This window comes from Arachis hypogaea, chromosome 16, assembly GCF_003086295.3.
Source record: "Arachis hypogaea cultivar Tifrunner chromosome 16, arahy.Tifrunner.gnm2.J5K5, whole genome shotgun sequence".
Classification (NCBI taxonomy): domain Eukaryota; kingdom Viridiplantae; phylum Streptophyta; class Magnoliopsida; order Fabales; family Fabaceae; genus Arachis; species Arachis hypogaea.
In genome coordinates, this window is record NC_092051.1 from 13,066,482 (window position 1) to 13,138,570 (window position 72,089).

Below are 72,089 nucleotides of genomic sequence, written 5' to 3' on the forward strand. Positions count from 1 at the left end.
GCGGATGGTTATTCTAATATTAAGATTTAGATGAATAATTTAGAGTGTAGTGTGTTTTACTTGAATTGGGTCAATTTTAATATCCGTTGTTCATATTGTTCAAGAAAATAATTGGTTATCTAGCATAACCCTTTTAATTTTGATATTGGATTTATAGTAGTATTTTTTAATAATATATAAAATTTGGTGTGCATTTTTTTTCTAAGAAGATTACAAATCTGACCCTCCAATTTGTGAATATTAACTTTTTAAAAAATTTTAAAATACAAAATCGACCATCTGATTTGTCAACTTACACAAATCTGACCCTCTAATTTGTGAATGGTAATTTTTAAAAATTTTTAAAACACAAATCAAACCCTCGTATTTGTTATTATCTCCCTACTAAATTAAAATACACCACTTCTCCATAATTGAGAATAATATAATAATAATTTTCATATAAAAAATTAGCCTGTTAATACTACTTGATCAATAAATATTATTATTTTTAGTTAATACGTGATAAAAAATAATTTGTACCTATATTTATAAAAATTTTACATATAAATAATATATAATTTGCATCTATTTTTATAAGAATTTGCACATATAAATCAATACAATTTGCACTTATATTTTTCAAAATTTACACACGTGAATTAATAATTTTTTTGTTAAAAACAATTTAGTATTTGTACTAATTAAATAATAACAAAAAATATTAAAAATTACTGAATTTTTTAAAATTTCTCTATCTTTTATTATCAAATAAGTTTAATTAAAAAATTAATTTTTTAATCAATATCAATTATTTTTTTAATGATTTTTATTTTAAATTTTAAATTTTAATCTTAAGCAAAATATTCTAAAATATAAAAATAAAACATATTTTTAAAATAAAAAATGAACTAATATTAACTAAATAAAAATTAATTTTTTATACTTATTCTATGTTAAATGAATTAAATATCTGATAGATAATTTTCCCACCATTATTCATGGATGGCGTTGTGCATTGGAAGTTGCCAATGTATCTTTCCTCACAAATTGGATTTTCATTGAGGCGGCTAACTTTGGTTTTCACATGGGACATGCAGCCACGTGGCATTGAGGGACTCGTAGAGCCACTACTTAAAATATCTGTTTTATTTAATGAGGTTAATGTATATCATATCATATAATCATAATAATAATGTATTATAAGTAAGGTGGGGTTGATGAGAGCTGGTGGTAGTGATATATGTGCGTAGTTGATCATATGGCTTTATATTAAATGAATGAAAAGATAGATAGAAAGCAACTTGGGGGGTTTTGCCATTATCTATTCATAACTATTCACTGTCCTTATTCCTACTCCAATTTCTCTCTCTAATCAGTAAGATCCACTTTGCTTAAAACTGAATCTCAAAAACTACTACATACTCTCAACCTTATTAGCTATAGCAGCCACTGATTGTTGCAACAAGAGGCATAATATTATACCTTCTACTATGGACGCCAATGTATCCACTAAACTTGAATCAGAAGAAACTTCTGAGGAGCTCAAATCATCAGAAACTCAGGCATCCAAGAAAAGGTGGACATAATATGCAGTTCTGATGTTTGATTTTGGCTATGTAATTTAAACATAAAGTTTATTTTGTTCAACTTTTGGTTTTCATGTTGATGTATGTGCATGTGTGGCAGGAAAATGGTTGAGAAAACTGTTGTGAGGGTGAGGATAGGAGAGGGAAACAATATCAGCAGACTGAAGAATGAAGGGCTACCTTCAGATTTTTGGTCTTGGAGGAAATATGGACAAAAGCCAATCAAAGGGTCTCCATATCCAAGGTTAATTCACCTTCTTTGTTTAATTTCTATACTAGATCATCATCATCATGTAATAATGTTCTTATGATCTATATGTATCCTTAATTAGTCCCATATATATGTATATTCTGTCCTTCTTAATTCCAAACCCCTATAGAAATTATAACCCAAAGAAGCAAAGCAATCAATATCTTTTCTTTATTTGGGTTTCCAAAGCAATTAATTTAGTTCCTTACTATTGTTAGTAGCATTCATTATGGTTAGATTTGATGGAGTAAATAGTAAATACAGAGAAACTAAGCCTATTTAGTACTTATTGGTAACACAAAATATGGAGACAGTTTATTTCAAGATAGACTTTGTTTAAACTTGTGTCACTTAGTGTCTCAGGACAGTTTCAAAACATAATCTTAATGTGTCGTTAGTGTGTAAAAGGAATTTCAATTTCAATTTCAACCCATGATTTTGGTCACCTAGCTATGCCTTGAAGATCTCACAAAATCTAATCTTGGTATGATAACTGTGCAGGGGTTATTACAGATGCAGCACGTCAAAGGGTTGTTCAGCGAAGAAGCAAGTAGAGAGATGCAGAACAGATGCTTCAATGCTCATCATCACATACACCTCTACACATAATCACCCTTCTCCTGATGCAATAATCTCCACCCAGAATTTATCACAAAAACCAAAAGAACAAGAAGCTGGAGAAACCACAGAAGAAGAACTATCAAAGGTGGAAGAACAAGAACAAGAACATGAACATGAGCATGAACAGGTTGAAGAAGAACACAGCACGGATCATGAGAAGCCAAGTACTACTACTGTGTCTATGGCCACGGCTGATGAGAAGAGTTTCCATTACTTGCAGTCTCCAATAAGCAGCCATGAAGATATTGTTGTTGTAGACCAAGAAGATCCATTCAGGCACGGACCTACATGGAACCATGGGGGGGCACTTGCCCCCACTCTCATTTAATTTTTTTAAACAAAAAAAAATATATACATATATAATATGCCCCCATTTTAAATTTTAAATGATCCCATTACAAATAAATTAAACTAATTATTTAAAACCTTGAATCCATTTTATCTTGCTATCATTTTGATTATGAGTTAACCTAATTAAATTTAGTCTTCTCTCATTCTCAAATCCTAGTCGTCACTCATTTATTCTCTTAAACTCTCTTCTTAGTTTCATATTTTCAACATTTTTTTTCTATTCCTTGTTTAGTGGTCATCTTGTCTTCATCAACAGGTAAATTTTAAATTCTCTATTTTGTTTTATACAGCTCTCTATGATTTTATGTTTTTTTTCAATTTTATTGTTTCTCTTTTCATATTTTCGATTGCAAATTTTAATTCAAACAATTATAGTTTAGGTATTAATCTATTTTTATATTCTCTTCATGAATTTATATATTTTATTTTATTTTTGATTTAGTGATCCTTATTATTTATTTGTTTATCTTTCATTCTATTCTATTATATATAATTATGTTGCATATAAATTTCTAAAGTGAATCGATCAATTTACTAATTTAGAATATATATTTTTTATTTTTAGAAATAATAATGGAAAAATATTTTAAAAGAAAGCTACCACTAGAATCTGAAGTCACTTCATTAGTCTCTTCTAATAAAAAAAAGTTTTTAAAATTCAATGTAAAAAGTTTCATAGTTGATCCTGAACAACGACCCAAAATTTTAAATTATGATATAAATGACAGAGATGAAATTAGACAAATTTATTTGTGAAAAGATCATTGTCAACCAAGAGAATATAATTTTCTACAAACATATTTTGGGACTTTTTTTGGTAAATTTAATGCTGATTGGTTTGATGAATTTAGCAATTAATTGGAATATAGTATTTCATAAGATGCTGTTTTTTATCTCTATTATTATCTTATGAAATCTGATAGTGCGAGTAGTAATGCTTTTATAAAAGAGCTCTTTTTAAATTTAAATTAATATATCTTTTGATAATAATGTGAATTATTTTTGCCCCCTTACCATAAATTTTCTGGGTCCGTCACTGGATCCATTCAAGCTAAGCAGTGAGAAAAGCCATGAAAGAATAGATCTTTTGTTAGAAGAGGAAGAGCCACTATGCTATGCACAGATCAAGAACTTGACAACGAAAAAATCAGATGAACTTGATTTCTTCGATGAGCTTGAGGAGTTGCCCATGTCTTCACCTTTCTTGCACTTCACGAGGAGCATTTTATCCGATGAAAGGATTCCCGTTTTTCCTTCTTGATTCACGTGTGTGCCTTTTTTTTTTTTATTTGGATAATTGCCACCACCTAGAAGAATGTATCTATCTATAGTAGTATTATTGTTCAGATATGTTATTTATCTCCTGATATATCCATTTGGGTTAGATTTTCAATTTCTTTTTCTTAACTTTTGAAGCATGGACTTAGTCGTTTTTAATTTAATCTATCATCAGCTATTACAGTTTTTATAAAGTTATCTTTAAATAATCATTTATTTCATGTAATATAGTTTCTGATTTTAAAAATCATCATTATTGGTTAAATTTGATCATTTTTATTTTAAAAGGTGCACACATGGAATTGGGGTTGGAGTTGGAAGACATGAGGGAGAGGATCGAGGAATGGGGGGGCCAATGGCATTGGATGTTACTTTTGGTTTTTATTGAAAGATAAATGATAAATGGCACGAGGTTCGCGAGGTAGTGCTCTTCTTTTTTTGTCTTTGCATAGCACTCAGCACTAAGCAAGGACCAAGTGATCCCTTTTTCTTGGGTGCCCAAAATGATGGAGGAGTTAGTGTTGATTTGCTTTCCTTTGCCACTTTTCTTCCTATCATTATTCTCTTCACTCCCTTCTTTTTGTCCAACACCAGACACTTATTTTATTTTTGGATTTTATCAGTATCAAAAATGAACACCCGCTTCGCTTATTTCTATTTACCTTTTTATTTTATTTTTTTGTTAAAGTTAGGAGTGAGATTGAAATTCTGAATCTTAGGTGAGGATGGAAAAATTATGCTATTTGAATTATAGCTTGTTGATTATTTATCTTTTTTTTTTAATTTTAGATTTGAACAATAATATCAAATAGAATTTATTTAATTAACTTGTATTCTACAAACATTTTTAAGAGTATAATAATAAATATTTTTAATAAAACATTTTTTATGATGTCCTTTAAAAATATGTATTGTTTTGCAATATAATTGCCACTCCTTGGCACTACTCAACGGTTATTTATGAATATTTTGAAGACTAAGCCAATGTTACTTATGGTTTAAGAAACCAAATTACCATTGTTTTATCTTTAATAGTGTTTGATTAGAAAAGTAAAATTAGAAAGATTAGAGTAAAGTATCATTTTTATCCCCAACGTTTGGGGTAAGTTTTAAAGTTTTTCTAACGTTTAAATCGTTCTATTTAAGTTTCTAACGTTTTAAAATTGACTCAATGTTGTCCTGCCGTTAGAAATCCGTTAACAGACTTAATGGTGAGACAAAATTAAGACGGTTTTGAAACGTTAGAGACTTAAATAAGACGATTTAAACGTTAGAAAAACTTTAAGGCTTACCTCAAACGTTGAGAAAAAAATGATACATAGAAATAAATTTTAATTTTATCATTCAATAATATCAATTTTTTATGGTACATATTTATTCAATTATTTTTTAATCACATCTAAGTAAATTACACTTAATCACATTACTTTTATTCTAAATAAATTTATTTTTTTATAATTTTACTCTTAAAAATTTTTACTCATCATGAAATATTTGTAAAATGATCAATACATAAACTTGCGAAAAAGAAAAAAAATGATACATATACAATAAAGTATAAATTGTACATTTTGTCCCTAATGCATCAAAACTCTTTAATGTTTAATTTAGTTAAACTTTATTTTTAATTTTATTATTCAATAATATCAAATTTTTACGGTAGATAATTATTCAATCATTTTTTTAATTTTATTCTGGGCAAAAAACTAGAATAAACCAAGGGAAGTTGCAAATTACCTAAATGAGCCAAAGTGAAATTCGTTTTTGCAATGAGCCAAACCCTATATTTATATAATTCGAACCAGTGTGGTTCGAACTCTATTCATGAGTAATTCGAACCAGGGTGGTTCGAATTACTAAGAGAGAAATTCATTCAAGTAAATCGAACCAGGGTGGTTCGAATTACTTGGGAGGAAAACGTAGCACATAATTCGAACCAAGCTGGTTCGAATTATATGGGGAGATGCTGCATCAAGTAATTCGAACCAGGCTGGTTCGAATTACACAAACTGAATTCGAACCAGTTCGGTTCGATTTAGTGGTAGACAGTGCAGTATATATATGGTTCTAAACGTGAGTTGCTCTCATAGAGGGTGTAATATGGCTAGTGAGGAGAGTTTTGTGGTTTTGGTTCACCATAGAGGATCCATTAAGAGGAAAACTCGCTCCGGTGTGAAGTTCACAGATAAGGATCCTCTCTGTATTGTCGTGAAACCAACGACGAGCTATGATGATCTTGTTAGATCTGTGCTGATGAAACTTGGTCTGGAAGGTGCGAAGCGAGTGAAGAAGTTTTTCTATCGCATTCCAATCACTGTCTTGCAGGATACGGTGAAGTATGATTGCTTCACGATTGGTAGTGATGAGGACCTGCAAGTCATGTTTCTATGTCGGAGGCAGTTTCCCGAGGTGAGAACACCAGAGTTGTTGGCAAAGTTGGTTGATGTGGTATCCAGCTCAGGGGGTTCGAACCGGAATGCCACCACTGAAGCAGCGGCAGCCGGTTCGAGTTCCAGGCCTGCCATTGCTTCTTCGTCCGTCCCTGTGTACGAGCCAGCGGTCGAACCAGTCGCCTCCCCGTCTTTTGCTGTTGATCTGAATGATGGAGTAGGCGACGTGGTAGGATCAGTTGATATTCTGCCGAACACTTTACAGGGAGTTCCACCGGTTGGCGTCGGAGACGGAGTGTTGGGTGATGTAGAGGAGGACGACGTCGAGCCGGATATGATTGAGGATGACAGCGGCGACGAGGTTGGAGCGACTGAGCCTGCATTGGTAGTCGGTGGTTCTAGTTCTGGCACACAGCAGTATCCACCACATTTTTCCTCTTTGGACCTAGATGCCATGAGGAAAGAGGGTGTTTCAGGGCACTCTGTTGGATTCGGAGCTAGAGATGCTGAAGGGACTGCTGGTTTGACAGAGTTCCAGGTTGGTCAGCAATTTCAGGATAAAGACGAGGCCCTGTTAAGTGTGAAGACTTACAGCATCCGGCGAGGGGTACAGTACAAGGTTGTGGAGTCTGATCATCGCCGTTATGTGGGCAAGTGTTCTGAGTTTGGGAATGGGTGCACATGGTTGATTCGACTGAGTCTGCGGAAGCGCAAGGGCATTTAGGAGGTCAAGCGGTACAATGGACCTCACACTTGTCTTGCGACCTCCATCTCGAGTGACCACAGGAGCTTGGATTATCATGTGATTTCCGCGTTCGTTATGCCAATGGTTAGGGCTGATGCATCCGTCAGCATCAAGGTGCTCCTAAATGCCACGGCAGCACACTTCGGGTTTAGGCCGACTTACAGGAGGGTCTGGATGGCGAAGCAGAAGGCAATTGCCCTCGTATACGGTGACTGGGATGAGTCATACAACGAGCTCCCCAGGTGGGTTTTGGGAGTCCAGTTGACGATGCCTGGTACTGTTGCAATCCTACGGACGAGTCCCATTCGAGTTAGTGGACAAGTAGACGAGTCTCAAGCTTTTTTCCACAGACTTTTCTGGACGTTTCCACCGCTCATCCAGGCATTTCACCATTACAAGCCCTTATTTAGCATTGATGGGACCCATCTGTATGGGAAGTACGGGGGTACTTTGCTCATCGCGATTGCACAGGACGGGAACTCCAACATTCTACCCGTTGCATTCGCACTAGTAGAAGGTGAGAATGCAGAGTCTTGGTCATTCTTTCTCTCCCACCTTAGACAGCACGTGATACCGCAGCCCGGTCTTCTGGTTATATCGGACAGGCATAACGGCATAAAGGCTGCGCTTGAGGCTCCGGACGGAGGTTGGTTACCTCCATCTGCATACCGTGCATTCTGCATTCGACACGTAGCGGCTAATTTTGCCCTTACCTTCAAGGGCAAGGATGCACGTAGGCTTCTAGTGAATGCCGCATATGCCAAGACCGAGGTTGAGTTTGATTACTGGTTTGATATTCTTCGGTCTGAAGACCCGGCGATGTGTGAGTGGGCGAACCGGATTGATTATTCCTTATGGACTCAGCATCGTGACGAGGGACGGAGATTCGGTCACATGACGACGAATATCTCGGAGTGTGTGAACTCAATCCTAAAGGGTGTCAGAAGCCTCCCTGTATGCTCTTTGGTGAAGGCAACATATGGAAGGCTTGCGAAACTCTTTGTTCGCAAGGGTAGAGAGGCTGAGGCCCAGATGGGAACCGGACAGCAATTCAGTCAGTACTTGGTGAAGTGTATAGAGGCCAACTTGAAGAATTCGCGGTGCTTCACAGTGACTTTGTATGACCGGGATAACTCCGAGTTCACCGTAGCCGAGACCACTCCGACGGGCTCTTTCTCATTGGGTACCTACAGAGTATCGCTTGCGTCCCGGACCTGTGACTGCGGGTACTTCCAGGCACTTCATTTCCCGTGCCAGCACGCACTTGCATGCTGCGCCTACTCACGGGTTACCTGGTCCTCTTATGTTCACAGCGTGTATCAGATTAGTTCAGTGTTCCGTGTGTACCAGATGGGATTCACACCGCCGATACCGGAGGGATTCTGGCCACCTTACGACGGGCCAACCGTGATCCCGGACCCTGCCAAGAGGCGTGCGAGAGAGGGTCGTCCGAGATCCACTAGGATACGGACGAATATGGACGAGGCAGATCCGAATCGGCCAAAGAGGTGTGGCCTTTGTCGCCAACCCGAACACACCCGCAGGAGTTGCCCACAGCTTGGAGGACCGTCTCACACGGGGGGCCAGTAGTAGCGATCTTGTTATTGTTAGTGTTTATTGATTTTATTTTTCCTGTTACTTGTTATGTAAGATGACTTATGTAATCTGTTTATCTTTTTACCTTCTAGTAATGAAAAAGTTGCATCTGCATTTGAATATAGTTAGAAATCCCATGACTGCAAAAGTTGATAACTAAAGTGTTATATGATTCAATGATAATACATAGTCACTAATCCACTAGGTAAATACCAGATTTTTAAGTACAATAAGATGAGGAAACAACAAGGAAAAATAGCTCTAAAGTAACAACAGTAATCCACATCGGTTTGGTACATGAGTGAACCCTAACGTCCAAAATACATGAAATGTAAATCATCTAAACAAGTGGGAGCCTGTCCCACAACGACGGGAAACCCGTGGCCTCTGACCTCTGCGGATAAACGGCTCCTCATCCTCTATCTCATCTGCGTCCTCATGCGGGGCAGGCTGTGCGGGTGGCGTAAAATGGACAGGTGCGGCAGACGGCCCGGCGACAGACTGTGATGCAGCGGTGTAAGCGGAATGTGGGATACCTCCCAAACTAAACTGGTCACCAACAGGTGTCGTAGCAGGCTCGTTCAGATCAACATCTAAGGGTGCCTGCGTGCCAGGGGTCTGAGGACGCCTCCTGCCCGGCTCGTCCTCCTGCATGATAGCCGAAATCTCCGCTAGAAACCGTGGACTGCCGAAGTCCGCATCAAGCGTATCTGCCCCAAGGAAGTCCTGCCACTGTGATCCGGGAATAACCCATGGAGTACCGTCCTGCTGAGGCTGGTCGTCGGTGGGTACTCCAACAAAGTAATGTCCAAAAGGACCGGACCCAAGTCCAGCGTCACTAGGCTCAGCCCCGTCACCCATCCCTGAGCCATACCACTCACCTCCGTGCACCCCATCCTGGGTACTACCACCAGCAACTGAAGCCGCCCCTGCACCATCCCCGCCCTCGGGCCCATGCTGATCATCGTCATCGTCCTCAGGGTCAGGTGCAGCGGCATGAACCGCAGCACGCCCTCTACCTCTGCCAGGATGATGTCGTCGTCGACCCCTAGCGGGGCCGGCCTTGTCGCCAGCCTCCATAGCACGCTCAAGCCACCCCCAGTCACGCTGGCTACAACGTGTGCCCACGCGAGCTCTCCTATCAATCCGCCTCCTGTCCGGCACGTCGTCAGGCCGATCCATCTCAGGTACTCGCCCAGCTCCCCGCTGTGAGGCCTCAACAGGAATAGCAACGGCTCTCGGATCGCCCAACTGCGGATCCGGAGACAAAAACCTCTTCCCGTGCTGACTCCACCAATCCAAGAACTGATGCGACGGACCAGGGTCAGCAACAACATCGAATCTCAGCACGCTCTCCGTACGGTCGTCCCAATATTGATGCCACTTCTGCAAATGGGACGGGAACCATCGATCGCCGCCTCTGCCGTCCTTCGACATCAGAAAGTCAATGTTCAGGGCGGCCTGTGGACGGGGCTGCACCCCTCCAAACTGCGGAAGAACCCTGTCTACCTGATGCCACTCTATGACGGCAAAGTAGATAAGCGATGTAACAGACCGCCACAGCACCATATGCCGAGGCTCCAAAACCTCGGGATGCACGACCTGAAGTACGTCGGGGCTACTGTACGGCATCCAGATAAACTGCACCCAGAACGATACAATGTCAGGGCAACTCGTGATCCCAACTCGTAAATCGTGGTTAAATAAAAAAACTTATTAAGTAACATACTGACCTCTCTATCCTGCAACCGGTCTATCCAGAGCCTCCACGTCTGAACTCTAGGACCCTTCTCGCTACTGGAAGGGATGTAACCTGACCACCTGCAACATGCACATGTGTTACCGCTACTTATATGTGTGCTTAGGGTATCCAATACATTATGAATGAACACGCGGTTATGTGTAGTAAATTGAAATAGACAAAGATTAGTAAAGTACCTCGAGGCCAATGGCCAGCTGAACGTCTCAAATCCTGCAGGCCTAAACCGAGGAAATCGCCAGAAAATCCATGACTGAAGTAGCTGAAGTGGGCCCGCTAGCTTGATAATATTTCTGTTCGCCACACGGCACATGCACCGGTACAACCATGCCAGTGCTGCAGAACCCCAGCTGTAGGTCCCCATCTCCTCCAGCCTAGCTACAAACGGAAGCCATCTAATGTTAACGCGGTTGCCCGACTTGTCCGCAAAAAGCTGCGTGCCCAACAACATCATGATGTATGCACGGGCATAACGACGCACAGTATCCTCATCAGCTCCCTCCGGGCACTCACCAAACGTCTCCTGAAACCAGCTGCAGTTGACCGCGTACTTCTGAACCTGGCTAGGAGGAGGTACCACTCCAAGCAACTCCTCGAACCAAACCCAGGCTGGACGGCCACCATCGATGTATACATGGAACTCTAATAGGCAGCCGCTGACGTAACGCCCGTCCACTGGCAAACCCAGCTGGTATGCCACGTCCTGCAGTGTGATCGTGCACTCTCCGAACGGCATATGAAACGTGTGCGTCTCCGGACGCCATCGCTCAACAAATGCACTGACAAGGGCCTCGTCCAACCGGAACCATCTATCGTTCAGCCTTGCAAGATGGTAAAGACCAGCCATCTGCAGGTACGAAATGTATCTGTCATCCAGGACCATGCCCTGCTACCGCCGCATGCTCCTGATGCATCGCTGAGGCTGTGGAAGAAATGAACCGCATTATTAGAACCAGCTTAATTACCGGTGACAAACATAATCAACACGATAATCCCTAAACCAAAAAATCTTACTATGTATAAAAGATCTAACATTATAAAACCACAACTAAACCGCTTACATAAACCACTAACATAAACCACTAACGTAAACCGTTAACGTAAACCGCTTACATAAACCACATACATAAACCACTAAGATAAACCACTAACATAAACCACTAAGATAAACCACTAAGATAAACCACCAACATAAACCACTAACAAAAACCACTAACATAAACCATTAACAGAAATCACTGACATAAACCGCTAAAATAAACCACCAACTAAACCAACATCTAACCCGCATGCCAAACCACTAACTCACATGTACCGGTAAAACAAAGTTATTTCCGTACTAACCTCTTCGTTGATGACCCCAGCTATATGGGCGACTCCGTCCAAGCGATATAACCGTGCCGGATCGTCCCCCATGAGCAGAGTATTCCGTTCAGGTCTTTCTCGGAGAGAATCTGGGTCGTTTTCTCTGAGATTTGGTGGGGCAGGGGAAGGTGAGAATGGTTCGAATGAGGCTGATTCGAACTCCTTATATAGCCCAATCACTAGTAATTCGAACCAGGGTGGTTCGAATTACTAACAACCTAGCTTAAGCGTAATTCGAACTAGGGTGGTTCGAATTACATGATGACCTCATTTACCCATAATTCGAACTGGAGTGGTTCGAATTACTTGCATTCCTAGTTCGAACCAGGCTGGTTCGATTTACTTTCAATTTTTTCTTTGAAATTCGAACTGCTCTAGTTCGATTTATTTGAAGATGAAGTTCGAACTAGCCTGGTTCGAATTACATAAAAATATGATCTGGCTCATTGCTGTATCGATTTTCATTTTGGCTCATATAGGTAAATTTGGATTGATGTTGGCTTATTATAGTATTTTGCCCTTTTATTCTTAATCAAAATATTTTTTCTAAGTGAATTTATTTTTTATTAAGAGCAAAATTTAAAAATAAATTAAGTAATTATTTATTGTAAAAAAATTGAAATTATTTTTTCTTTCCCACAAGTTTATGTATTAGTCATTCTACAAACATTTCATAATGAGTAAAAATCTTTAAGAGTAAAATTATAAAAAAATAAATTTATTTAGAATGAAAGTAATGTGATTAAGTATAATTTACTTAGATGTGATTAAAAAATAATTGAATAACTATGTACTGTAAAAAATTGATATTATTGAAGGATAAAATTAAAATTTATTTCTATGTATCATTTTTGTCCTCAACGTTTTCGTTCTATTTAAGTCCCTAACATTTTAAAATCGTCTTAATTTTGTCTCACCGTCAATTCTGTTAACGGATCCTAACCGCAGAACAATATTGAGCCAATTTTAAAACGTTAGAGACTTAAATAAGACGATTTAAACGTTATGAACAATTTTATGACTTACCCCAAACGTTAGAAACAAAAATAATATTTTACTTTTTTCATGCTATAAAAAGTTATAAGTAATGTATAATTATATATTAATTATTAAAAACATTTATATAAATTTTTTCATCTCATATTCGTTCCTTAACCAAACACACCCTAAAACAATTAATTACAAATTGTAATTTGTAACAATTATCTCGATTTTGCTTGATTGTATTTTTGCCTACCCCATAGGAAATAGTTTCAGGACTGATCACTTGTTGCACCCTGAATGTAATAAGATAATATATACTCTCTTGTTTAGAGGTGAGGTTAGGTAGCTCAGGTGACAATTAGGATTTTTTTATTTAAATTAAATAATAATAAAATTTATAAAAATACATCAAATATAGGATAATCATTTAAATACATAACTTACTATATTTTGAGTACTAAGAGCAAAATTTAAATACGGATGTAATACTGAAATTTTGGACTATAAATTTAACGTATTTTGAGTGTACGTTTTACGCAGGAAAAGAGATACTGAATATCTAACGTATCTTAGGTGTACCCAAAATATATTTTATGTAAAGAAACGTTTAAAAATTTATCCGAGTTTCAGTATCCAAGATATAGTCAAATCTAGAAAGGGAATCATAGGATTTGAGATATAGTCAGAAACAAATTAACGCCATAGTATTCGAGATAGGTGTATTATGGTCTAGTTTTTTTGTATCCTATATATCTTTAAAAAAAATTCTATATATATTCTCCCACCCTCAACCATTAGTACTCACAATTCATTCTTTTTTCTATTCTCTCTTTATCCTTTAACTTTGTTTGCATAGATAATAATAAGTTCTTTTTTGTTGTAATTTATCCCAATGAGATAGTAAAAACCAATGATAAATGAATGATTTTTTAGTCTAATTCAACTGTGATGATGTTAAGTACTTACTGTGTTGATATCCTGCATGCCATAAAGACTATCATACTGAACAATATAGGAGAATATATTTCAAGAAGATTGAACGAGTTGCATATAGATTTTTATCAGCGCTTTCAAGCGGTGGATTTATTAAGTTATTCTGGCTTGAAAGTGATTAGCATGTGAAGGTAATATTTGACATACATCCAAAACCAATGTCACAACATGTCATGGAGTAGTATGTTATGGTTCGTGACGTGATTGGTGGTGGTGGAGGATCGCCCTCTTCTCAAGTTCTCAAGTAGTCAAACTAGATGCAAGACCGATCCATATTGTCAAAGAGCCATTTGTACTTCAGGAACTCAAACTGAAGGTGTTACAAAGTTACTAGATTTTCCTTGCAACCAATATATATAGGCCTATGACTATATCTCGAGTGCTGTGACCCCCTTTCCATTTTTGATCATATCTCGAGTACTGAAACCTGGATCAACTTTTGAATCTATCTCGAGTGCTCAGTACCCATTTTTCCACATAAAACATATTCCAAATGCACTTAAAATACGTCAAATTTTTGTTCGTCACAAGTCATAATCCAAGATCTCAGTACCCGAAATATAGTATGCTGTATATTTAAATAATTATTCTATATTTTATATATTTTGGTAAATTTTATAATTATTTAATTTAAATAAAAAAATCCTGACAATTATTCTCACGTTTTATTATTATATTCTGTAACGTTTATAAGTTATAACGTTAATATACGAACATGCACAAAATATGGCATCACCAAGTAAAATTCTGTTTTTTACTTTTATTAAATGAATGAATCCGAATCCATTAGAAACATAAAAATACAAATCAAGATTTTCTTTTTCCCCCGGTAAGAACTACAACGCCGTTACTATGTCCGAAAAACACCTCTTCAGAAAGGCCATTTCATGGTTTCTCTAAGAATAATACAACAATAAGCTGAAAATAAAAGATATAAGAAAGATTGCCCTGTTATCTCCAGAGTGAAGATAAGAGCTTCAAGGGTAAAGGCACATCCTATGATCAATTTTTACCTGAACTTTTTGGCACGTAATTACATGAATACCAACATGGATAGCATAATTAAATTGGACTCAGCAGCCAAGAAGATTGTTCTTAGCTAACAAGTACGCTTTGATGGTTTTACCTTGAAGTGAAAAATCTCAACTCCGCAGTTCAAACCGCAACTTCTAACGGCTGGAGAGCTTTGAGAGGATTCATTATGACACCATCTATCAGTCCATATTCTTTGGCCTCTTTTGCGCTCATGAAAAAATCGCGGTCTGTGTCCTGGTTAATCTTTTCCAAACTTTGTCCAGTGTGGTAAGAAAGATACCCATTCAGGTTAGCCTTGTGATGCAGCATTTCATTTGCCTGAGGATCATGACTGATGATTAATTTTCTGTCAAGAATTGTACGAAAAAAAAAAGCGGCTTAAATAGGTTTTTGGTCTGTATAACTTTTCTTTGGCCAAAAAAATTTTTAAAGTCTCTATTTTAGTCTACATTAGTTTGCTCCGTAAAGAGGTGACGTGAAACATCTTGCCATATCAGCATTTCAACTTGCCATGTCAACATTTAATGGAGCAAATTAACGGCAGAGACTAAAATATAAACATTTTAAATTTTGCTGGACCAAAACCAAAGAACGGGTATTCTAGAGACCAAAAACTTATTTAAGCCAAAATATTCTGATATTTGAAAATACACCATTTCTAGTTGCAGACTGAATTAAACTTTTAATTTCCGAAAAGGATTTTCCCTGTATGTCAAAAACCAATTCTATCCATTTGCTATTTAAAGTTTTAAACAAAATGTACTATAATCTTTGAAATTTCAAGACCAACAATGATAAATTTGAGTTGTACCAAATGGCAAAACACTTACCCAGCTTTACTATGCAGTTAGCTTTACAATAATAGAAGTATACAAACTTTAGACCTAAGCAAGAGGTCTATACAGTAGAAATAAAAAGGAAGAAAATGGGGTCTATACCTGAATATCTATGTCAGTTTGCCCTCCCTGAGCTCCACCAAGAGGTTGGTGAATCATTATTCTTGAATTAGGCAAGCTATATCTCTTTCCTTTAGTAATGAGGAATAGATGAAATGTTAGAAAGCCAAATTTTTCTCATATAGAGAAAACAAAAAATAAAATCATGGAACAATTGTAAGTTTAGAGAATCATTATAGATGAATAAATATAGATGGCTGATAATATTTAATCCAACAGCAAAAGCATTAGACATTATCTAGCAGAATTTAAGATAAAAGTATTGAGTGGAAGTAAACTATGCTGATCTAACCCGAAGAAGAATCAGACATTACCATGCCTAACAGTTAAAATAAAAACAAACCCATCATTTTTCCAAATAATAATTTATACAACTTTTTAAGTCTACAAATAGATTGTAATATATATAACACAAGGCATGTTTGCATAAAACAGTGACAAGTTATTGCATTACCTGCTGTAACTGATCCTCCTGGAGAGTTTACATACATGACAATATCCTGTTCAACATATAACATAATATTAGTTGATACAGTGCTTGCACTAGAAAGAGAAAGTTGATTTTAACACACTAGAAACTTGTAAAGATTAAAGACAGGTTCAAGGTAATAATCATATTGAAACGAAGAAAAGGATAAAAACCTTCTGAGGATCAACAGCATCAAGGTAAAGAAGCTGCGCAACTATGGTGTTTGCCATGTCATCATCAACTGCTCCGCCGCAACGTATTATTCTCTATTTACCAAATCATATTGTCAGCGTTATAATAGTTGAAAGACTGATTTACAAAAATTCAGCTTAACATTACCACCATAAGGAAAAACAAATATACCTTATGGACCAAACACCCTAGCATGAACTACTGCTACTCTAAACTTCCAATGTAACACGTTAAATATTTACATGGAGGGTTAAGTGATCTATGTAGGTATGAAATCACCTTTGTCTATAATGATGAACCTTAAATTCCTGAATAAGAAATTTGGCTCTGCTCCAGACATTGCTGGTAGAGAGAGAATGGAAAAGGATTAGTTGTCGACCGAGAACAATGCTTTTATGTGCGAGAAAAACTACGAAGTGCGCAACAGACAAAGACATGTTCAACCTCATATAAAATTGAGTTTTTATTCACACTTTTCGCTTAAATAATAAATCGCAGCACCTCCCCATCTATTCAAGTTGTCAATACATCTAAGCTATTGATGCTGATTAACGAGACTAACATCTAGTTGAAGGAACTAACTACTCGTGACTTGGAAAAAATGTTGTTGTGACCAAGATGAGGTGGATGCCGATGATGAAATGCAAATGGTTTGGCATGAAAGTTTCTTATGCTAACTAAAATCAGCCTTTTAATTTTTAATAATATTTTAAGATGGAGAAGAAGTGAAGAATCAACGGTGATCGAGTTTTAGTTTGTATTGTTTAGTTTTGTTATAAGAACACGAAGGAAGGCACTAAAATCTCAACTATGAAGGCAGAGGTGTGTTGTCTCAAACTCATTAGCATCGCATGACATCATAAAAATCAATAGCTCGGAGAGATAGGAGTTTCTCAAAGATGAAGAGATATGGAATGGTGTGAAGAAGAAGAAAGGTCTAGTCGAACTGAAAAAGCAAAAATGATTTGTGGGTTAAATAAAACAGTATCATAAATATCACAGTTAGATTAAACACTGGAGGGTGTCAATTTTTATTGGCACTGGAGAGGATCCGTTCCCTGCTATTGGTTATTGTAATTCGGGTTGTTTTGGATGTAGCTGTGAACTTAATTTCATTACTTAGTGTTACAACCAAAAGATGTCAGAATTGTAATGGTGCTATTTATTATGACCATTGCTGAACCTGTATTTGTTGTTTCATATAAACGAAAGATTAGTTTATTGTTGTCTACTAATTCCATTGTTGAACCTGCTGAATGTAATATATTTTGCATTGGTAACATAACATTAGAAACATGGGAAAGTATGAGGAGCTAATGAAATATTTATAGATATAATGTGTACAATGGAAGTTTAGGAAGTATTAGAGATATAATTATTAGTGTTACCTTTTCTCATCAGTTGAAACTTTTGAGATGAGTGGTATCATGACATGGTATTAGAGCGCTAGATCCGAAAGGTCAAGAGTTAACCCCAAAATCAGTTTAAACTTTTGGGAAGATGTTTATTATCGCTAGTACTCGGATGGTTATTCTAGATAGTATGAGGATGTTCATTTTGTAACTCAATAGCCCATTATACACATTGTACAAATAATCCATTATCTCCCTAATGAGATCCTAGAAACATAGTATTCATAGGATTCATGTAAGCATTTAACGTGCTATATAGTCGTCTTCGTTAACGTCCAGAGTCAAGTCCAACTTGTCAAACGGAGAAAAAATATTGGGAGTCATTTTGTCAAAAACAAATATTAAAATCTATTTTATCAAAAACAGAATTTTCGGGGTCCAAAATGATAATTTTCTCTTATTAAAATCCAGCAAATAGATGATAAAAAAATTCAGCAAATAAAAATAAATTTAAAAGTTTATATAATTATTATCATATACATAATATAAATTAAATCCGACTTCGGTCTTGTTCTACCAAAATCCATTCTAATTGAGTAGGAATGGGATAAACACTTATGAATATGAATTAATTTTGATATTTAAACTTATAATTTAAAATTTTAAGTTATGAATTTATAATTTAAAATTCTGAATTTAAGATAAATAAAATAATTTTTAAAAAATTAATCAATATTGACTAACAAAATTGATTATCTAATATAATTTTTTAAAAAATTTTAATTTGAGTAAAAAATAATACCTATCAATCCGCTAGTAAAAAAATAATGAGTTCAGGGTTCAGCTTCTCTCATAATTAATAGGGAAAACGTTAATTTGAAATTTTGAATAATTAAAAGGCTAAGAGCATAGCAATTGGGTATTACCGTATTACAAATAAGGATTTAGTTAAGAGGAGTGTTGGGGTGAGGTTTTGTGATTTGTAGTCATCAATTAATTATTATTAGTATTTTTAATGGTGTAAAATTACATCTAATGATATAAAATTACTCAATTTTTTTTAATTGATTAAATGATAACCAAATTTTTATAAAAGTATTAGTACTTAAACTCTCATTAGTTAAAATATATTTTTTAAACATATATTAAAGTTGCTAGTAAAAAAATTAAATTTCTTTTAAATAAAGAGTGAATGAATGAAACAGTCAGAAAACAAGTGTTCCGTTATTAACTGCAATTAACCTTTTTATAAGATAGGTTCCTGTTACGGTGGGTAACCAGAGATTAGTGGGCCGGATGGCGTTGGTTGGCCCAAATGTGTGAGGGAGGTGACTATCGAGTGAACCTGAAACTCGGTGTTCCTCCGTCCGACTTGTACGTGTGAAAGAATGGGGGGTGGTACCTGCAAGGACACTCCGATGCCTAAGTTAGCAAGAGTGTGAGCAAGTTTAGAATGTATTGGACTTAGTGATACCTGAGGGAAGTCAGGGTATTTATAGTGGTGAACCAATAACCACCGCTGAAGTAGTGCCGCCTTTTTAGGCGGATAACCGTTCCCATATCTTGGGGAGGTTAAGATATGGCTCTATGAAGTGGTTAGAGAGTTTCTAGGGGCAGTTACTCATTCGAATGAGTGTTATCTGCCAGCTAACCCTCGTATCCGACTTCTTTGGAGCAGGTCGTGTTTAGTACCGACTTCTGGGACGAAGGCTGGTACTGGAGGAGGGCCAACCCTTTGGGTTGGGCTTCTTTGCTTAGATCTTGGGCCCTATTTATTGGGCCAGGGTATGAACAGTGCCCCTACTCGAGCCCAATTTCTTTTAAGAGTTGGGTTCGAGTATTCAACTCGGGGTTTTGGCCGATTTGCAGGAGGACCGACGTGATGGTTTAGGAACCGACGTGATTTTTCTTGACCTTTCGGTTCTGACAGTTACGTCTAATCAAGCGTCGTGTCCGTTAGGGGTGTGCGTAGAGATTTAATGGCCTTGGTAACGGTGCATCTTCATTAATGACTGCCCCCATTTTACCATTATGCCCCTAACGTTCTTATAAATACTTTTCCTCTCTTTCGTTGTTTCGTTTCTGCGATCTTTCAAATTTCCCTTGCACTCGTTCGTGCTGCTTTCTTGTGTTTCGAAGGCTTTTACTTCCTCCAGTCTTGGTTTCAGACTTAAAGGTTAGCTTTTTTTTTTTTTTTCCTTTCTGTGACATGCTTTCTATTTGCGTGCCTTTATTTTGTAGGTAGGTTGGTTTGTAGGCTTTAGTTCCGTACCCCTTCCCTTAGAGACCGTGTGTTGATTTTCCTTTTCTTTTGTAGGTTTCTTGTCACCCTTTTTAAGAAAAAGAAAATGGCTTCCGTAGATGCTCTTTTCCAGTGGGTTGATGTTACGGTCCTAGGGGAGGAGCCCTCGGTTGATACTGAATTTATTACCCACCTTCGTACTCACTATAGAATTTGCACTTCTGAAGAAGATGAGCCGAAGTACGAGTTGGTAGTCCCGGGTCCAGAAGACCGGGTTTGCTTCGGGAGGGCCGACGAGACGGCCCCTCATTTCTTTTTTATGTATGAGAGTATGGTCACTCGTTTGGGCGTTTTTCTCCCTTTTTCAGAGTTTGAAATGTCTGTGTTGCGTCATTGCCGGGTTGCCCCCACCCAGCTTCACCCCAACTCTTGGGGTTTTTTGAAAATTTACCAATTCATCAGCCAGGCCTTAGAGTTTCCGACTTCTCTGAGGATTTTCTTTTACCTCTTCCACATGACCAAGCCCTTTAGTGGGCTAAATAATAAGCAACAGTGGGTGTCCTTCCGAGCCATACAAGGTCGGAGACTTTTTACCCTTTTTGACGAGTCCTTTCACGACTTCAAGAACTACTTTTTCAAAGTGCAAGCTGTAGAGGGTCACCACCCCTTTTTCCTGGACGATCATTCTTCTCCTCGATTTCCTTTATATTGGCTGGAGGCCTCCCCTTGCGAGAAATATGGTCTGGATGACTTAAATGAGGTAGAAGCAGCCATTGTGGGGTTCCTCCGAGAAGTGTGGGGGAGGGCCCCATATTTGGATACTAAAAAATTTCTCCAGGGGTCGCCGACCTTTGTCCAGTCACAATTAGGTAGCTTTTTGCGTTTCTTGCTTATTTCCGACTTGCGATTTCTTTTACCGACTTGTTTGATTTTTAGCTACCAATTTGTTTTTTGCAGAGATGGCAAAGAAAAACGCTCAAGAGTCTTACCAGAGGGTTCAGGAGGCCAAGGCAAAGTCTCGAGCCAGATCTGGTGGTGTTAGGGCAGTTGTCTCTCCTCTTCCTCCTCGGAATGTTGGGACTCCCTCTCAACCTATTGTAATTTCTTCCTCTGCTCCCTCTCTGCCACCCCCTCCCGTCCGACCTACTCCCGAACCAGAGCCAAAGAAGCGCAAGATCCTAGAGTCTGGCGTTTCTGGTGAGGCAGACGCTCTTGCGTTCGTCCGGAAGAACATTTATCCTCATGCTCGCATGAGTATGGATGATGTTTCTGTTCGGCACTACCTCACCACTGTGGTTGAGGAGAGTCTTAAGACGGCGGGGGTTTGTGGCAAACTCTTAGATATATTTGAGAAGACTCCTATCAGCTCTTTAGGGACGACCTCGAGGGTCGAGGAGCTGGAAGGTAGGCTTCGTATATATCAGGATCATGAGAGGGAGTTGGAGGGGGAGGTTACCAGGCTGAAGGAGGAGAGAGACAGCCTCCGGGAGAAGGGGAAGAAGTTGCAGGCCCAATGTAACATGGAGATGGATTTGAGGAAAGCAGCGCAAGCCAGCTACAACAGTTTATTTGCTGATCTTGTGTCTGTAAAAAATGACTTGCTAAATGCTCGGAAGGCCTATACCGAGTTGGAGGACTCTATTGCGGATGGTGCTGACGAGGCTTGGAGGATTTTTAAGGAACAGGTCGGAGTTATTGCTCCTGACTTGGACCTTTCTCCTTTGGACCCTGATAAGATTGTTATTGGTGGGGCCATCGTGGATTCTCCTGTCCCCGTGGTGGAGTCTGAGTCTGATTTAAAGACTCGGGGGCAGAGGATCATAGAGTCCCCTCCTCGCTCTAAGGACGCTCCGAGTTCTTCTACCATTCCTCCGACTTCCTCTTCAACTCCTGTTCCTGGCGTACCCCCTGACTCTGCTGGTGGTGATCCTCTCAAAAAGTGATTTTGGCTATTGGGGCCCGGCCTGTGGGCCCCTCTTTTTTAAACTCTTTATTTATTTTTGGTAGTGTTTGAACAATTTTTTGGCCTTTTAAGGCCGTAAACAAAACACTTTATAATACCCTTTTTAATAAGGGTTTTGTAGGTTAAAAAGTAAGTACCCTTTTTGGATAAGGGTTTTGAATTACCTTATGCGCGCATGCTTTTTCTGTTCGTGGTTCTTTCGACTCTTTGATCTTTTCTAGAAAAAACCTTTCTTTGGGGCTTGTCTGCTTTTCTGAATTTCCTTGATTCTCAAGGCAGCCTTTTTCTTAGTTTTTCCTTATCTCTTTTTGTTATTCCTAGTACTCAATTTTGTTTTATTGAGTTTTTCGTGACTTAGGCTACTTTTGCGATTCATTTTAATTTTACTCGGTTTCGCATTCCGCCTTGTGAGTCAGACTGCTCCCGAGTTTATCATGATCGACTTCTATAGCCTCTTTACGCCGACTTGTACCTCGTCGTTTTATCCTGACGACCATCTAGGTCGGTTCATGGGATTTTCACGTTTTGTCGAGCTTAAATCGGCGCGTTTCGTAGAAAGAAAATAAAAAGGGAATTTGAAAGAGATATTTAAAATGAAAGAGATCTTTATTAATTGAGGAGGTACCTTATTGCTACTAAGGGCTTTTGATAATTTATTTCCCTTAGCCCCTACTGTGATGCCTCGTTAAAAACCCTTCTTCAGAAAAACCCTTTGATTCTGGGAAAAAATCATGAAGCTGGGAAAAGAGTACATCAGGGAGTAGAGTTCGCTTTTAACTGTAGTACCTTTTCATATTACAAGCATGCCATGACCTTGGTAACTCGGTGCCGCCTAAGTCGGTCACCTTATAATAGCCTTTTCCTAAGACCTCCTTGACTTTGTATGGTCCTTTCCAATTAGCAGCGAGCTTTCCCTCCCCAGATTTGTTGACTCCAATGTCATTTCTGATTAAGACTAAGTCATTTGGGGTGAAACTCCTTCGAATGACTTTTTTGTTGTACCTTGTAGTCATCCTTTGTTTTAATGCTGCTTCTCTTATCTGAGCTTCTTCTCGGACTTCAGGGAGCAAGTCGAGCTCTTCTTTGTGTCCCTGTATGTTCCTGATCTCGTCGTGGAAAATCACTCTTGGGCTTTGCTCATTGACCTCTATTGGGATCATGGCTTCTACGCCATAGACTAGTCGGAAGGGTGTTTCTCCGGTGGTGGATTGGGGGGTTGTTCTGTAAGCCCATAGTACTTGTTGGAGCTCTTCAGCCCAAGCCCCTTTCGCATCTTGTAACCTTTTCTTCAGCCCTGCCAGTATGACTTTGTTGGCTGCCTCGGCTTGCCCATTGGCTTGTGGGTGTTCGACTGAAGTGAACTGGTGTTTGATGTTCATACTGGCTACTAGGCTTCTAAAGGTGGAGTCGGTGAACTGGGTCCCGTTGTCTGTGGTGATGGAATAAGGTATCCCATACCTTGTGATTATATTTTTGTAGAGGAACCTCCGACTTTTTTGTGCAGTGATGGTGGCCAGTGGTTCTGCTTCTATCCACTTTGTGAAATAATCTATTCCCACTATTAGGTATTTAACTTGTCCTGGCGCTTGGGGAAAAGGACCTAACAAGTCCATTCCCCATTTTGCAAAGGGCCATGGAGAAGTGATACTAATGAGCTCTTCTGGGGGAGCCACGTGGAAATTTGCATGCATCTGACATGGCTGGCACTTTTTCACAAATTCTGTGGCATCTTTCTGTAAGGTTGGCCAGTAGAATCCAGCTCGGATCACTTTCCTGGCCAATGACCTGGCTCCGAGGTGTGGCTTTTGAGGTCGGTACACACTTTAACAATGGTGTTGATATCCCCCTTCTATAGAGAACATTTTTCACCAAGGTATAGTGTTGTGCTTCCCTTCGGATTTTCTGGGCTTCTTTTTCCTCCTTAGGGAGGATGTCGAATTTTAGGTGTTCGACTAAGGGGTTCATCCATCCGAGGTTTAATCCGACCACTTCAAAGACTTCTAGTGTGTCTTCCGTTTTTACCACTGAAGGTTCCTGGAGAGTCTCTTGAATCAAGCTTCTGTTATTTCCTCCTGGCTTGGTGCTTGCTAACTTGGATAGGGCGTCTGCTCTGCTGTTTAGATCCCGAGTTATGTGTTTCACCTCGGTTTCTGCAAAGCGCCCCAGGAACTCCGAGGCTTTCTCCAAGTACCTTTTCATAGTTGGGTCTTTTGCCTGATATTCCCCACTTATTTGGGAGGTCACCACTTGGGAGTCGCTGTATACCATCACCTTCGTAGCACCGACTTCTTCTGCCAGCTTCAATCCTGCGATCAAGGCTTCGTATTCTGCCTGATTATTTGAAGCTGGGAATTAAAACTTGAGGGAAACCTCTATCTGGGTTCCCCTTTCGTCTACCAGTATTATGCCTGCGCCGCTTCCTGTTTTATTGGAGGATCCATCCACGTAGAGTTCCCAGGTAGTTGGTTTGTCCTCTTGATCCCCTGCATATTCTGCAATGAAGTCGGCGAGGCACTGGGCTTTAATCGCCGTCCGAGTTTCGTACTTCAAGTCGAACTCGGAGAGCTCTATTGCCCATTGGACCATTCTTCCTGCAATATCCGTCTTTTGGAGGATTTGCTTCATGGGTTGGTTCGTGCGGACTCTTATTGTGTGAGCCTGAAAGTAAGGCCGCAGCCTTCGAGAGGCTATTACTAAGGAGTAGGCAAACTTTTCTAATTTGTGATACCTTAGCTCAGGGCCCTGTAGAACTTTACTGATGAAATAGATTGGGTGTTGATTGACCTCGTCTTCTCTTATCAAGGCTGCTGAGACAGCCTTGTCTGCCACGGATAGGTATAGAACGAGGTCTTTTCCGGCTATAGGTCGGGTCAAGATAGGAGGTTGGCTCAAAAACTTTTTGAACTCCTGGAACGCCTCCTCGCATTCGGGAGTCCACTCAAACTGGTGCCCCTTTTTCAGTAGGGAGAACAGTGGAAGGGATCTTAATGCTGATCCTGCCAAAAATCTGGAGAGAGCTGCTAGTCGGCCATTCAGCTGTTGGACTTCTCTCAAACAAGTCGGGCTTTTCATCTCTAGGATAGCTCTACACTTGTCGGGATTGGCTTCGATCCCTCTTTGTGTTAGCATGAATCCTAGAAATTTTCCTGCCTCCACTGCGAAGGCGCACTTTGCAGGATTTAGTCTCATCCCGTGCAACCTTATGGTATCAAAGACTTGTGAGAGGTCGGATAGGAGGTCGACCTTCTCCTTGGTCTTTACTAACATATCGTCGACATATGCTTCCATTAAGCTCCCTAAGTGGGGGGCAAACACCTTATTCATCAGCCTCTGATATGTGGCCCCTGCATTTTTCAATCCAAATGGCATGACCACGTAGCAATAGTTGGCTCTGGGCGTGATGAATGATGTTTTTTCCTGGTCTGGTTCATACATCGGGATTTGGTTATACCCTGAGTAGGCGTTCATGAATGACAGGTATTGATACCCCGAGCTAGAGTCCACTAGGGCGTCAATGCTTGGTAGTGGATAAGGGTCCTTGGGACATGCCTTATTTAAGTCGGTGTAGTCGACGCACATTCTCCATTTACCATTTTGTTTTTTGACTAGCACTACATTGGCTAGCCATGTTGGGTATTTGACTTCTCTGATGAAGCCGGCTTCTAGGAGTGCCTGCACTTGCTCTTCTACTACTAGGGCTCGCTCTGGGCCGAGCTTGCGTCTTCTTTGTTGCACAGGTCGGGACCCTGAGTAGACCGAGAGCTTGTGAGACATGAGCTCGGGATCTATCCCAGGCATGTCGGAGGCCTTCCAGGCGAAGAGATCTGAGTTATCTCTTAGGAGCTTAATCAACCCTTGTCTCAGGGTTTCCCCTAGGTTGGCTCCTATGTGAGTGTTTTTTCCTTCCTCTTCGCCGACCTGAATCTCCTCAGTTTTTCCCCCGAGCTGTGGTCGCAGTTCTTCTTTAACCCTTGCTCCCCCGAGTTCTATTGTGTGAACTTCTTTGCCTTTTCCTCTCAGGTTTAGGCTTTCATTGTAGCACTTTCTTGCCAACTTCTGATCTCCCCTCACCGTTGCTATCCCCGACGAGGTCGGGAACTTCATGCAGAGGTGGGGTGTCGATACCACCGCTCCGAGTCGGTTAAGGGTAGCCCTGCCGATTAAAGCATTATAGGCCGATCCCACGTCGATGACTATGAAGTCTATACTCAGAGTCTTTGATTTTTCCCCCTTTCCAAAGGTGGTGTGGAGGGGCAAAAATCCTAGTGGCTTTATCGGCGTGTCCCCTAATCCGTACAAGGTGTCGGGGTAAGCTCTTAACTCTTTCTCATCTAAACCTAGTTTGTCGAAAGCGGGCTTGAAGAGGATGTCTGCTGAGCTTCCTTGGTCTACTAGTGTTCTGTGTAGATGAGCATTTGCCAGGATCATGGTGATTACCACTGGGTCGTCGTGCCCAGGGATTATTCCTCGCCCATCTTCCTTTGTGAATGAAATGGTTGGGAGGTCGGAGGACCCCTCTTCAACCTGGTAAACTCTCTTGAGATGTCTTTTACGAGAGGATTTTGTGAGCCCCCCTCCCGCAAACCCTCCTGAGATCATATGGATATGTCTCTCCGGAGTTTGTGGTGGTGGGTCTCTTCTATCCGTATCTTCTCGCTTTCTTTTTACATGGCCGTCCGACCTTTCTATGAGATATCTGTCAAGCCGACCTTCTCTGGCCAGCTTTTCTATCACATTTTTAAGGTCGTAACAGTCGTTTGTAGAGTGCCCATATATCTTATGGTACTCACAGTAATCCCCGCGGCTCCCCCCTTTTTTATTTTTGATGGGTCTGGGGGGAGGTAGCCTTTCAGTATTGCAAATTTCTCTGTATACGTCCACTACGGGAACTTTCAATGGAGTATAAGAGTGATATTTCCTTGGCCTATCGAGGCCGAGCTCTTCCTTCTTCTTCGCTTCCCTCTCCCTTTCTTTCGTTGGGGGAGGGTGTCCGAGTCGCAAACTCGGGTCTCTTAGCCTAGCGTTTTCTTCCATATTGATGTATTTTTCAGCTCTTTCCTGTACATCATTTAAAGAGGCGGGGTGTCTTTTTGATATGGACTGTGAGAAGGGACCTTCTCTAAGACCATTGACTAGCCCCATGATGACTGCTTCGGTGGGCAGGTCTTGAATCTCCAAACATGCTTTGTTGAACCTTTCCATGTAGGCCCGTAAGGACTCCCCGGCCTCCTGTTTTATTCCCAGGAGACTTGGTGCATGTTTTACTTTGTCCTTCTGGATGGAGAACCTCATCAAGAATTTTCTTGAGAGGTCTTCAAAGCTGGTAATTGACCTCGGAGGGAGACTGTCGAACCACTTCATCGCTGCTTTTGACAAGGTTGTCGGGAAAGCTTTGCATCGCGTAGCGTCAGAAGCGTCGGTCAGATACATCCGACTTTTAAAGTTGCTCAGATGATGCTTTGGATCGGTGGTTCCATCGTAGAGGTCCATATCGGGGCTTCTAAAGTTTCTCGGAACTTTTGCCCTCATTATGTCCTCGCTAAACGGATCTTTCTCTCCTAAGGGAGAATCTTCTCTATCGTCGTGGGAATTCCGACCTTTGAGGGAGGATTCTAACTTTAAGAGTTTTCTTTCTAACTCTTTTCGTCGCTCCATCTCCTCTTTTAGGTTCCTTTCAGCTTCCCTTTGTCGTTCCCGCTCCTGTTCTAGCTGTTCGAGGCGGCTATGGATTAATCCCATAAGTTCACTAGCGTGGGAGGGTCCTTCTTTTTCTGACTCGCGCCCCTCCGAGGAGTTCACCTTCGGATTTTTGATTCCGGAGGTGCCTTCCCTATGTTGGTCATTGACTTCCTGATGGAGGGTCTGATCTGCCTCAGTGTTCAAATTCTCTTGTTCGGAATCTGTCTCCACATGACCCTCTTCAGGGGATCTTTCCGCCATCACTGGTTGATCTCACGGGTCCCCGGCAACGGCGCCAATGTTACGGTGGGTAACCAGAGATTAGTGGGCCGGATGGCGTTGGTTGGCCCAAATGTGTGAGGGAGGTGACTATCGAGTGAACCTGAAACTCGGTGTTCCTCCGTCCGACTTGTACGTGTGAAAGAATGGGGGGTGGTACCTGCAAGGACACTCCGATGCCTAAGTTAGCAAGAGTGTGAGCAAGTTTAGAATGTATTGGACTTAGTGATACCTGAGGGAAGTCAGGGTATTTATAGTGGTGAACCAATAACCACCGCTGAAGTAGTGCCGCCTTTTTAGGCGGATAACCGTTCCCATATCTTGGGGAGGTTAAGATATGGCTCTATGAAGTGGTTAGAGAGTTTCTAGGGGCAGTTACTCATTCGAATGAGTGTTATCTGCCAGCTAACCCTCGTATCCGACTTCTTTGGAGCAGGTCGTGTTTAGTACCGACTTCTGGGACGAAGGCTGGTACTGGAGGAGGGCCAACCCTTTGGGTTGGGCTTCTTTGCTTAGATCTTGGGCCCTATTTATTGGGCCAGGGTATGAACAGTTCCATTATAAGTTTGTCTTCACACTAATTTTTGAAATTAAAAAAAAATTTGATAATTTAGTTTCTAAAATTGCAAATGAGCAATCCAAAATACGAGCTTGCAAGTCTCAAATATGAAACTGCGATAACCTAAAGGCGATAAGTGATAACGCTACACTGCATTGCCAACTATATGAAAAGATAGTAATCATGAAATCAAATATCATAGCAACCTCTACAATTTTCCTTTTAGCTAGTAAAATTATTGCCAAACTGACTGGCTTATATATCTACCATTGCTACTCCAAAATCCAGAATAAAAAAACAGAACTGGACATGTTGTATACATTTCCAATTAACTGGATATGAATACCACAAATCCTCTTATGTACCAATTTAAAATTATGTGCAACAGGGAAAATTAACAATTCCCAGTTGGGCTCTCCACCAAAAGCTCAACAAATATTTGATCTAATCTAGAGCCTATACCAAAGATGAAAACATTGATGGTGTCGCGCGACTGGCACAAGGCAGTGACAGAGGATCATCAACAACTTCATGCTCTAGTTGCGGCTGCCATATTCTCCTGGACTGCCTTGTAGCATTGGAGACTGCAAAGAGGAAGCTTTGATTTTGAATCCCGATACTTATATGGATTGCTACAAGATGGACCAGCACACTTCTCACGCGGTGGAGGATAACTGAAACATTTATGAAATGGTTTCATTAGAAGAGAAAGACAATTTTATGTGTTTGCCAAACAAACAATGAGATTTAACTCCTGACCAATGTATATATTTGGCAAACATGTAGAAACAAGTTATCAGGAAGACAGTGAAACAGGTCCCGGATAACAAATTAGCACTTTAGGAGAGCCCACCTGATGGGTTTGGAGTTCAATATGCTAGGGAGCCCCATTTCCTCGGGAAAGGTCACAACTGTCCCAGAGGGACCCATCACATATCTCACGGTGTTTGATGCAAGCATTCTTGCATTGGCTGCTTTCTCCTGCAAAGAATAATTTAACACTGAAGGCTGAACCAAACTAGAAATTGAAATAGAGTGTAGGAAATTAATCTAGTGCTGCAAAACCTCTGCCAGTTCTTGTTGACGCTTCTTTATTTTCTCTTCTCGCTTCTTCCTGCTGGAATCTTGACCAAGTATTTTTCTGATAGCTTCAGCCTACAAAATCGTTTCAAATGGACTTGACTGGTTGACTTTCCATGTGAAATGAAGTACGATGCACAACAAAAATACATCTGGAGAGAAAAAACAAACCTCAGATTCTCTGGCAGCCTTCTCAACCTGCATTTTACGCCTTTGAGCAGCCTCGGCTTTCTTCAGTTGCTGCTCCACCTCTGTAAGCTTCTCCTTTTGCTCTGCAGTTAGAACATCCAATTGTAAATTAAGCTACATGGTTGATGTCTCTAGTATGAAATTGACACTTGACAGAAGGAGATAAAGTATAGATAAGTGCTCACTTCTAGGTGGGGCAGGTGGTAATCCATTGGGAAACTCAATTAAACTTGCACCAGATGCTGAGGCATCTTTGCTTGATTGAAGGGCCCGTTGACGTGTAGTGAGAGTCATTTCCTTCTTACCATCCATCAATACATCAACTGATTCTTTCCTCTGTTTTTTCTTTTTCTTGTCCTCAAGCTCGCCATCAGAACCTGACTCCTCTTCAGCCTCATAGTCAGTGTCCTCGAATCTAGACCTTTTCTTGCCATCTCTGCCTGATCTTGATGATGCAGCATTTTCCAAATTGGATACACTAGAGAGTTTTCGATGCTTCTTACTCAATTCTTCTTCATCTCTATACACTGCAGAAACTTTCGATGTTTTCAGCTTCTCCAAATACCGAATCTCATCATCCTCATCATCGTCATCACCAAATTCTCCATCCAGTACTCGCCTTTTTGGTACTCGCTTGCTCTTACGAACTGGTTCAGATTTGTCTCTTTTCTGACCAGATGTGTTTTTTCCAGATGTCCTCCCCATCAGTGACTCCTCCTTCCCAAGACTAAAACAACCCCTTGAGGATCCCTTCCACCGAAGGCCTTGTAAGCCGCCCCTCTTTTCAGAAGGAGAATGATTATCGTCAGAATTATTCTGGGATAATACAATTTGATGAGATCAACCAAATAGGATTTTATAGGTTAAAAAAGAAAAGAAAAGTTATTATTTTATAGCTAAGCAATCAAGACCTGGAATACTCTTCCATAAAAGTAACACCTAAATATTTGGTACAGTCCTTGCAGACAGGGTAGACAAGATATGCCTTAATAATACTATGAAATGAAATTCTATAGAAGTTTCTAACTGGATTGACTAATTCTGCAAATGTCAAATATGCAATACCATTAAAAGGTATCCAGGACCAATTAAGCTTTTCCATGAAAGAACTTAAATGGTCATAAATCTCCAACACGAGGAGCCATTTAGGCTTAAAGTAGGGATAATGTGTGGCCCACTTTATCTTCTGTGAAATTTAATAGGAATATACACAAGGATTAATCAGCTGTAAAAGCACTAAATCTTTAGGTGGAAGCACTTGAATGAAATGATATCTCCAACAAGTTCTACATAAAACCATTGAGGAGTAAGATACTATACTATCAAAAACCGACATAAGCTACGTTACAACCAAATGAGGAATACCTGTTGCTTTTGGCGTGATCTTGAGGCATCTGAAGAGCGTGTACTTTTCATAGTTGTTCCAATTCCTGAAGCACCATTAGACGACGAGTTAGATTGAATGGTACGTGTCACACCACCAACCCTGAGTTTAACCTTCTTAACCTTGTTCTTATTCCCCAATCCATCTTGGGTGACACCAAGCTGCCCCACACTCATACTCTCAGGATTCCTTTCACCATACATATCTGCATTTCTTGATTCTGACTCAAAGCTCTCCTTTGATTTATTAGACCCTTTCCAATTAGCTGGAGCAAGAACACCTTCGCTACAGCGTTTATTATTCGAACCACTCCTTCCAGGTTCATTATTATATAACACATGGAATCCTTCATCCTTATTACTCTTCCTTAGGGATTTATTATCCTCAGCTCCAGTAGCAGAGGAGGCCTGAGAAACACAATGATTAAGACTGAATTCTTTTCTCTTGGAATTAGTATCATAACCAGCAATCTCGTCGCTGGAGGCCTTGCCAGCATCCTCTGAAGGGGGGGTTGCTGACAAGGGAGACAGCTCTTGCTCTTCCGACACAGGCTGTGAATCAGGTCGAGGCCTGCGTGAAGTTTGACTCCTCCTCCTCCTTACAGCATTGTTGAGGCTATCAAATCGGGTACCACCTAAATCCTCCATCAAATACTTGTTAATTTGTTATTATCCTATGGCCACAGTTTTCCAGTGCCCCTTCAACTACTGCTGAGGGGAAACCCTCATAAACAACAATGACCCCAGCTGCAACAGAATTATATCAAAATATCAATAACACATTGATCAATCATAAAAACGAACCATGCAAATTCCAATGCAACCAAACAGCTTTTCCATTAAGTAAAAAATTTACTTGAACATGAAAACAGTGCAATTCATTTAGAATTCAATTAAGATCCTATATTTTCACATGATCACGAATTTGCTACAACACTTGAAACAGCATTTGCGGATTTTGTTTGCAGTTGCATCACACTGAAAACCAACCTATACGAAATTTGGGGGAAAGAAGTTCCTTCTTTTGGAAACGGAAACAATAAATGAAACCTAAACGAACAGAAAGCAACATCAAACACGCGAAAACAAAAAGGATACAGTGAAATTGAGAATAAGCACGGTGAATGTGAGAGCTCACTGAGTGATGCAGCAAGAGAATTTTGCGTCTGGGCTATTGCAGCGAACTGAGATTGGAGGGCATAGCGATAGGGTTTGATCGAAGCAGAAGGAATTGGGGAGAGTAACGGGTTCTTGTTGTTCTGTTGGAAATTGGATCGGAGGGAATTATTGGGTGGGACAGCAGAAGTGGGAGTACCAAAGCTCGCGCCTTTTCTGTGTAGGGCGCGGGTTTTGGGGAAGGAAAAGAGGCGAAGAAGAAGAAAGAGACAACAAAAAATTTGGAGGTTCATCTGCAGCTGACCTGATTCTTCAGAAACGACCATATTAGGAAGACACAAAAAACCTCGTAAAAGTGCATGCGTCAATTAACATACTACATATTAAGCGTTTAAACTTTCATAAATTATTTATTATTATTTATTTACTAATGTTTCCTTTCTTTTTTAAATATCTATATAATATAGTCACCAAAAAAAAATATCTATAATATATGTCACCAAAAAAATATGAAGGTCACCAAAAAATATCTATAATATATAAAAAAATTAAAGAAAATTTTTTTTTTCCTAAATTATTTTAGTTTTAAGAGTTTAATTTTGATATATTATTGATAATATAAAATGTTTTATATAATTGTTTAATGTTATTCGTTTTTTTTTTTTGAATGATTTGGCCAAATATAAAATGTCTTTATTTTTGGTTAACGTCAATACATAATTGTTTGTACATTTAAGTATTGGTAAAAACGTACCATTAACTTTATGTAAAGTTAATACTTGATAGTTGAGAGTCATTAAATGACTTAACAGATTTGACTAAATTGTCATCCAACGACTCTCAACTCTCAACTATTAAATTTTGATGTGAAGAGCAAAATATTTTACAAAATTTAGCATTTTTAGATAACTATTTATGCAAATTAATATATTTAAATTGACGTTATATAATTAGAATGTGTAAAATTATTTTTAAATAGTGTATTAAAATTATAATTTTAAAAATATATAGAGTAATTTTTTTTTTGTCTCTGACTATTTATCCAAAGGATAAAGTAGTCATTCACTATTCAAAAATTTTATTTTTAATCATTCAAATAATCAGTTTAAATGGTTTTTAACACATTAAATAAAGAATAATAATACACATTTAATTTTTTTTGTTAATCAAATTTACTTAAATTTATTTAATATAACAAAAATTAATTATCACTAATATTATTCTAAATCTTATTATTTAAGTTAGTTAAATTTAGTTCATAAAAAACTTAAATATATATTATTATTCTTAAATAAATCATTTATTTAAATGGTTAAAAATCGATTAAATCAATTATTTTTTGAATTGTGAAAATTTACTTTATTTTTCGAGTAAATCGTCAAGAACTAAAAGGATATTTAATCAAATATATGTTTTGTTAGGATGTTGACCATTTTCAATTAGGCGCATGTTTTGGTGTATAAGCCTGAACACGTTTTTCACGTACAGTAGTGAGTTGTTACACTGGGGTTGGGCCGCCTGCAATTGTGGGACTCACAATCACTGAATAATTAGTTAAGATGAGCCCTCTTCCCTTAGACGGTGGGGCCTTCTTCAGTTAGTTTTATGTGCTCTTGCTGGAGTCTCAAGAGCCATGTCCTTGTCTGATTCCTAAGCTTCATCCTCCCTTGCTCCTGATCGCCGTTGCCGTCACCGTCACACCTTGGGCTCTTCATGTGGCTCTAGATTTATGGGCCTTCAAACATGTTTTATCTCAATCGGGCCACATATTCTTCATCCCTCGTCTGGATTCAGAGGCTCTAAGATAATTGTGTCAGCCAACTTGGTCCATTACAAATTCAATTACTATGATCCTATATGATTAAATTAGAGTACTTGAATCAAAATCAAAATCATCTTCGACTTTTTTTTTTAATTAAAATCATCTTCAATGTTACAAAATGTTATAAAATTATCCTTTTGTCTATAAACAATATTATCCTTTTGTCCATAAACAATATTTTTCAAACAATTTTATCCTTTTAAAAAACAAAACAAACTCACCCCCATCTTCTCGTATCTCTTCACTCTCTTTCGATCTTTCTCTTCTCTCCCTTTTCACTATCTCATCACCTCGACCCCTCTGCCTCCTTCTCCACCTTCTTCTCCCTCTCCATCGCCAACCTCAACTCTTCCTCCATTGGCACCAGTCTCACCTTCAATTTTAACATAGCTGCATATCCGACCAGAACTTGAACAGTTGAACCAGATACTTAGGGCTGGAAGTGAGTCAAGCCAGTTCATGAGCCAGCTCGAGCTCGACTCGTTAACAGCTCGGTAAGCTAAGCTCGTGAGCTGGTGAGCCAAGCTTGAGCCTGAAATTGAGCTTATAAATTAAATGAGTCGAGCTTGAACTTGGATAAGCTCAGCTCATTAGCTCGTGAGCTGGCTCGATTATATATATATATATATATATATATATATATATATATATATATATATATATATATATATATATATATATATATTATAACAATCTTAATTATTTAATATTTATATTTTTTTACATATAATTTTAATATAGGACATAAATAAAAAATTTATAATTTATTGATAGATAAACAATATATAAAATTGATCTTTTCAAATATTTTTTAAAATATATAAGTTATAATTTATTGATATAGAATTATAGATTATGTATTTATGTTTCTCTTATTTGAGCCAACTTGTGAGCTCAAGTCAGCTCGTGAATTTTTGATGAGCCGAGCTTGAGCTTAAGAAATAAGCTCGATTGTTAATGAGTCGAGTCGTGAGTCAAGCTCAATTTTTGTGAGCCGAGTTTGAGCTTGGTCTAGCTCAACTCAGTTCAGTTCACTTCCAGCCCTACAGATATCTTTTGGTCAAGCAAACAAAGGTACCTGTGAGATGAATTTTTTTTGTTCATTGGTTTGTTCCACAACAAAAACCTAAAATGGTAATAATAATGTACCCAAGTTTAGAATCAATACAATTTCCAACCTTTCCCGCATTTATTCTCGTGTTCTTTTTGGTGTATTCTAAGCCATTGAATATGAACTAATCTAGTTTGAGCTAAAGTCAACACACTATGAACAGCACAAATACGCTTTATCCAATATCCACAATTAGAAACTCAACCTTGAAATTAGTTTAAAAAAAAAATACCTTGCAAATATGAAATCCCTAATTTCACTGTGCCGCATGGTTCCTGAGATTTGCAGATTTCAGGAACAAATTGAGGGCTCTCTGCTTCTCCCCTCTCCCCAATACATGAGCCTGGCGAGTGCAAACCCACGTGTCGCCGCCTTCTCGAACGACTCCAGTGCCTTTTCTACATTTTGCTTCACCCGTGGGCTTCCGTGCTTGAACTTCTTCCCCATCGAAGCAACATCACCGCCTCCCACCACGACCGGCACACCACCGACGCCACCTTTAGGGTTGGGTCATCGAACGACGCCACTATCTTCGCCATCACATCGTACGGTAGCGCCGAGAAGCTAGCACCAACATCGGAAGGTGCAGTCGGCAAGACCGGAAAGGAAGAGAGAAGCCAGCGCCGACGTCGGAAGGTCTCCGCCCCTTTCTCCGCCGTCACCTCTCTCTTCTTTTCCTTTTCTTTCTTCTCCCTCTTTTGTTCCTTTTCTTCGTCTTGGTTTTTCTGTTTTAGGTGGAACTGGAAAGGGATGGGGGTAATGGACTAATGGGTGGGTGGGGTGAGTACCAAGTAGGGAAATGGATCCTCTCCAGTTTTTTCAACACTTGAGGAAATGCAGTGTGATTTCTCACCGTTAACTTTATAAGTGGGGCCAAAATTAAATATGAGAGAGAGAGTAATGAAGGGTAAAAGATTACAATTGACACCATCCAGTTTTTTCTTCACTGGAGAGGATCCACTCCCTACCAAGTAGTGATAATAAGAAAAGGGTATTTGTATCATTTCAAAAATTATTATGTTTAAAAGGATGATTTTAAAATGTTTAATAACATTGGTAATTATTTTAATAAGAAAAAAATATCAGCGATGATTTTGATTTTGACACAAAATGTTAGGAACGAAAAAAGTATTTAACCCATTAAATTATATTGGTAACTAAGTTAGTTTAATAGATTATTGACACAATAATAAATAGTTAAATATATTTAAATAAGTCCCTAAAAAAAATTTTATCGAACATTTTGTTTTTAAAAATATTTTATTACGTTGAGATCTCTGAATTTTATAAAAATAAGACATATAAATTTTTGCGTCACATTTTTAAAGATTTATTTGTCTAAATAAAAATAACATATTTAATTAAAGCGAAAATTTATATGTCTTACTTTATAAAATTTAAAAATTTTAATATAATACAATTTTTTTAGAACAAAAATGCTTGATGCAAAATTTTTTAAAAATCTATTTAGATATATACTAAAAAAACACAAATAAAAAAATTTTAATTAAACTTGATTATAAAAAAACTTAGGTTCAACCTTCTAATCTTTCTGGCACTCTAAGTTTGTGCACTGTCAATTCTAAAGCCTCAATGCCACAACTCAATCTTTTATGCATGCCACGGTTGTCTTCTTGACCATAGCAGTGGCCTTCAAATTATAATAAGAGAGTCCTGTAACTCTTATATAACACCGTCAATTAACTATAATTGTAATTGTTCAACATCAAATTAATCATTAATGTGCCATATATCATGCGGTCCGGAAGAATGAAATAAATAATATACTAACAAGTGAATTTTGCTACTATTATGTAAGAATCTTAATTAACCATCTTTAAATTATCTAGTTGATCACACAGATGGTTAAAATTGAGAAATATTTTATGACTTTTTTTAACATGATTTTATAACTCAAGTGGGATATGTTAATTCTGAAACTTATTACTTTATGCTAATAGGAAAAAAAAATTAGAAACTAACATTTTTTAACCAACATTTCTTTTTTTAATTTTTTTCCTTTGTCTAATTTTTATTTAGTTATTACTTTAATTTATTGGTAAATTCTTGGTTAAAAATATTAGTTCCTAACAAAACTGAATAAAGCAAAATGTAACTTCTATCCCGGACAAAATATATACTCTATCTTATAATGAGTTTTTTTTTTGGTTGACTTATCTTATAATGAGTTTATTAATGAGTATCGGAAAAAAACTTTAATAATTAAATCTAAAAATTATTGATCTATCTAGGAGTGGTTGACTCTTTAATTTCGTACTTAACCCATATGCTCACTTAAGAAATTTCGGTCCTATTACGTATACAAATTTTTTTGGTAATTAAGTTAAATCAAGTTGGTTCAAGTACAATAAAAATCAACCTCAGATTAGAGTATGTATAAACACGCACTCCCCCAATTATTGAATAGTGCGAATGTCATTATGAAAACAGTTCTTCTCCCTTGATCAAAATCGCAACGTTCACAATTCAAACCAAGCTCAAAATCGTCGCGAAAAATCAAAGAAATTTTAAAGCTAAATTCAAAATCTTTACCAAGAAATACAGAAAGAGAACACAAAAGGTTATTGAAGTTATTGTTCACTAATCGTCTAGTTTTCTCACTTTTTTTTTCTCATTTCGATTGCGAAATACTACATAGTCATATTTCTATTTATTTAGTAGATTCATTTTGTGTTATTGCGTTGAAGTACGTATTACTGTTTTCATTATACGCTTCATTTGGTGATAACTGTGTTAGGTTAGTGTAAAAATATTACGTAGTATTTATCGTATGAGCTATATTTGCATGTGTTTTGAGGGATTTGAAAGTGTTTTTGTGCATGTTTAAGTATTTGTATGTTTCGAACTGAATTTGTTTGTACTTTGTAGTAATCAGTAACAACTTTCGGTGTATTTCATGTGAATTGAGGTATTTTTGGTGTTGTTGTCTTCTTTATACTGTAACTAAATAACATAATATTATTCTTGTGCTTCTGATGTTATTTTGTACATATTTAAGTGACTTGCATATGTTTTTCTCCATTTTTTTAGGAATTTTCTTCATCGATTTATTGTAACAATCCATATAATTTAGTTGTAGTGCTTCTAGTATCATTTTATTCATGTTTGATTGAGTTGCATGTCTTTTTGACCTCACATTGTATGATGTAATAAAAAGATAATAGCGGTATATTTGATTTGCCTTTGGTGTATTTCATATGAATTGAGATGCACTTGGTATTTTTGTCCTCTTTTTTTTTGTAACTAACCCATAGAATTTTGTTATAGTGCTTGTCATTATACATGTTTGATTGAATTACATGTTTTTTAAACTCGCATTGTGTAATGTAATCAAGAAATAATAGGGGTGTATTTGGTTTATTTTTCAGTGTATTTCATGTGAATTGAGGTGCACCTGGTGTTTTTGTTATCTATTAACCTTTTCTTATTCCTTACAGAAAAATAACAAAAAAGCAAGCACCAAAATATAATGTAAGCATGCATATATATATATATATATATATATATATATATATATATATATGTTTGAACAACTCAATATTTTTTGTATAAATATAATTTATTTACATGATTCTCATTTATTTACAGAAAAATTATTATTTGAGATGCTCTACAAGATCCATTCATGATAAATTCCACAATATGAGCGATGACAAGAAATCCATTGTTCAAGAACTGGGGTTCGGTGATATGATGCATATTCCTGCCATGAATGTGCTACATAAGTTCTTGAAAGAATTGACATATTCATTTGATATGTACAATAACACACTGTACATACGGTATGATACAATCAACATCACCCAAGAAAATATAGCAGTTGCCCTTGGTTTGAATGTATCTAGTAAAAATTCATTTTGTAATATATTCTGTAAATCAAATTTCGGTGTATTATCAAATTATTTCTGTGTTATTGAAATATTTTTGTTGCTTTAGCAAAGCCACGCTATCCATTTGTAAGCTTTCATTTATAAAGCTTCTTAAATAATTCTTTCATTAGGTGCCAATTAAACTAAAAAATTGTTCTCTTTGGCCAAACTTCAGATATTTACCCCAGTTTACTATGCGTATCATTGCTAGATATGGATGGCGGATGTTGAAAAGAAGAAATTTCATGTCCCTAACCCATTAAATAAAAAAACTCCTTCGAAAGACAGAATAGAACTTAATAAATTTGTTGTAAGTTATTTATCTTATACAAATTTCTATTTTCTCTATAAATTCTCTTATTTATGTCTGTTTGAAATAAGGTGTACTGGTAGTTCTTTGTGTGACGTTATCATTTATTCATTTCGGTATAATTTGGTGTTAAATATAGAGTGTTGAGTTAGAAAAATAAATGACGTATTGATGATGACAAACATGTTGATTTGAGTTAATAACCCAAGTGAGTTTTTGATGAAGTGGTTCAAGTGTAAAGGCCCAAATAATTATTGTTGCCGCCTAAACAAATAAGACTGAAAGCTTCCAAGGGTGATAATTGAAATGGAAGCAAACCAAGCCCAATGCCAATCAAACAAAAGAGAAGCAACCATAAGCCTTGTTAAGTTCACTTGGGGTAATACATCAGAGAAGAAAGGGAGATTCAACTTTTCGTTCTAACACAAAGAGAAAGAAAGAGAAAGTTAATTAAGAAAGTCAATGCCCAATCAAGTTAATCAAAAGTATGCTAAGCAAGTTCAGAGATTAAAGGTAATTTGTTCCATTTGCATGCAAGTTAATTGCTTCACATTTTTTCCTACTCTCTGCACCACTATTTTGAAAAAAATGAAGAAAGTGGTGGCTAAATATCTCTGCTGTGAATCAATGGTTGAAAGTGTTTCTTGGAGCAAAAGCACAAATCTAAAGGTTTGGATTTTGCTAAGCTTGTTGAAAAAGTTGAATGGTACGGTGCTACTGCTGTGTCTGCTACGGTACTAAGTCCTGATTCAAAATCCCTAATTTTTGGGGTTGATTGAAGAAAGAAAAGAAATTATTTTAGCTGGTTCAAGGACCAAGAAGTTAACTTTGAAGAAACCCTAGCTGTGGTTTAGGAAACATACAAAAAGGAAAAAACGATTCTCATTCTGGAGAAGGAGAGAGAACCCGAATTGAGAGAAGAGTGAAAACCTCACAAACAGAGTTTGAAGTCTTGGAAGCATTGCACCTACACTAAAGGGAGCACTTTGCCAAGATGAAGAACAATGTTTTAAGTTCAAAAGTTGGCTTCAGCGCATAGAGTCAAGGCTGTGAATCATCATCTCTTTCATATTTTACTGTTTGTATTTCTGTTTTAATGTATATCTTTTTTGTATTCATTCAGAGGTAAAAGGCAAGAAAGAGAGGCATTAAGAAAAAGTCATTGAGTGAAAAGGCTGAGAAAAATACTTGGAGAGAAAAGCCAAGAATGATTTCAGATTTCTTTTGGTTGTTTTTCTGTTTTGTGTCATGTACCTGAGAGGTATCTCTTGCTAAGTTTGGTAAGCACTTAGTGTGTTGAGTCTTGGTAGTTGCATAGCCAAGTTAAGTTTATGTTAAAACTTGAGTGTCCCATATAGGATTACGTTGAGTCCTAGGAAATTGGTGTATGTAATACTTGGAATGATAGTGAAAATTTCACCAACGTTGTGGTGGAGACTGGATATAAGTTGTATTGCACTAGGCAACAACTGAACCAGGATACATGGCTGTGTTATCTTCTTTCTCTCTGCTCTAATTCTGTTTTCTGCAATTCATGAGACAAAATAAAATTATCTCCTGCATAATCATATACACAGACCAAACAGGAACTAAGTCAACAGTTTTGGTTTGAGGCATTACTAAAAGTTTTAAAGAATGCCATAGATTCAACCCCTCTTCTCTAGGCCATCAAGAACCTTCAATTTGTATCAAGAGTTAGGTCTCAAAAATCAAGCTTCACAACTTGGAGGAAAGGTCCAATGGCAAACAACATGTGTGCAACTACTGTGGCCTACACTCTAACAGAGGGTCAGTCAAACAACAAGCCTCCTTTCTTCAATGGGAAGAACTATGCTTATTGGAAAGAAAGGATGTAGATCTTCATTCAATCAATTGATTACAACATATGGAAGATAGTGGTGAATGGTCCTAAAATCCCTATAAAGACAAGTGCTGATGGAGTGGTGACTCCAAAGGAAAAAGCCGAATGGAATGATGATGATAAAAAGAAAGTGGAGCTGAATGCAAAAGCTATTAACTTGATGCACTGTGCTATAAGCTTCGAGAAGTACCAAAAGGTGTCTAGATACAAAATGACAAAAGAAATCTGGGAGAAACTCCAAGTCACACATGAAAGCACCAAACAAGTCAAAGAAACAAGGATTGATATGCTGCGAAAAGAGTATGAAATATTTACCATGAATGAAGGAGAAAGCGTTGATGAGATGTTTGAGAGATTCTCAACCATCATAAACAGCCTACACACTATGGTAATGACCCACACTGAACAAACTCTGGTGAGAAAAACTTTTGATAGAAAAGGATGAAGGTGTTGAAGCACTATACGTCAACATCAGTGGACAGTGAACAAAGTATCAAATCTTTCTATTTAACAAATCTTACTGTGTTTTTTGTTATTGTCCTATTTTAATATGTTATATCACTTTTGTTTTTAGATATGATTGTACAATACATGTGATGAAATGACTGGAGATAATTGATCCAAAAAATATCAAAAAGAGAAAATATTCATGGAAGAATTGGAAACAGGTAACTATTTTTAAAAATAGAAAACTCTCTATTACTAAATTAACGAAGTTTAATAAAGAAATTTCTTTAAACTGTAGGAACAAGTTGATCATTTCAGAGTCACATATGCTTCATTCATTCTATTTGACGAAATGAATCAAATCAAAGATAAAGCCATTCAAGAATCTAAAGCCATCAGACTATCCAAGCCATCTGCTGCATTATTAACTCCTTACTGTACAATTAAAATCAGGAGATATTGATAGTAAATAGTTTGAATATTGTAAATTGTTAAGAATTTCTATACTGATTGTGTACTTAATTGTCTGTGCAATGTATAGTTCAGACAAACACATACTTTGTATCTTTGTAAATATTCAATTCAAGTTTTTCATAAATTTTCTTTGTAAAATAAAACTTCTATGAACCTGTCTATACTGTATTGAAATGTTGTTAATCTGAATGAATCCAGGTTAAAAAAAATATAGAAAAAGAAGAATAAATTCTATAATACACTAAATTGCTTTTTGAATACACTGAAAACTATTCAAATAAACACCAAATTCTGTAGGTTGATTTTCTACACTGCTTAAGTATTGAATTGTCTATATACTGTATATTTAAAACAAACAAATTCCATCAAATAATTGAAGAAACTAATTTCAAAACAACCAGCAACATGGTAAAATAGAACAAAATAATAAAATTTAAAAACTAAATCTCATTTCCATAAAAAAAATATTACATAGATTACGCCAAAATTGTGTCAAAGACAACGAAATGGATTCATAAGAACACCGAAAATCACTCCTATTCTCTTGAATTTCTGAACTGATAATTCATAAATGTCCATGATAATGGTTGGAATTTGACTGTACCGCTAAACCACCATAAAAAAGGTTCAACTGCGAAAAGTAAACCATATATTAGCAAAACTATTAACATGCACAAACTCAATTTCTCCTGTTTAAAGAACATCACTTTTATTTCACTTAGAGCGTTCTTTTTCTTTTTTTTTCAAAGCATTTGCAATTTATTTTTTCGTGTTCAATCCCAATCTATTTTTTGGACATTCTCTTGTTCTCACCTATGGAGGGCTTTAAAGCTCGTTAATATCTTCCAATGAAGCATCATCATGAGATAATGAACATTTTTCTTTTTACTTTTAGCTTTGTATTCTTGCATTTCAACCATAGCATTATCATATGCGCAGTGCAAAATCATAGTCAACTCCTCATATTCTAATGTAAATTCACAAATATTTTGTGACCAAAACACCAAATTGTTAAATCTCCTACTTCTTGGCTCCAATAGAGGCTCGTCGTGGCTGCTCTTGATATGTGTGTGCCTCCTCTTTACGTTCTTACTCCATCGTTCCAATATATCTTAGTGACACTTTATTTACTCGTTCAAAGGTTAATGGGCTCAGAGAGTGACGGCACAATATCCCTCTTGACTCGAATAATAAGCACTGACATTTAACTTCAGATGATATCGCGTCGTATGTAACACAAACTTGTTGAGTTAGAAACCTGTTCTACAACTTCATATACCGTATAACCTAGAGCAGAATGCGTTGATCTTGTGATATAATTCACCTTTCCTATAAATTGTGCTTGGACTTCCGTGAACTTCTTGTGAGTATACACATGCTAAAATTGAGCTTCTATTGAGGATTTTGTTTCACACGATATGACGGTATGAAAATCTGCAGCATTCACTTCTCTCCCTGCTCTCTACTTCCTAAGCAATTATCATGCTGATTGACAAATTGGATAAGTGAGCTGTTGCACGTAATAAACTTTTTTAAAAAAGCATGCATGCTCTCGCTCCTTTGTGTGCTTTTCATCCCGGCCCAGAAGTGGTGATCGAGATAAACTTGAATCATAAATGACAACGATCTTCGAAAAGCTATGAAAAAATCAGAAAATACCTAAATCAGAACCAAAATATACTGAAGACATACAATTTGACATCTCTACTGCACAAGCAAAACACATAAATATCCACACACTAAAAGTAACAACATCAGTTAATCCTAATAAAGACACCATTACCTGAAAGTCACTTATTGTCCCCAACACCATACTTCATCAAAAGATCATTTTAATTCCTATCAAATGATTTTTTTGTAAAAGAGTTCCAAACAACATAAGTTATTTGGTGTTCAATTTTTTCGTGTCACTTGTAGCCCTTAAATTTACTTGGGATCTTCTTCATGATATGCCAAATACACCGCCGGTGAATTATTGTGGGCATACAAGCTTCAATAACCCTTTGCATCGATGTACATTGATTGATAAGAATGCCTTTCGGAGCATTTTCTCCCATGCATGCAATGAAGTCAACATTCAAATAACAATTTGAATGATTGAATATCCTCGTTTTCATCAAAGTACATCCCAGAAGTGTTGACTGACCGTGGTGATTCAGGCCAACAAAAGAACCAAAAACCATATTATACTTGAATACAACGACACAGAAACAAATCATATATACACTGAAAAACTATCTATATACATCGAAAGTGTTTCAAAATACACATAAACCAAAACAAAATATTACCTGTTTGTATTATAAGTGTTATCGAATGAAATAACATTTATAAAATACTCACAGAGAACCCTGCTTCTTGCGTTGGTCCAAAAAGCAATCTTAATTGACTGATCAACCTCAAGTTCAAGCTCGAAAAATACATTCTGATTCTTCTCTTTCATTCTTAATAAGTATTTTTCAAATTCTTTTGCATCCTCTAGTTCCAAAACATTCCACACTTCTCTCGTGATGTAATTTCTCACATCTTTTTTAATAAAACTTAATTCACGATGACCCCTACTGCTGTGACAAATGATTGATATGTTTTGCTTGGTCTGATTCCGACTTTCTCGTTATTCTCTATTGTATGTCGTACAAACATGCTTAATTACCTATGTTGTTTAAGCATCTCTACTTGATTTGGATAGCACGGATGTGAATGATGCAACACAACCCTCGAAATGATCCAAACACCAACGTCTTTCAATATATGTACATAAATTTTTGCAGGATAATTTAATCCAGCTGAGGAATTTGTCTTCTCAGTTGGAGATATGTTCGATTTCCATTTCCCCTCTCTGGTACATGTAACCAACTGGTTCTTAATTTCATTTTCCTTCTTATTTGTGTTCCGAATTTTCGTAGAAAAACCTGCAAGTTTAGAATAATCTTTGTAGAATTTTTCAGCTTCTTCAAAAGTGTTAAAAGTCATCGCAACCTTTGAAACAAGCTGCTCATCAACATCACATAGAAACTAAAAATACACCGAAATCGTTCCAAAATAAACCATATTAGAATCTAAAATACACCGAAATTTTGAACGAAACAGATTCATCAAAATAATAAAATTAGATTCAGAACTCGTACATTACATTCAAATTCAAACCATCAACCATGAATAATAATTTTCAGAAACAAAAACAAAATTATTCAACTACAAAATCATAAACAACTAACAAACTACATTAACTATATTCAAATCACACCTCACCACTTGATTCGGTTCAAAATAATAATACAATTTGTCCTGGTTCAATTGATAGTCTGAACCTAAAAATATATCAAAAGATTTCCAAAATACACCAATTTATAATAGAAATACATCGAAACGAGAACAGAACAGATTTATGACAATAATAATTCAGATTCAGAACTCCTACGTTACATTCAATTCAAACCATCAACCATAAACAATAATTTCCAAAGACAAAAATAATATTATTCACCTACAGAATCATAAACTACTAACGAACTACATTAACTAGAATCAAACCACACCTCAGCCACTTGATTTGATTCAAAACAATAATCCACTTCGCTCTGGTTCAATTGACGGTCTGAACTTGAATCATTCATTATCTTCGACAACGAAATACCTGTTCAAACCTGATTTCATAGCTTGATTTCAAAGTCTTTGATCTAATTCAAATCAGATAAACGAGCATTGAACTTGAACGAAGAGAACGAAGAGAACATAGAAAAGGAAGAGAAACGCAAAAAACATAGAGATGGAACAGAACGTAGAGATGCAAAAAACGCTAAAAAAGTTCAAAAAAGGAAATAAAATCCGCATGAAAAAGACAGTTATATATATATATTTGTGTATTGAGTCAAAAATTTGTTAGAAATAGTTGTAGGTAGAGATGAATTAAGTCAAAACTGCTTAATTGGACTTAGTTGGTTAAATGATTTAGACGTAGAGATTAATTGAAAAACATTATACCCTCTGTACGAATCATTAATTGAAGTATCAAAAAAATTCTGTCGTAGTTATTCAAGATATTTATTTTGGAACGATAATATTAAAAAAACAAAAAATACGTTTAAAATTTTTCTTATTTAATATTTATTAATTAATTATTATAATAATTAATAAATATTAAATAAAATAAATTCCAACCCTTTTCTTTTAATTTTTTTTGTTAACAAACCTCTCTAATTTTGGAATACTTTACACCATAGAACATTACACGCTCTTGTTTTTTTCCCCTACCACAATTCACAAATTAATTAATCCACATACTTTTAATGGAAGAATTAACTTTTCAAAAGTGTCAGGGTAATGTCCGGAAAAAAAAGTGTGTCAGGGTTAATATTTTTATTAATATTAATTAATATTTAGTCAATATTTTATTTTTATATTATTAAAATTCAAAATTTAATATTTGATATTTAGAATATTGAAAATTATATTTTTTATTTTTTTAAAGAATTTCGAATTCAAGTAGTATAAGAGAAAAGCACAAAATTCTCATTAGAAAAAAAAAGAGAGAACAGATTTACGAGCCAAATCAATGAATGTATAAAAGGTTACAAAAATTGTCTTTGGACAGAATATAATAAATACCTAATAAATATTATCCTGCCAATATAAAATAAAACGATACATTCTATGAGAAGAACAAAGGAGCTCTTTGAGCAGAAAGAATGGCGATTACACCTCTTGCACCTCCTCCTCTTCCTCCTCCGTCTTCTCTTATACATCCATTAATAATGAATTACAGCATGAGTGCTTAGAACAAGAAGTTGTTGTGGTTGTTGATCCAGCCGTCCATGATGGCCAAGCAGTTTCCACCGAGTTGATAAACAAGAGCAGATTTTTCGGAAATGGGGTTGGTGACACCCTTGGATTCAACGAAAGCATCATCACAGGCAGATCTATCAGACAACACAGAGCTGAACTTGTAGTAAGCATCAACAACATCAAAGCGCTGAACGAGTTCCAAAGCTTCCTGAATGGTTTCAATCATGTTCTTGTAGCAGCTCTTGCAGACATGGAGAGCACCCTTGGCGGCATCTTGGGTGGCAGGGCTGTCAACTTCGACGACGATGCTAGCATGAACCTCCAAGGTGACGTTGAGGGTGATTTTCATCTCGGCTTCAAGGGCCTTGAATGGATCGAACATGAAGCCATGGACGAATGGTGCAATGGTCTTGGCACAGAGGACAGGGTTCTCGGTGCCAGTGCAGAAGTGTTGGATTTGGGCCCTGAATTTTGCTGCATCACCTTCCAGCTTGAGGTTGAAGAGGTTGGAGCCTAAGCCGCCGAAGAGGCCAGCGGTTTTGGTAAGCTCGCCGGTGGGGTTGACGGAGGGTACCGGTGACGGAGCTGGGGCTCCTGCTGGGAAGTTAAAAGCATGGGTTGAAAGGAGGACGGAGGAAAGTGCCACAATAAAGAAAAGGCTCTTATTGAATGCCATTGTATTTATCCTCCTTTGTCTTTGGAAGAAGAGTTTTTTTCTTCTTCTCTTTATTCAACAAAGTTAAAGACAAAGGAGAATAGATAGATGCTTTTGTTTGCCTTGATTCAATTAGCAGCAATATGGTCTCCTTTTATAGCATCTATCTATATGCCAAAAATAGCTTGCTAGCTAGGGAAACTAACTTCTCTCAAATTTAGAATTTTTCTCTTCATACCATCATGTTTGTTATGACCCTTTCCTATTTTGACTTTCACAATTATAGCTTGTGCAGTTGTGAATTATCAACAAAATAGAAAATAGAAAATTCTATTTATAAAAACTTGTTAGGTGGAGATGCGTATTATGATGTTGAATGATGGTAAATTACATTAAATGAAAGTATTTATTTTGATTCAAAATAAAGGTGTAAAGAGAATACAGAAAAAGAATAAAAGTGAATTATCTAAATATCTAAATAAATAAAATATAATTATTATAGATTCTTTCTGTATTTTATGTACATTGTTAATATATATAAATATTGACTTAAATTAAAAATATTTATTTTAGTACGAAGATAAATTTAACACGTACTGATATGAGAAAAATATAAATAAATAAAAATACGACAAATGAACTATATATATTAATATATTTTAATATATTAATATAAGTCCTAACAAATGATGAATTGGCTGTAGTGTTATATTGCTTTGGCATTATGAGTTTGGAGAGAGATGGAAACAGAGAATGCAGAGAAAGAAAATGATGAGATTTGGTTCAATTGATTATTACTTCTTGACTTGATTACAATTGTTCATACTGTACCTATTTGTACTAGTAACATCTATTCATAGGCTAAGATATTAAGTAATGGCTTGATGACCAAGTAAACCCTCACTAGCTAGATAATTCTGGTATTGCTGGTGTACCAGACTCAACTGAAATAACTGCCTCGGATCCTTTTCTATCTGCCTTAGACTCTTCTATACCAGCACTAGTGCACTACTATCCACAGGCATGATTATTTCTGCTGGTTGTAGTTGTTACTGTGATGGATTTCATAGTAAGTGAACAGGCTTGTAATCCACATGTAACTAATATAATACGAAATTATTGATCACTTGAACAATATGCCATTATTTAGTGAGAAATTAAGGGACCATCACTTCTTAGCTGCATTTGGTTGAATAAAGAATAAGATAGGACACAAAGAAAGTACACACAAAAAATTGTGTTTTTGTATTTTATTTGTTAATAAATTATATATAAAGAAAATAAATTATATAAGTCAAAATTTCTTTTATTTTCTTTTGCATAAAAATTTAGAAGAAAAGTAAAATAATAAAAAATATAATAATAAAAAATTATTAAAAATAATAAAAAATAGAAAAATAAATTGTATTTTTTGTTAACGTTTCTATGTTTTTCCTGACAAAAATGATATAAGATATATTAATTCAGTGTCTCAAGACACAATATCTATATTTATATTTCATCTACCGAACATAATTTTGTATGACTATATTTCTATTTCAATGTCTCTGTATACAAATATAGTTTTTGGGCCAACATTGTAATTTTATATTATTAGAATTTAGTATTTAGAGTTTAATATTTAAGATTTAATCAACGCCATATATTTTTAGATATTTCATATAAAAATACATTTATTGGCCATATGTAACATTGCTCCATCAACAAATTACAACTATGAATATTAATATTTTACACGAATGTTCTGATAATCGAATTGGGAATCAATCGCTAAATCAGTTTGGTTCAAGCTTAAAACTGCTCAGCAGCAAATCGATAAAAAAATTAAGAAATTGGTCAAACAATTAATTAACTGATTAAACGAGTTCTATTTTTTAAAAGTTAATCGGTTTAAACTAATAAAATATAAAAAATTATTTTTAAAATTATATAATTTATATACAAATATATTATTTTATTATATTCAATTCAATTGCAATTAAATCTTAAATTTTTGAATTTCTACTATCACCGGTTCAGTTTTTAGAAAACACACTTGCATAGATAATTTTGGGGTGATCTTGTCACTTGCAAATGCCAAAATGATACATATACTGCAAATTGAATAAACACAGTTTTAAAAAATGTCTGGCTTCAATCCATGACCTACAACTAAAATTATGAAAGGAACAATTTAGCTATCTCAACTTTAGTATTTTGCAGTTACAGAATTTTCCAATGTTACTGTAAGACTGAACACTCAATCTAGACTCCAATTTAAAATGACCACTCAAAATCTAGACTCTCATTTAAAAATTACCACTCAAACTCCATCATGCTAAGGTTGAAAACTCTGTTTTCTGCACAAGTTCTTGAGTCCTATTCTTTCTCTGTTTTGTACCTTCAATGATCATCCAAATTACTTGGTTAGAAACTTCCAATTATAGTTTAGAAAACTTTGGTTTAATTTGTCTAATTTGTATATGCATAGAAATGAAAGGTTCATAGTAACCAATACGATAAATAAACTTTAGTGTGTTTATATAATACATTTTTGAGGAATGCTAGGGGACAGCAATTTTGGTGTTTTGTAACCATCAATTGGCTATCAATAGTGTTTTTAATGGTGTGAGATCACATTTAATGGTGGGAGATCACTCACTTTTGTTTTGATGGTTAAGTGTTGGTCAGAAAACACAAAAGTTGTTGGCCCCTAAACTTTTCCAACATTTTTATAATATTAAGTCATAATTTCACTTTTTTTTCTTAAATTTAAGATTTATGTTTCAAGTTAATTTTAAACAAATCTTGCATATTATAATACAATCCTATCATGTTTGTAATATGTAACACCGTTGTATTTTCATATTAATATCACATCATATATATCTCCTCTCTTTGTAAGTATTTGATAAGTTTTTTGTATATTTGATATAATGATTGACAAATTGAAAGTATTTGCTTAATTATCATTAAGATTTAATCCATTCACAGTAACTCGGGAACTTTAACAATATGGACAAAAATGGATTTTTCAAAAAAAAAAAGGGAAAAACCTTGAAAACGGGTGTTTCGTATTAGCATTTTAATTCATTTTTATACGCCAGCATTTTGAGAACGTTGGGGGTCAGAAAAAACAATGCTCTTGTTCTAACGGTAACGGGTAGGCCATGCCATTTCCGGCCATCTCATTCTGTAAAATGTCGGTTGTGAGCATCAAACAATTTAATATTTATTAATAACTTAATATTTCACATGTGATGAGTGAGGATGTTAGTGAAGTTATTATGTTGCTTTCTTTCTTTTGCAGCTTGGAAGTTTTGCAGAGTATTATAATAAAAATTCCTCAATATATATTGTTGTATTTCGTTGGTAAAAGATTACATCTCACAAATTAATTACAACGATGATACACCATAAAGAATTAGCAGCCATATATATGGCTACCATGTGCACCTCCTCCTCCTCCACCTCCAATATTGATTAGATTAATTAAAAAAGGAAATTGTTCTGGTTATTGATCGAGGCGTCGAAGATTACCAAGGACTTTGAAATAAATTGACTAGCAGCATTAAGAGCCTCTTTGCAAATAGGGTTGATGGCTCCTGGAGATTCAACGAAAGCATCATCGCAGGTGCCTCTGTAACTTGCAGCACTGCTGAACCTGTAGTAAGCATCAATCACGTTGTCCTGGTTCACCAGCTCAAGAGATTCATTGATGGCATCTACTGCATTGTCGTAGCACTCCTTGCAGATGGACAGAGCAGCCATTGCCTTCTTTGGGGTGGTGTGGTCCTTCAGTGATTTTGCGATATCCGCCACAACCTCCAACGAATGGTTGAGGGCGGCGTTCATCTGAGTTTCAAGGGCCTTGATTGGATCAAATTTCCCCTTCACGAATGGTGCAATGGTTTCGGCACAGAAATCAGGGTTCTGGATGCCAGTGCAGAAATCCGCGATCTGCTGGGCCTTGGATTTTGCATCACCTTCAAGGTTGAGGCCAAGGTCGAGGTTGAGGTTGTCGTTCAAGCCGCTGAAGAAGTCGTTAACTGGATTGGTGGGTTCAGCGGTGACCGGGCCGGGGGCCGGGGCGGGGGCTGGATTAGTGAACCAGATTGACATCCCTGTGTATCGATAGGCATGGCCTGAAAGGAGGAGAGAGGAGAGTGTCACAATGAGGAGAAGGCTATTGTTATAAGCCATTGTCTTCTTTTTCTTTTGGAAAATAATTATTATTAAATTTATTCAAAAGAAATAAGAGGCAGGGCAAAAGATTTGCCTTGATTGAAAAAGGGAACTAGGGTGGGCTTTTATAGTTTCAGTTGTTCGTTGCATCTATATACCCAAAATAGGTATGTGTGGGATAATTGTTAAATATGCCGATTTTGTTGCAGTGATTAAGGGTTCACGTTGGCTGTGGTAGCTTTCTGTTCAAATTGGAAGGTGTACGTGTGTGGTGTTATGTGGGTCTTGGTTTAAATTGATAAAAGGTAGGAGTTGTTAAAAGACACAAATTAATCTTGAAAATATCGTCATGAGCACACTTAACTTTTCAAACTAAAAATAAAATAAAAGCATACGATCGATCTTTATTTACAGTTTATCAAATACAAACTAAAATGGGGTTTCAACAACAAGTCTCTTGTTCCAACGAGTTACGAGTAGGCCATGCCATTTCCAGCTGCTTGCATTATGTAAAATGTAGGTTGTGAGCATCAAACAATATAAGGGAGCTCTGTGCTGGCATGGACTTTCGTGGCTAACGGTGCCCACAAATTGACCAGTCACTAGTGTGCTGACATGTGACATTTTCTATTAGGTGATGGGAGCTTGTTATGAAAAATGTTAGAGAAAAGGACAAATAGATCCCTAACCTTTTGTCCCGCGGACATTTTCGTCCCTGAGCATTTGAAAATACTTTTAAATCTCCGACCTTCACAAATCTTGGATGGATGAGTCCCTCCGTCGAATTGCCTCCGCCAGACTCGCCGGAGAAGTCTGATGTGACTCTCGTGCGGATGACGTGGCATGACTGGTTGACACCTGGACTGCTGACTGGAAAGCTACATTACAAAATTGGACAAATAAGTCCCTGCACCACTAAACTACGTCATTTTGATTTCATCCCTAATCCTTAAATTGATTGCGTTTCTTTCTGGAGGCCAGTGTGAGGAGCTCAACCTGCATCAACCATGGCTGCTAATGGAGCATTAGCAACATCGAGAAGAAGCCGCAGAGGAGTAAGAGAAGAAAATTTTGCTTCAAGCTCAGACCCTTGTGTTGTGCACGACGGAGACCTAAAGGACGATGTCGCCCCGAGATGTTTCTGTGGAGTTTATGCGATAATGTATATGTCGAAGACGATTAGCAACCCAAACAGAGTCTTTTTGTGTTGCCCATTCTATAAGGTAAGATAAAAAAAACCTGGGAATTTTGTTCTGTTTGAATGGTTTGATATAGTACATTATTTTGGGAATTTTGACAGGGAAACCAACTGCATTGCAAGTTTTTTCTTTGGGTCGATGAGCATCTTGCTAGAATGGGAAGCAATGGTTGCATCTTTGATAAAAGACCTCTGATTGAGAAAGAGGCAGAAGTTGTTGAAGAGGAAGAGGAATTTTGTCATAGGATGGCTGTACTGGAGGAGAAGGTTACTGTGTTAGAGAAGAAAAAAAACCCGTTAGCTTGTTGTATTGTTATAATTGTATGTGCAATTGTGGCTGCTTTTTTATGTATTTAGTGATTGAGAAATGAATTTTAGAAAGTAGAGTAGAAAAATGTGTTAATCCAGGTTTTTGTTGTGTATTGAAACATGCTGTTTAGGCAATTTATATATCATATTATCTATCTAAATGCAATTAAAGTTATGATATTAGTAGGTTGTTGAAATTATGTTGTCAATATCTAAAGAAGCATTAAATGATTGAGGAAAGTAGGCATGAAAGTTGTATACATGAACACATAACATATATGGAAAGTTATATAAACATCTTTGCGACACTTAAATTTTCTAAAAGCTGCCCAAAAAGAACAAATCTGTTTAAGTGTCTAGTATTATGAAGCTTAACATCACAAAAGTAAGCCTCAAACACCTAACAAGTTTGCAACAGTTTATAAAATCCTAAGAGCTTCTCCAAAAAAAACAAATTCTCCCAAAAAAATATTGTTCTCACAGTCAAATTTCCTAAATGCTATTACAAGGCATAGTGGGATGCCCAAGGTGTCATATTTCTTCATGTTTTTGGATTGATGGATGGTGGATTAGGAATGAATTTGAACAGTCTTGTTGTTGCTATGCTTGCTGCTGCCAATGTCTCCTTAGAAGCTGTTGTACTTGGTCCTGGCCTGACTTGAGATGGTTGTGGGCTATGTGGAGCACCTTGTGGTTGAAGCTGTGGTGGTGCAGGCTGACTTGGAGGTGAGTGAACTGGGACAAAGTGGGGCAGGTGGCCTGAATATCTTCTGTTTGGGCCTGATTTTTGAAGTTTTTGGTTGAACTGTTTGGTGAGCTGTGGATGGAACTTGAAGTGGAGGCCTAAATGGTGTATCTCTGGTTGTGAGTTGGTCTGCCACGGAAGCTGGTGTTACAGGATTTGGTGTTGCTGCCACAGCACTTGGAACCTGGTTGTGATACATAAGACAGTATTCATGAGACTTAGGATAAATAACAGTTTAAAGGGTCAACATTTCACAATAATATATAAAACTTACATCTGGAATCTGGCTAGATGCAGCCTGGCTAGAAGCAGCCTGGCTAGATGGAGCACTTTGGGTGTTAGGGGCATCCTGTCCAATTAAATTGACCAATGTTGATCATTACTATATAAATTATCAAATATTGAACTAAACATATATATACACCATATATCCAGATTACTAAGAATAAATACAATATTAACATCATCTTTTGGTGCTGACCGTGATAGTGACTGACTTGTCCCACCTTTTTTAGACTTCTTGGTCTTAGATTTTCAGTTGGGGTTAGATGGAGCATCCTTGAATGTCTTGTAATTATGTCCCTCTGAGTCACATTTACTGCAAGTTACCTTAGAAGTCCTTAAAACAGTTGATAAATTTTTTTCAAATGTGCATCACACAGTTTTGGTGATGAGCATTTGGCATAACTGACTTCAATGCAGATAACAATCCCTACATAGCAGTTACACAATCATATCAAGTAACACAGCAGTCATCATACATTTGCTACCCAAGAACATAGTATTAAAAATTGAATTTTTATGAAACCTAATTGTTATTTAGATAGTTTTTAATTATAATATATAACTAATTAAAAATTTTCATAAATATCTAAAATAATCGATACAATTTTATTTGATACGAGTTCAGAGAGTTTGCAAAAGAAAGGAATATACTAATAAAGATTACATGGATTGAATTATTGTAGAAGTTACATGATTAGAAGTACATGCTGCTATATATATATAGTATGTACAGCAGAGTTATAGTGGAAACTAACTAATTAACTTGCTTTGATTATAACATTAACTAATTAACTTGCTTTGATTATATCATCAAGAAGTCAACGTATATAGCATGTCACGATTGGTAACTAACTAATTAACTTGCTTTGATTATAACATTAACTCTTATCTCAATAATCTTCATTACGAGTATAACAAGTTATGCAGCAGTAGTAGTACATTCATAGTAAGTACATTCTTACAAGTTATAACAAGTTATGCAACAGTAACTTCCTATGATTATAACTAACTTATATCTCTATAAATTTTTATACTTATGCAGCAGTAACTTCCTTTGATTATAACTTTCACTCATATCTCTATAAATTTTTATACTTATGCAGCAGTAGTACATACATAGCAAGTAAAACAGCACTAATTCATATCAAGTTATGCAGCAGTAACTTTCTTTGATTATAACTTTAACTGATATCTCTATAAATTTTTATATTTATGCAGCAGTAGTACATACATAGCAAGTAAAACAGCACTAATTCATATCAAGTTATGCAGCAGTTGTACATTCATACTAAACTAACAGCACTAATTCATATTAAGTAAAGCAGCAGTTGTATACAGCTACTAAGAAATAATCTAGTATTCAATAACACTCATCATTAAAGAATTACATAACACTATGCCAGGGCATAAAGTAGTTATCAAGTTTACTTTTTGTTGGTCGGACATAAAGTTCCAACCATGAGTCTGCACATCCCCCAAATTCTCTTGGAGCAGAGTCAAAAATCACTTCCAGGATTCCTTAGTTTCAGACCTAGCTACTCCGTAGGCAATCACATAAAATTGTTTATTTGCATCCTGAACCACTACTGTGAGGAATTGTCCACCGTAATAAGTCTTCAAAAAACAGCCATCAAGATGTATCAATGGCCTACACCCACTCTTGAACCCCCGTTTGCATGCTTCTAAGCATATATAAAGCTTATCAAAAACAGAGGGGATTGAGGTATAGCAGCCATGGTTGATGCAAGTTGAGCTCCTCACACTGGCCTCCAGAAAGAAACGCAATCAATTTAAGGATTAGGGATGAAATCAAAACGACGTAGTTTAGTGGTGCAGGGACTTATTTGTCCAATTTTGTAATGTAGCTTTCCAGTCAGCAGTCCAGGTGTCAACCAGTCATGCCACGTCATCCATACGAGAGCCACATCAGACTTCTCCGGCGAGTCTGGCGGAGGCAATTCGACGGAGGGACTCATCCGTCCAAGATTTGTGAAGGTCGGGGATTTAAAAGTATTTTTAAATACTCAGGGACGAAAATGTCCACGGGGCAAAAAGTCAAGGACCTATTTGTCCTTTTCTCAAAATGTTAATAGTAGTCCGCGGCGGAGCTACCTACTAAGAAAAGGGGCTATTGCTTTCCCCTAATTTTAATTTTTTACATATAATTTTATATGTAAATTTTAGTTTAGTCTATCTTTAAAATTTTATTTTAATCTTATTTTATTGTATAAATATTTTTTGTTCCTTTCTAATATTTCATCTAGTTCCATCTTTGGTAGAAACTTAAGTGCAGTTTAGTCAAATTAATCAAATCATTTAATATTCTTAATTATCAACTTTACGTAAAATTAACTATACCTGAGTTTTCACTTTTATTTTTTGATTAGGCGTAACCCAAGTATAAGCAAGAACAAGAGTTTGTATCTCGCCTCTTCAAGAATGCGGCGCCTCTTCAAGAAGGCCGCTTCCATAATCGCATGTGCTGCTACCACGCCGTCTTCAAAGAGAAGAATGAAGGTCTCGAATGATGGAGCATCTCCGACTCCCGTCCATTGTAGCTGCTGCTCGTGTTGATAAAAATGAGATGACAATCGAATAAAGGAAATTTAAGACGATAATTTGATAAATTTAATTAAATTATTTTCGATTATCAATTTCATATGAAGATACTTTAGGTGAGTCTTCACCTATATAAATGGACTTTTGTATATGAGAAAATTAATTGATACAACTAAAAATAGACATGTGTTATGACAATTTGATTGGAACTTGAACAATCGGCGACTAAAAAGAAAGGGGATAAAAAACTTGATAAGTGACACACAAAGTCTACAAAATGACACCTCTCCGGGAGTTACAGTGAATGACGTTAACGATTGCCTTTAATCGGAGTCGATCGTTGCCGCTACTCGATGGATCGCAAACCTCTGCCTACGATGATGGCCGGTTGCTGTTCCTTCTTTTAATTGGAGTCCATCACTGCCGCTACTCCTTGATGGATCGCAAACCTCCGCCTACGACGGTGGCCGGTCGTTGTTCTTCTCACCGACGCAAACCTCTAGGCGGAGCCCCACCACTACTGCTCTTTTCCTCAACAGATCTGACAAATTACTTGCTGTCGAAACTTGCAGAGCTCAGTCTTCCAATAGTTGACCCCCAAACGGCCAAAGTCACCCTCCTTCATTAGTGGAGTTACTGTATTGATGAATATGTTAACTTGTTAGTTTTGTTGTTTTGGAATATTTTATTTTGGCAAGCCTTAACAGTGAGAAGTGAGAACTATATATTGTAGTTAGAGGTGGCAACATGTACTTTATCTGCCGGTAATTAATCCGACCCAATCTGGTTGAGTAAGGTTGTCAATTCGATCCGTAGTTGGTAGGGTTGTCAATCTGACTCGCAACAGATAAGGTGCGGGTAAGATTTTTTGTGGGTTGGGTAAAGTGCTGTTGCCGGAGACTTGAAATTCACCTTCTGATAATGGTGGACCTCCAGTATGAAGACGGCCACACGGCGTCTAAATCTGAAGCTGAATCCTAACCAGAGGGCAACGCCATTATACTACCTTCACCATACCAAATGCATGGTCCTCATGGGGAAGGGCCATCAGCAAACCCCCAGCCAAGGCAGATCCATTCGAAAATCCATCACCCTAAAGAGGAAGAACCCCACAAACAGCTGAGATATTGGGTATGTTTCGTGGCCAACGAGAATGGCTAGAACAGCTGGAGTACGAGGCCGGGCGACAACGAGAAGCGGAACGAGAGCTGCGAAGAGAGGTAAGACGACGAAGGGAGCTAGAAGAAAAGCTCCTGAAGTTAGAAGCCGACCTTTGCAATCGAAGTAACCGAATAGATGGGGTAGACAACCCCTTAGGTGGGGAAGACCTATTCATAGAAGAGATTATGCGGGTCAAAGTTCCCAGAAACTTCAAAACACCTGACATGAATCTCTATGACGGGACGACCGACTCAAGGCACCATCTCAGCAACTTTAAAAGCAGGATGTACCTGGCTGACGCCTCTGACACTACCCGTTGCAAAGCCTTCCCAACAACTCTGACCAAAGCGGCAATGAAGTGGTTTGACAACTTGCCCCCCCAGGTCGGTAACTATCTTTGACGACTTGGCAAGGAAGTTTCTAACCAGATTCTCCATCCAGAAGGATAAAACAAAGCACGTCCCGAGCCTGCTAGGAGTCAAGCAAGAGGCCGGAGAAACCCTCTGAGACTACATGGAAAGGTTCAACAAGGTATGCTTGGAGATTCAAAATCTCCCTACTGAAGCCGTGATCATGGGATTGGTCAATGGCCTTAGAGAAGGGTCATTCTCCCAGTCAATATCTAAGCGGCTTCCATCTTCTCTGAATGAATTCCAAGAAAGGGCAGAGAAATATATCAACATGGAAGAGAATTTCCGACTAAAGGAACCTTTTCCACAACCCAACCCATCCTATCCATCTCCAAAAAAAAAAAGAAAAAAAAACCTAAAAAGAAGGACGACCAAAACTCAGAAAAGCCCCAGAGGTACCACAACTACACCCCTTTAAGAGTCTCTCTAGTAGATGTTTACAGAGAGATATGCCAACAGAAAAGTTCCCACCTCTTCACCCAATTAAACATAAGAAGGGAGAAAATCGGACTGAATACTATGAGTACCATAAGCTCTATGAACATTCCACCAATGAATGCTACGACTTAAAGAATGTCATAGAAAAGTTGGCCAGAGAAGGCCGATTAGACAGATATCTGGAAGACAGGTCAGACAACCCAAGGAAAAGAAGGAGGAATGAAGAGGAAAGATAAGAAGAGCGTCCACCTCAAACCCCAGAACGACACATACACATGATCTATGGGGGGTTTGCTGGAGGAGGAATATCTAAATCATCACGGAAAAGGCATCTCAAAGAGATATAACAAGTCGGGGAGGAAGTCAGAATACCCGACTTACCTACCATCTTGTTCACTAAAGAAGATGCCCAAGGGATAACACCTAGGAATGATGATCCCATGGTGATAACGATGATTCTCGCAAATACAAATCTCCATAGAACCTTGATAAACTAGGACAGCTCGGCGGACATCCTATTCAAATCCGATTTCGACAAGCTCGGGTTGGAAGAAAAGGACTTAAAGGCCTACTCAGACAACCTATTTGGACTGGGGGGACACGCCAATTCGACCGTTGGGGTACATCTCCTTATACACCACTTTCGGAAAGGGTGCAAAGTCGAAGATGCTAAATATTGATTACATAGTGGTTGATGTAAATTCAGCGTACAATGCCTTAATAGGTTGGACGACCTTAAACTGACTTGCGGTTGCCATCTCAATACCTCACCTCTGCATGAAGTTCCCCACAGTGGAAGGGATCACCACTATTAAGGGAGATCAAAAGCTAACACGAATATGCTACAATGAAAGCCTTAATTTAAAAGGTAGTCTTAGGAGCAAAAAGGTCAATACGATTGAATTGGGTGGAGTTCGAACTCGAAAAGAGCTACGTCCCCAACCTGGGGGCAAGGTAGAGGAAGTACAAATTGGATATCACCCCAACAAAATAACAAATATCGGAGCTAACCTGGAGGAAAGTCTAAAGGAACAACTCGTCATGCTACTGAGAAAAAACTCTTACCTCTTTGCCTGGAAGGCCTCCGATATGCCAGTATAGATCCCAATCTAATGTCCCACAAACTCGCAGTGTATCCGGGCTCCCGATCTATTCAACAAAAGCGTCGAAAGATCGGACCAGAAAGGACATAGGTCGTGGAGGAACAAGTGCAAGCCTTGTTGGAGGCAGGATTCATAAGGAAAGTAAAATACCCATTGTAGCTAGCAAACGTGGTTTTAGTAAAGAAACAAAACAGAAAGTGGAGGATGTGTGCTGATTACACCAACCTCAACAAAACTTGTCCCAAAGATCCTTGTCTTCTCCCGAGCATTGACGCTTTAGTCGACTCAGCTTCAGAGTATCGATACTTATCTTTTATAGATGCCTACTCGGGGTACAACCAAATCCCAATGTACAAGCCAAATTAAGAGAAGATCTCATTCATAACTCCAAAGGCTAACTATTGCTACATAGTAATGCCTTTCGGATTAAAGAACGCAGGAGCTACATACCAACGTCTAATGAACAAAGTTTTTTCCTCTCACTTGGGAAAACTTATGGAGGTGTACGTAGGCGACATGCTCGTCAAAATCAAAGAGGACACGACCTTGTTGTCCGATTCTTCGAGGTATTCTCCACGATAAGGAAGCACGAAATGAGGTTGAACCCATTAAAATGCATATTCGCAGTAGAAGTTGAAAAGCTCTTAGGGTTCATGCTTACCAAAGAGGTATAGAAGCCAACCCAGACAAGTATCAGGCCATACTTGACATGAAGAGCCCGTCTTGTGTTAAAGAAGTCTAACAATTAAATGGAAGGTTGGCAGTTCTCTCTATATTTCTAGCCAGATTAGCTCTGAAATCACTCTCCCTAAACTTAATCCTAAGAAAAGGGAAGCAATTCAAGTGGACTCCAGAATGCGAATAAGCCTTTCAAGAATTCAAAGCATTTCTGTGACAGCCCCTAATACTTACTCGACCTATCAAAGGGGAAGAACTCGTGCTATATTTGGCAGTAGGAAGTCGAGCTATAGCTTTAGCCCTGATCCAAGAAGATGAAAAGGGGCAGCAACCTATCTATTTTGTTAACAAATCCCTACAAAGGGAAGAATTGAACTATCAAAAGATAGAAAAATTTGCTTATGCCCTTATCCTTACATCTCGAAGACTCCGACCTTACTTTCAAGCTCACACTATCAAAGTCCATACTAATCAGCCAATGAAGCACATTTTACAAAAGACAGACTTGACAAGGCAGATGCTACAATAGGCCGTGGAATTGTCCAAGTTCGACCTAAAGTACGAAGCTCGGACGGCAATCAAGTCACAATACACCGAAAGTCCAGGAGACCCAACTACCTGGAACTTATATGTAGATGGGTCAGCAAACAAAGCCGGAAGTGGGGCGGGTGTCATTTTAGAAAGCAACGAAGGAACCCGGATAGAACTCTCCTTAAGGTTCGAGTTCCCTGCTTCCAACAATCAAGCAGAATATGAGGCATTACTCGTTGGCTTGAAGTTATATATGTATATGTTGTATACTTGTATAAAAATATGTTCTAAGTGAATGTTGAACCAAAGATTTCTCACTAAATACAAAAGATCTTTAGCCACTAAGAGAAAGTTAGTAATTGATAATTTAATACATTTTTTTTATATAAAAATCAATTCTATTTTAAATTATCATCAACTTATATAATAATATTATATCTTTTTTTGTAATTTACGAGTAAAATTGAATACTCGTGAATTAAAAATAGATAAAATTAAAATATTTTCAATCTGCATGCAAATAGAGTTAGGGTTAGATCCAAATTATACTTTTCTCTATTTATTGCCACTCCTAATTATAGCAACTAGGTATATTAATATAATTTTTCTCTTATTCTGTTCTCTATTGATAAAAAGTTCATTTTCTCATTAATTCTTTCCGTACTTCCATCACATATCCCTCTCTCAATTCTGATCTTTTTTTTTTTTTGAAAGAGAGAAGCTCAACACATCAAGTGGAGCAAAAACTAACAAAAGATTCAGTGAAAACCATAAAGCAATCTAGCCAACTCCTAATAACTGTGATGCTTAACCCATTGTCATCTTCGGCATTGCCATCAACAACAAAAAGGATCCACACCTAACCACTCCTTATAGTTCATAAAGGACATATGAATGATCTCAGCAACCCCTTTTCCTTTATTCTGGAAAATCCTTCTGTTCCTTTCTAGCCAGAGGTTCCAGGTGATCGCACAAAAACCCATCAACCACCTCTTGCGCTCCTCCTTGCTAGCTGATAGCTCAGTCCAACTTATAAAATGTTCCTTCAACGTCCCCGGGCAAGACCATAGCCTTCCCGCAAATGATACCCAAGCACACCAAACCTGCCAAGAAAAATCACAACCAAGGAACAAATGGTGACCATATTTAATACTCTTGTTACAAAATACACATACAACATCTTCCTGGTGGATAATTCCCATCCAACTCAGCCTCTCCTTTGTATTGACTCTTTCAGTCAAAACAAACCAGACAAACAGTTCAACTCTTGGTGGAACTAAACCTTTCCAGATTGTCCTTGTAAAGTTGTAGCTTGTTATATCCTCCGGGATGATGTCCTCTTGTATTACCTGCATAAAAGAGTTAGTAGAAGTTTATCAAATTTTCATACTACTCTATCCTCACTACCATAATCCAATTTGACCAGCCTTAATACCTCATGCAGCTGGTACACTATATCCAACTCCCATTGGAAAAGCTCTCGCCTCCAATAAAAGTTCTATATCCACTCAGCCCCATCCCAAAACCCGCAATCCCCTATAAAAGATCCTCTTTAGTTTGAGACTGAAAAAAGTCTCAGAAACTGATCTTTCAGAGCACCACCACGCAGCCAGACATCCTCCCAGAACCGAGTCCCTCTTCCATCACCCACCTCCATAGCCAACCCAGTAATCATCTTCTGTTTTACTTGCTGATTCTTGAACTGTAACTGGCAGATGTCCTTCCAAGGACCCCCTTGATAGGTAAGACCTGAGAGGACAACAACATATTTGGGTTCAGGTTATTACAAGCACAAATCACCTTCTTCCATAGCGGACAATCCTCCTTTGAAAACCGCCACCACCACTTAAAAAGAAGGGCTGTGTTTCGCAATATAGCATCCCCGACACCCAACCCACCAAACTTTTTGGGCGCCTGCACCACCTCCCACTTGACCAACGCCATACCATTCCTACCATCCTCCTTACTCCATAGAAATCTTCTCTGTAAGGAAATAAGCTTATCCGCAATAGTCTTTAGCATCTTATACAGGCTCAAATAATATACAGAGAGGCTATTTAGTACAGATTTAATAAGCACCAACTTACCAGCTTTATTAAGAACTTTGGCTTTCCAAAGGCTAAGTTTTTCCTTCACTTTGTCAATAATTGGCTTCCAAGTCTTAACCAACCTTGGATTAGCTCCTAGTGAAATCCCCAAGTATTTTACTGGAAGGGAGGCTTCCTTGCAACCTAGTACGCAGCATATACGATGTACCCATTGAGTATCACAATTAATAGAAATCAAGCTAGATTTATCAAAGTTGATACTTAGCCCCGACATCAACTCAAAACAGCGAAGGATCCTCCTGTAGTTCTTAACTGTCTCTTCCTCTGGGGGCAGAACAGAATGGTGTCATCCGCAAACTGGAGATGTGACAGTTCAACCTGCTCTGTACCTATCAGAAGTGGAGATATGCGTCCGTTTCTAACCGCCTCCCCAAGCATCCTATGTAGCACATCAACAACAAGGACAAACAGAAAAGGAGACAGCGGGTCACCTTGTCGTAGACCCCTTTCCATCTTAAACGGCTCAGAGGGCGAACCGTTTATCAAAACTGACATGGAGCAAGTACTGACACACTCCATAACCCACCCCCTCCACCTTCTTCCAAACCCCATTTTCTATAAAACAAGATCCACGAAGCTCCACCTGACTCTATCATATGCCTTCTGGAAATCTAACTTTATTATCGCCGCTTCCTTTTTTCTCATTTTGAGCCATTGAACAGTTTCGCAAGCAATATGAGCCTCGTCATGGATTTTTCGGCCCTTAACAAAAGCACTCTGTGTCTCACCTACAAGCCGAGGCATTATTGGTCGCATTCTTCTAACCAGCATCTTCGAAATGACTTTGTATACACACCTGACCATACTAATAGGCTTAAGGTCTTTGATTTCCTTTGCTCCAGTAAACTTAGGCGCCAATGCAACCCAAGTGAGATTAGCATCTGCCGGTAATCTGGAGGACTGGAAGAAGCCCAACACCGCTCCCGTGAATTCATAACCAATTTCATCCCAGCACTTCTTTATGAAGTTCATGTTGTAGCCGTCACTCCCAGGAGCCTTGGATGAATCACAGTCCCACACTGCTTCTCTAACCTCATCAGCGGTCGGTTGTATCTCCAAAGCCAAAGCATCATCCTCACTGATCTTCTCCACCAGCCCATCTCTAAACCCCACCAACGGCAACTTCTCCTGATGATACAAGTCCTTGTAGAAGTCCCTAATCGCAACCTTGATTCTAGCTTGATTCCTCATCAATCTTCCATTAAATACCAATGCATCAACCATGTTGTTCCTCGTTCTCGCCGAAGCTATGCTATGGAAGTACCTTGTGTTTTTATCTATGTCCCTGGCATGTCTTGAGCGCGACATCTGCTTCCAGTGTAGTTCTTTCCTTACATACCACTTCGCATAATATGTCACAAGCGCTTTCCTTCTTGCCTCTACCGTCTCATCATAAACCCCTTCACCCACCCTGTCATCAATCTTCTTAATCTCTTCCTCCAACTTCAAAATTTTATTGTCCATGTCTCTAAAATTGTCTTTATGCCATCTTCTCAAAGGAACTGTCAAAGCCTTCAGCTTATCTGTGAATTGCATATCTCATAACCCTCTCCATTCCTCCTTTACCAACCTCAAGAAACCTTCATGTGTAAACCACGAGTCAAGGCTTCTGAATGGTCTAGGGCTATCTCTCGGTCTCTTATCTTCCACTATAAGAGGACAATGGTCTGACAATCCCCTTGGCCCACCTCGTAATCGAGTCTCTAGGAACTTCTCTAGCCACTCCAAACTCACCAGGGCCCTGTCAATACGGCTACAGGAACGTCCTCTGAACCAGGTGAACTTGCGGTCAGTAATCGGCAAATCCACTAAACCCATGTCTTGTACCCAGTTCTTGAAATCCTCCGCCGACAATGATAAGCTATCGGTCCCTCTCCTTTCTTCAACATGTAAGATCTCATTAAAGTCCCCTATGAAACAACAAGGGACCTGGCATAGACCGGCTATGTAACTCAGCTCCTCCCACACAACAAGCTTCTCATCTCTGACGTGAGCACCATAAACCAATATAAAAGCACAATTAAAATTATTCTGCACCAGAACTCCTTCGACACACATCCACCTCTCACTTTTATAACAATTTCTAATATAAAAAAAATCCTCATTCCATATTAGCAGCAACCCGCCAAACGCACCAGTAGCCTCAACATAATCCCAACCAACACAACTATCTCCCCATAATTTTGAAACATCAAATCTATTCACTAACGGTCTTTTAGTCTCTACCAAGCCTAGCATGTTTAAACTATATTTTCTCTTCAAGTCCTTTACCATTCTCATCTTTCCGTCACCCCTCAACCCCCTAACATTCCAAGAACTAATAATCATTTTAAATAAATATTGCACACCTTTTTTTGTGTTTTGGGTCTGCTTCGTCTAGCTTTTGCCTTCTATTTTGCCAATCTCTTTTTCAAAGCAATTTCTTCATTCTGTTGTTGAATTCCTGCCATAATATCCTCTTCTTCATCATAAAGTTCCGCACCTGACTCTTTTGCCAGTTCCCATGCCCTTTTGTTTTCTAATAGCTGCTCATTCAATCTTAATCTCCCATGATCACTGGCTTCATTGTCGTTTGCAGGCGTTCTGTTCTCCACACTAACCTCATCATCACTAAATCCGTTTCGTTCCTGAAGCTCTGGTACGATTTAGGGGCAAACCGCTTCAATTTCACGCGCTATACAGTCGTCATGTTGAACTCCTCCACTGTTCTCATTGTAATCATTGTTATAGTGCTCATTATTCGGTCCGACATCTATACCGTTGATTCCTCGTGCTCGTTCTGCCGTCCCTACCACTGTTCTCTTTCTGCACCCTTCCTCCATTACACGGTCTCCTCTGCTATTAGCCTTCCTTCGCTTATCCTCAGTGCCCAATTCGGATCCCCCATCAATTTCGCATGGTATAGTTCCTAGGAGGAGCACCGGACTCGCCGACCACCCAGCACCGCCGCCTTCGATCCGGGATCCTGGCCGCTGCTTTGGGCCTCTCCTTCCCGCTGACTCCTCGCATCCCCTTGCTCCAGGAGGTGTTCGTAGCCTGGGAACCGTCCCTCCCACGTCAGGAAGCGTCTCACGCGCAGCTGCAGCAGTGAGTGAAGCTTCTCCACGCTGCTGCATTGCCTCAGGCTAACCCGGTCTCCCCCAACCCGGCCCAGTAGCAATTCCCGTGTCATCCTCATGTTGGGCTTCATTGTAGCTTGTTTCGAGGCCCAACAAGTTACTTCTGCTGTTGCTTCCTTCGGTGGGCCTATGGCTATCAATAAGTGTAACCAGCCTTATAGCTTCCTTAGCCAGCCCAATAGCCTTGCAACAATAATCCCAGGAGACCATTAATTCGGAGTCCCCTTTAGTACTCCCCTCAGATCCCACTAATTCAGCTAAACCATGAATGCCGGCATTATGAGGATGAAATGTTACTAAATTCATTTGATTAGGACTTAAATATTCATAACTCCATTCGTTTAAAATTTTTTCTGAAATTCCCACTTTATCCTTGTCTTCAATCTCCTCTCGCAATCCCTCCATTATCACTTCTGCTGCCTGGTCTGTATAGTTCATCGATTTTACCGAATTTTCCGGCCACCTACGCGCGTCATCACAAGCCCTTGCACATATGTTCTTCTGTTGTTTACATCTGACTGCTTCCCCTTCCACAGTAACTGTCTGACAATTCATCCCAAAAGTTTCACGTCCCACTTCTTTTACCAGCACGTCAAAGCCACTAGTGCCAATTGTGATATGGACCCATTCATTGATCACATCCAATACACAGGTGTCAATTTGTATACAGCTAACACTAAAGGACTGACACGATTCCGTTACTTCATCGCATTCGACTACCTCACCCCATTGGTTTTCTATTATACTGAAAGTATCCACGGACCACGCATGCAAAGGAACCCCGAAGTATTCCAACCAAACTCTTCGAGTTTCACTCTTTTCCGACTCGTCCCATCTCCATACTCTATGAAACAATTGTAGTAGACTATTCATTTTGAATGTGTAAGCCTCCTCCGCATTCAGCAGACTGTCAAAGGTCAACAGAGCTTTATATGCTCCCATGTCCCGCACCTGAACAACTTGAGGAAAGTTCTTCGCAATCGATTCTTTTAGAGGCCTAAAGTCAATGGCTTTCGTCGTTCCACCTACTAGGCTTCTCTGCAACCAGGCCAAGTTGTCTTTCGCTACCCCCATTTCCACCTTCTTCGTCCACCCATTCTTGTGTGGATCTTGGACCGTTTTCTCCTTAGTTAAATCTTTAGTAGGGGCTACTAAATCTTTCTGCTTCTCTTCTCCTACTATTGGCTGCTGACCTCGTGGCTGTACGCTATTCATTTCCCTTACATGAGACGTTCTCCGATATTTAGCTTCCTCCACGAATACAACCTTCCCTCTCAACTGCATACGATTCATGTCTGCTATAGCTTTCAAGGTTCTTCCTTTCGTAGTATATCGTACGAACGTAAAGATGTATAAACCACCATGTTTTTGTTTTCTTGATAGGTATATGTCGTTTATGCGTCCTGTCCAATGGAACAATTGGAACAGCTCCCTCTTAAAAATGTCTTCTGGAAGATTATCCACAAAAATTGAGAATAAATCATTCTCTAAACGTCGATACTCTTCTCGGTTCCAAACACAAAGATCTTTACCCTGACCTATCCTTCTACCCCCAAGTGTTTCCCACCCTCTCTCTCATTTCGCTCTCTCTCATTTCTCGCTCTCTCTCAGAACGTACCTCTCAATTCTGATCTTAAGTATGGTTTCTTCATGTATCCTTACCATAGTTAAACTCTGCCTCTAAATTTAAGGGTGACAAATGTCTTGGCTATCATAGACCTTACCACAATATAATAATCTTTATTAATAACTTATGAGACGTTTTAGTGCAACATGTGATTAGTGAGGATAGTAGTTAAATTATTATTTTATATTTTTGTGGCTTGAAAGTTAGTTCTGCAAAACTTAAGATAATTATTATCATACCTAAATAATATGATTTAATTCATTAAAAGAAGTTAAAAATTAATATTTAATATAAAAATAAATAACTTTTAAATATTTAATATTTATGTTAGATAAGTTTTTGATAAATTCAACGCCAAATTAAAAGACCTAACGAATGAATATGCCAAATTACAATATCACCGCAACTAAGATCCAGTAACGAACTACATATTGGAGAAGTAGCACATAATACTCATCATGTGTTATAATAAAAATTCCTCAATATATATTGTTGTATTTCGTTGGTGAAAGATTACATGTTACAAATTTCAACGATAATACAGCATAAAGAATTAGCAGCCATATATATATATGGCTACCATGTGCACCTCCTCCTCCTCCTCCACAAGCAGCACTAGTATTTATGAATTAAACAAGGAACTTGTTTTGGTTATTAACCCAGGCATTAAGGACTACCAAGGTTTTACTGACATGTTGACGAACATCATCAACAGCCTCCTTGGGAATAGGGTTGGTGACTTCCAATTCAGCGAAAGTATCATCGCAGGTTCTGCTGTAACTATTAACATTGCCGAACCTGTGGTAAGCATCAACCACGTTGTACTGCTTCACGAGCTCAATAGATTCATTGATGGTATCTACTGCGGAGTCATAGCACTCCTTGCAGACGTCCAGACCACCCACTGGCTTCTTTTGGCTCTTCAGTAATTTGGCGATCTCGGCCACAACCTCCAAGGTGCGGTTCAGAGTGGCGCTCATCTGAGTGTCAAGGACCTTGAGTGGATCCAATTGGCCCTTCACCAATGGTACAATGGTTTCGGCACACAACCCAGGGTTCTCCACGCCATTGCAGAAATTATCGACCTGGGCCTTGATTTTCGTATCATCACCTTTAGCGTCTAGCTTGAGGTTCAAGTTCAAGCCGCTGAAGAGGCCGTTAACTGGATTGGTGGTTTCAAATGTGACCGTGACCGGGACGGGGGCCGGGGCGGGGGCTGGATTAGTGAACCAGATTGACTTCCCCGTGTATCGATAGGCATGGCCTGAAAGGAGGAGAGAGGAGAGTGTCACAATGAGGAGAAGGCTATTGTTATAAGCCATTGTCTTCTTTTTCTTTTGGAAAATATATTATTTAATTTATTCAAAAGAAATAGGAGGCAGGGCAAAAGATTTGCCTTAATTGAAAAAGGGAACTGGAGTGGGATTTTATAGTTTCACTTCGTTGCATCTATATGCCCAAAATAGGTATGGGATAACCGTTATCCAGTTTTGTTGCAGTGATTATTGGTCGGCATTGGCTGTGGCTTTCCGTTCAAATTGGACGGTGCACAATAAGGAAAAAGGCCTGTGGCCACGTTTTTTCTTGTCACGCTAAAAGTGGTCAATAGCGACGCTTTTGTGAGGATGACGATTGAATAGAGATTTGATCACGTTTTTTCTCGTCACGCTTTCTTCAAAAGCATGGCGAAAAGGGTCAATGGCCACGCTTTTGTGAAGGTGACAATTGATTAGAGATACGGTGACGTTTTTTTTCTGCCACGCTTCAAAAGCGTGGCCAAAGAGAGAAATAAGGACGTTTTAAAAGCGTGGCGATAGAGTTTCATTACAATTGTGTTTATAAAGCATGGCCATATGCTAATACTCTTTTGGTACGCTTGAAAAGTGTGGCCAAAAAAAAAAAAAAAAAAATAACCCAAAACCCGATAACCCCTGAATAAGCTTTGAGACACTCTCACTCTCCGTCACTCACAACCCCTAATCCTAATAACCCCTGAAGAACCAAGAATATCAATTCCAAACACAATTCACATAACCAAGCCTTACAATCTTAATCTTATTCTTCTCTTCTTTTCCATGGCGAATCCCGCCTCCTCTCCCGCTGTAACCCTAGAACCTAAACCCAGCACACTGAATCACAACCCAATCCCTTCGTTGGATCCATTCTCCTCTTTTCCCAACGGATCCCTTCTCCTACGTGTCGCCTCAGATCTTCGCTGGACCTCTCTTCGCGCCTCCCGTCGCCCCCTCCTTCTGTCCGCTGCCTCCTCAGGCATCGCACTTCTCCTCGCTGCCAAATCCATCCGGAGACGCTGCTCCGCCCATCCTTGCCTACCATAATCCGTCGATTCCACCTCCTAGTGTTAGCTCTGCGGCTGTAATGGCTCCTGGCGTCGCCTTTGCTGTTGGTGGCGTTGCGGTTTCGTTGTTTGTGCCACACATGCAGCCAATGATGTCGTATCTGGTTCCTCCTGGCCAGCCCACCATCCCAACCTTGAGACCACCCTACGCGATGCCAAACGGTTACGCCGCTATCCCAGGTGCTCCTCAAACGGCTGTACCTCCTATTGGTGGGTTTTGTTGCTTCCATAGTTCAACTGTTTATTATTGTTGATTTCTCATTTATTTATTATTTTGTTGTTGATATTTTGTGATTATGTATGTTTGTGCATTTAGTGCTTGTTCCGAATCGTTGATGTCAATCGTTGGGAGAGAAAGAGAGAAGGTTCGAGATCTTCAAGGATAACCTGCAGTTCATTCACGAACATAATAGCACTGGAAACAAACCCTACAAGCTTGTCTTGAATAAGTTTGCCGATTTCACCAATGAAGAGTATAGAGCAAGGTACCTCGGCACCAAACCTCGCAGCTCCTCCCAGCAACAGCAATTGCTCTTTGGCAACAAGAAGAGTGACCGTTACGCATTCGGCGCCGGCAACGAGTTGCTTGCTTCTGTTGATTGGAGGGAGAAGGGCGTTGTCTCCCCCGTTAAGGATCAAGGCCAATGCGGTTAGCACATTATATTTAGGGTTTAATTTGATGCTCTATAATATTAATTCCCCTAAAAGAATTTGATTTGATGTTTGTGGTTTTGTTGTGAAGGGAGTTGTTGGGTATTCTCGACAATTGTTGTGGTGGAAGGGATCAATAAAATTGTGACGGGGGAGTTAATATCTCTGTCAGAGCAAGAGTTAGTGGATTGGTTCTGGTAGTACTTCTGAACTTTTTTTTCTAAACTAGGATTAAGGTCTAAGCTTTATTATTATAATTTATAATGCTAGATTTGTTCAGAACTTGTTATTATAATTTATAAGGTTGATTTGTTGTTCTAAACTTCTTCTTATTGTTGATTTGTTCTCTTTGTTTGGTTCTGATCTATTTTAATTTTAATTACATATAATGTTGATTTATTCTCCATGTTTGGGTCTGATTTGTTCTGAATTTAATTAAAATATGTTCTGATTATTGTTTTCTTCTCCTTATTTATTTTTTTTATTCTGATTTTAATTAAAACATGTTCTGATTATTGTTGATTTGGTATCCTTATTTGGTTCTGATTTTAATTGTGCAAATTTTGATATGTTTTACAGATTTATTTGTTCTTGATCGAATTATGGATTTGGATGGTTTTGATTTGGTGTAACATGATCAGCTTTACCGTTTCCTTGTGAGGAGGACCGGCAACAATTTCAATGCAAATTACATGATACCGGTTCCCATTGATGGAATCAAGAATGTTCTCAAGCACATTGGTGCTTAGAAATAGGCCAAGAGAGCTCATGTTCTCTGAATTAGCCTCCACGAGGAACCGGTACTCACTTCAAATTCAAATTCATATTCATATTCATGCTTATATTCCTTGTACTTGTAGTTCTGAATGAACATGTGGAATACCAAAAGAACTTT

General features: G+C 38.0%; 4 protein-coding genes across 8 annotated transcripts; 1 reads left to right on the plus strand and 3 right to left on the minus strand.

Moving 5' to 3' along the window:
* Positions 1 to 980: 980 nt before the first annotated feature.
* LOC112758309 (uncharacterized) lies at positions 981 to 4,835 on the plus strand. Of its 3 annotated transcripts, XR_011873901.1 has the most exons (5): positions 1,146 to 1,558; positions 1,669 to 1,812; positions 2,320 to 2,715; positions 3,842 to 4,056; positions 4,357 to 4,835. XR_011873901.1 is itself a non-coding variant. In XM_072219844.1 (4 exons), exons 1-4 carry the CDS (start codon positions 1,473 to 1,475, stop codon positions 3,843 to 3,845), a joined length of 630 nt encoding a protein of 209 aa, XP_072075945.1. In that variant the 5' UTR covers positions 981 to 1,472; the 3' UTR covers positions 3,846 to 4,183. The 3 variants fall into 3 exon arrangements, 2 of the variants coding, with proteins under 2 accessions (XP_072075945.1, XP_025662721.1); XM_072219844.1 differs by lacking the exon at positions 4,357 to 4,835 and having other exon boundaries at positions 981 to 1,558; positions 3,842 to 4,183; XM_025806936.3 differs by lacking the exon at positions 4,357 to 4,835 and having other exon boundaries at positions 2,320 to 2,703; positions 3,829 to 4,183.
* Positions 4,836 to 10,960: 6,125 nt separating this feature from the next.
* Positions 10,961 to 16,747, minus strand: LOC112756679 (ATP-dependent Clp protease proteolytic subunit 5, chloroplastic-like). Its single transcript, XM_072220362.1, has 6 exons — positions 16,724 to 16,747; positions 16,534 to 16,626; positions 16,226 to 16,391; positions 16,170 to 16,178; positions 15,874 to 16,007; positions 10,961 to 15,253 (listed from the first exon to the last, which is right to left on the minus strand). Exons 1-6 carry the CDS (start codon positions 16,745 to 16,747, stop codon positions 15,056 to 15,058), a joined length of 624 nt encoding a protein of 207 aa, XP_072076463.1. The 3' UTR covers positions 10,961 to 15,055.
* A 12,093-nt stretch (positions 16,748 to 28,840) lies between these two features.
* LOC112757939 (uncharacterized) lies at positions 28,841 to 32,832 on the minus strand. 3 transcript variants are annotated; one of them, XM_025806481.3, is made up of 8 exons: positions 32,417 to 32,739; positions 32,269 to 32,328; positions 31,261 to 32,025; positions 30,081 to 30,711; positions 29,878 to 29,978; positions 29,692 to 29,781; positions 29,480 to 29,607; positions 28,841 to 29,300 (listed from the first exon to the last, which is right to left on the minus strand). In XM_025806481.3, the coding sequence occupies exons 3-8, from the start codon at positions 31,924 to 31,926 to the stop codon at positions 29,156 to 29,158; spliced, it is 1,761 nt and encodes a 586-aa protein (XP_025662266.1). In that variant the 5' UTR covers positions 31,927 to 32,025; positions 32,269 to 32,328; positions 32,417 to 32,739; the 3' UTR covers positions 28,841 to 29,155. The 3 variants fall into 3 exon arrangements, with proteins under 3 accessions (XP_025662266.1, XP_025662267.1, XP_025662265.1); XM_025806482.3 differs by lacking the exon at positions 32,269 to 32,328 and having other exon boundaries at positions 30,081 to 30,675; positions 32,417 to 32,832; XM_025806480.3 differs by lacking the exon at positions 32,269 to 32,328 and having other exon boundaries at positions 32,417 to 32,787.
* Positions 32,833 to 47,083: 14,251 nt separating this feature from the next.
* LOC140179988 (uncharacterized) lies at positions 47,084 to 47,770 on the minus strand. The gene has a single exon (XM_072220363.1). It carries the CDS (start codon positions 47,768 to 47,770, stop codon positions 47,084 to 47,086), a length of 687 nt encoding a protein of 228 aa, XP_072076464.1.
* Between the last annotated feature and the right edge of the window lie 24,319 nt (positions 47,771 to 72,089).

Excerpts from the sequence above, each read along its gene's own strand:
- LOC112758309 (XM_025806936.3), top strand. The coding sequence starts at position 1,473 with ATGGACGCCAATGTATCCACTAAACTTGAATCAGAAGAAACTTCTGAG. Across the intron at positions 1,559-1,668 it reads ACTCAGGCATCCAAGAAAAG|GAAAATGGTTGAGAAAACTG; the intron begins GTGGACATAATA and ends CATGTGTGGCAG. Across the intron at positions 1,813-2,319 it reads AAAGGGTCTCCATATCCAAG|GGGTTATTACAGATGCAGCA; the intron begins GTTAATTCACCT and ends ATAACTGTGCAG.
- LOC112756679 (XM_072220362.1), bottom strand. The coding sequence starts at position 16,747 with ATGCTAGGGTGTTTGGTCCATAAG. Across the intron at positions 16,627-16,723 it reads TAGGGTGTTTGGTCCATAAG|AGAATAATACGTTGCGGCGG; the intron begins GTATATTTGTTT and ends TTTGGTAAATAG. Across the intron at positions 15,254-15,873 it reads AAACTGACATAGATATTCAG|GCAAATGAAATGCTGCATCA; the intron begins GTATAGACCCCA and ends CATGATCCTCAG.
- LOC112757939 (XM_025806480.3), bottom strand. The coding sequence starts at position 31,926 with ATGGAGGATTTAGGTGGTACCCGATTTGATAGCCTCAACAATGCTGTA. Across the intron at positions 30,712-31,260 it reads GATCACGCCAAAAGCAACAG|AATAATTCTGACGATAATCA; the intron begins GTATTCCTCATT and ends GTATTATCCCAG. Across the intron at positions 29,782-29,877 it reads AGGCTGCCAGAGAATCTGAG|GCTGAAGCTATCAGAAAAAT; the intron begins GTTTGTTTTTTC and ends ACGATTTTGTAG.
- LOC140179988 (XM_072220363.1), bottom strand. The coding sequence starts at position 47,770 with ATGGCATTCAATAAGAGCCTTTTCTTTATTGTGGCACTTTCCTCCGTC.